General features: G+C 41.6%; 7 protein-coding genes across 8 annotated transcripts; 3 read left to right on the forward strand and 4 right to left on the reverse strand.

Moving 5' to 3' along the window:
* Positions 1-2,590: 2,590 nt before the first annotated feature.
* LOC136516584 (probable protein S-acyltransferase 16) lies at positions 2,591-6,836 on the forward strand. Of its 2 annotated transcripts, XM_066510016.1 has the most exons (8): positions 2,591-3,100; positions 4,502-4,594; positions 4,683-4,784; positions 4,865-4,942; positions 5,054-5,152; positions 5,239-5,334; positions 6,289-6,426; positions 6,505-6,836. In XM_066510016.1, exons 1-7 carry the CDS (start codon positions 2,825-2,827, stop codon positions 6,394-6,396), a joined length of 852 nt encoding a protein of 283 aa, XP_066366113.1. In that variant the 5' UTR covers positions 2,591-2,824; the 3' UTR covers positions 6,397-6,426; positions 6,505-6,836. The 2 variants fall into 2 exon arrangements, with proteins under 2 accessions (XP_066366113.1, XP_066366112.1); XM_066510015.1 differs by having other exon boundaries at positions 6,289-6,836.
* A 370-nt stretch (positions 6,837-7,206) lies between these two features.
* On the reverse strand, positions 7,207-9,311 carry LOC136517926 (peptidyl-prolyl cis-trans isomerase FKBP20-1-like). The gene is made up of 6 exons (XM_066511581.1): positions 9,119-9,311; positions 8,582-8,698; positions 8,124-8,257; positions 7,968-8,047; positions 7,784-7,876; positions 7,207-7,547 (listed from the first exon to the last, which is right to left on the reverse strand). The coding sequence occupies exons 2-6, from the start codon at positions 8,688-8,690 to the stop codon at positions 7,403-7,405; spliced, it is 561 nt and encodes a 186-aa protein (XP_066367678.1). The 5' UTR covers positions 8,691-8,698; positions 9,119-9,311; the 3' UTR covers positions 7,207-7,402.
* A 7,429-nt stretch (positions 9,312-16,740) lies between these two features.
* Positions 16,741-17,322, reverse strand: LOC136515864 (uncharacterized). Its single transcript, XM_066509332.1, has one exon. It carries the CDS (start codon positions 17,320-17,322, stop codon positions 16,741-16,743), a length of 582 nt encoding a protein of 193 aa, XP_066365429.1.
* Positions 17,323-17,650: 328 nt separating this feature from the next.
* On the reverse strand, positions 17,651-19,874 carry LOC136517161 (putative laccase-11). The gene is made up of 3 exons (XM_066510684.1): positions 19,731-19,874; positions 19,412-19,563; positions 17,651-19,318 (listed from the first exon to the last, which is right to left on the reverse strand). Exons 1-3 carry the CDS (start codon positions 19,845-19,847, stop codon positions 17,848-17,850), a joined length of 1,740 nt encoding a protein of 579 aa, XP_066366781.1. The 5' UTR covers positions 19,848-19,874; the 3' UTR covers positions 17,651-17,847.
* A 3,768-nt stretch (positions 19,875-23,642) lies between these two features.
* Positions 23,643-24,686, reverse strand: LOC136515865 (uncharacterized). The gene has a single exon (XM_066509333.1). It carries the CDS (start codon positions 24,684-24,686, stop codon positions 23,643-23,645), a length of 1,044 nt encoding a protein of 347 aa, XP_066365430.1.
* A 4,206-nt stretch (positions 24,687-28,892) lies between these two features.
* LOC136515866 (protein FAR1-RELATED SEQUENCE 5-like) lies at positions 28,893-30,080 on the forward strand. Its single transcript, XM_066509334.1, has one exon. It carries the CDS (start codon positions 28,893-28,895, stop codon positions 30,078-30,080), a length of 1,188 nt encoding a protein of 395 aa, XP_066365431.1.
* Positions 30,081-30,359: 279 nt separating this feature from the next.
* LOC136515867 (uncharacterized) lies at positions 30,360-30,983 on the forward strand. The gene is made up of 2 exons (XM_066509335.1): positions 30,360-30,825; positions 30,910-30,983. Exons 1-2 carry the CDS (start codon positions 30,360-30,362, stop codon positions 30,981-30,983), a joined length of 540 nt encoding a protein of 179 aa, XP_066365432.1.
* Positions 30,984-71,611: the final 40,628 nt, after the last annotated feature.

Below are 71,611 nucleotides of genomic sequence, written 5' to 3' on the forward strand. Positions count from 1 at the left end.
ACCAAAAAGGGGGAGATTGAAAGCATCTAGGCCCCTAGTTGGGTTTCGGTGATTAATGATAATACGTGATTACTGTGACTAACGTATGTTTTGCAGAAACAATTGAGTTAGATCACGGTAATGGAGATCGATTAGGCAATCATGTTGTCATGCCCCTACGATGGAAATCATTTTGGTTTTCAAAGGATGGACGACATGGTTAAGGATGGACTAGTTCTAAGTGTTGATTGGAGTTGGAGAGACACTTAGAGTAGTTTAGGACTTTGTTTTTTCTTTGGTCGTACTATTAAGGGGGGTATGAACGGGTAGCTTGACCTAGGTGAGTCTAGTGAGTTAGGTGTGGTGCACACTTGTTAAAACTAGCACTAGATAGCTCCACAACAGCCCTTTGATTCAATGGAGCAAACTTCATTCACATGTTCGAGAGTTGGAAGTAAATGGAGGGTCAAATACTGATCGGACGCTGGCTCCGGTGTGATCGGACGCTGGCTCAGGGTCCGGTCAGTTTATTTGACCAAGGTGATTGCGTCTGGTTTGACCGGACGCTGTGAGGTCATGTCACCGGACGCTGAGGGCCAGCGTCCGGTCGACTCCAGTAAGGTTCCAGAGACAGAAAATCATGACCGGACGTGTCCGGTCACACTGTAAACACTGGAGTTCGGGGTATTTCTGACCGGAGCGTCCGGTCAACATGACCGGAGCGTCCGGTCACCCCGTAGAGGCACATAACGGTTCATTTTTCAGCCGGTGTTATAAATACCACCTCCACTCGTGTGTGGGGGTACTTTTGCTCATTCCAACAGCTGAGAAACACTTTAGAGAGTGCCAAGAAGAGCAAGGTCCTAGTAAAGTGATTGAGATTTGAGAATCCCAAAGAGAGCCCTCATTAGTGAAGATCAAGAGTAGCAAAGTGTGCATCCACCTTCTCATTAGGCTTGTTGTGGTCAAGTGAGAGTTCGTGCTTGTTACTCGTGGTGATCGCCATCACCTAGACGGCTTGGTGGTGATTAGGAGTTCGGTGATCACCCAGCGGAGCTTGTGGGTGACCCAACTCAAGTTGTGAGCGGTTGTGGGTGATTCACCATGACGGAGTGTCGAAGAATCAACCCGTAGAGAGCACTTGATCCTTGCGCGGATCAAGGGAGAGCTACACCCTTGCGCGGGTGCTCCAACGAGGACTAGTGGGGAGTGGCGACTTTCCGATACCTCGGCAAAACATCGCCGCGTTCCTTCCTCTCTATTTACTTTGAGCAATTTAATTCATGTCTTTACATTCTTAGAATTGCCATGCTAGAGTAGGATTAGAACTTAGGTTGCAAGTCTTTTGTGTGGTAGAACAATTAGGAACACTTTTTAGGCACAAGGGGTTAATTGGGCTAACCATAGGACTTAATCATTGCAAAGAAATTTAGAATTAGTCTAATTTAGAATTCACCCCCTCTTGGGCATCTTGATCCTTTCAGCGGTCTTCAAAGTCTTGTTTGGTGAGGGTGTTTGGAGGTGTTCCTTTTCTTTGCCGTCTCTTCAGTGCGATCTTCAAGCTTCGACAAGCAGTGGACGATCGAAGGAAGAAGACCACCAATTTGGTCTTGGATGAACTCTTATTTTTTAGAGGAGGTCGTTTTATGTCTTATTGTTCGTCTTTTGTATTGGCCTTTGTTTTCCTTATGATATATGAATTGTAAGGCACTCTTTTGAGTGTCCTTTTTATCAAAAATAAAAAATAGAAAACGGTTTCAAATGTCTCCTGAAACCGATGAAGAAGCCCTACCAAACGGGGTGTAAAAAGATTGAGAGAGGATATTATGGGAGGTGTTATTATCCCTACAAATCAAAATCACTTCAGTCTTAAACGAACAAACATTCAAAGAAGAGCCAACGCTATGACGGACGGTGTCATGTGCTACTTCACCGGCTGCTGTAGCTGCCGTTGCTAGTTCCTTTTTAGAGTGGGCCTGTTTGGTTGTCTGCGTAACTCCTTATCCAGGGGCAAACATCCCCCTTCCCCTCACGGTGCAGTTCGTTTCTGTTTGGTTCTCTGCACAGGCCTATGTGTAGGCTATCACTGTTCTAAAAAAGCAAGTTCAGGCTCCGTTCGCTTCGCTGAAAAAACAAGTCAAAACACTGTTCCGGCTGATTCGTTGTGAGAGAAAAACACTATTCCGGCTAAAAAAAACAAGTTGAAAAATACAAATTATAAGAGAAATGAACATAGCCTCAGTCTACATTACCACTATTCGACCAAATCCTACGTATCCAGCTATGCACCCTTGCTCCTACAACCGCTCTTCAACCTAAGACGTAGTTTAGCCACTTACCTAGGAACCCAATCACATGCATAATACCGTACAACATTCTATCTAGCGAAAACCAAACAACATCAAATAACATTGATTTGTCCAATTTAAAAGTATGTTGCATAACGTGATGCAATGCGATATTAAGTTATTAATTAACGCGACTAACCAATGAGACCCGGTGTGAACAGCAACGGCTGGTGTGTTGGCGTTGCTGACTTGCTGCAGGCTGCAGCACCGCTGCTGGTGCAACAATCACTACCGAGCACCAGGGTCCAGGGCGGACCAGATCAGCCCGCACTGGCAGGCTGGTCGCTCGTCCGCTCCCACGCTTTGCTCGCTCGCTGCCTGCCTCCCAGCTCCAGCCGCTGCTCCTTCCGCCCGCGGAATAGACTAGGGAGCGCGAGCGTCTTAAACGGGCGCACGCCGCGTGCGCGCCCGACCCGCTTGGCCCGCGCTCGGACGCGTCCCGATGCGCCTCCGCCGGCCGGAAGAACCCGAGTCCTAGGGCTCGCCTCGCCGCCCCGATGGGGGGCCGGCCGGGGTACCTCACCCTGTCGATCTTCTCCGTGGTCGCGGCGATCGGGTACGTCTACTACACCACGGTGTTCGTGGCCGTGCCGCGGTGGCTGGGCCTGTCCACGGCTGCGGGGGTAGCCAACGCCGCCGCGTTCACGGCGCTAGCAGCCGCTTGCCTCGCCACCTACGCCGTCGCCGTGCGCAGGGACCCCGGGCGGGTGCCGCCGGGCTTCGTGCCCGACGTCGAGGACGCCGAGAGCACCGTCCACGAGATCAAGCGCAAGGTGCGTTGGCGTTGGCGTTGCCCCACCCCTCCCCTCTCTTTCGCTCCCTTGCTCGCCTGGGTTCGGCGGGCGGGCCTCCGTTCGCTGTTAGGTGTTGGGGTGTTGTTCTGGATCTGCGGGTGGGGGGGGGGGGGGGGGGGGGGGGGGGGGGGGTGCGCTGTTGCTTCAAATTTTCCTATCGTTCGTTTCAAACTTGGGAAACCTTACTCAAAGATGAGAAAATGCGATTCTGATGCGGCTTGGTTAGTAATTTTGGATAGTTTTGGTGAATACCTTTGATTCTAAATTTGCCACCGTCCATTTGAAATTTAGGAAACTTATTCAAAGTTGAGCAAATGAGATTCAGATGCACCTTGGTTGATAATTTTGGACCATTTTGGGTACAAATAGTTCTGCTCTAGAATTTCCAGCTAACAGCTGGGACATTGGTAGGTGGACGTGTTACAAGTAGATAATTTAGATTCGAGAGTTGAGTCAGTACTTTATACCAAGTGAGTGGATCTAGTCTGATTTTTTAATTTCCCTAGGCCCCGTTTGGATCCTTCGAATTGAATTCATTCTAATAAATTATAATTTAGACACATATTAATTAAGCTAATATGGTTGTATATGGAATATATTTGTATACTATTGTTAGCTATGCAAGGGAGATGTTTATATGTTGCATTTCTACTATAGGGAAGCGAGTTGAAGAACGTGCTATAAGTTGCAGATTAGAAACATAGCATGGTGATCTATAGAATCGATTTCTATCTCCCACCCTATGAATTTGAGATAGGCTTATATGTGAACTTTGGAAAGTTGTGGAATCTCAAATTCCAAGCCAAATAGTCTAATCCATTAAGTAGATTTCAATTCCTCCAAAATGAAGGGATCCAAATGGCCTGTAAGTTGATTTTGATTTGTTCTCTAGATTATTAGGGCCTTTTTGGTAGAGCTCGTACTCTAGATTCTCTGAGAGAAGTGATCCTCTGGTTAAGAATGTTTCTCTATGATTCTCTAGGATAAACTCTGTTTCTCTATGACTCTGCGTGTGCATGGAGTAATCAGGAGGAGCTACTTTTTTCAACTCCCAGCCTCTTAGTTCATTTCAGAGAATCACTTCTCAGTAAAAACTATTTGGCAGAGCTTCTCCTAGATGGCAGAGCTCCTCTGCCAAACAGGCCCTTAGTAGATGATTGCTCGTTTCTAGCTTCAGTAACTTCAAAGTGAATGCTCACTACAGTGCCATATTAGTTTGTCATAGAAAAGATGAGGAAGGGAGAGGGTAAGCTGAGTTGAGCACATTCTTTTAATTTGGAAAAATCATGGGCCAGCCCATCACTGTGTTAGACTTTCTTGTTTGTATCTGACAAAAGTAGTTTCTCATTAGTATGTTTCACAACATCTCTACTTTTGCAGGGTGGTGACTCGAGATATTGCCAGAAATGTTGCCACTATAAACCTCCACGTGCACACCATTGCCATGTTTGCAAGAGATGTGTTCTAAAAATGGTGCTGCTAGTGTTAATTCTGTGATTCCATTCTTCTAACTGCTCTCCTTCTCTCCAATTTCGTATTTTCACCTAACTCACATGCGCAGGACCATCATTGCATTTGGATTAATAACTGTGTTGGACATGGGAACTACAAGATTTTCTTGGTCTTTGTATTGTATGCTGTGGTTGCAAGCTTCTATGCATTGGTAATTGAGTTTCTTTGATTTACTCTAGCAACCACGTTGCCTGAGGCTTAGTGCATTACAAAGTTTCATTTTGATATCAGATTCTGATCATAGGGAGCGTTTTGCACAGTGTTCCTAAAGATGAGCAGCCAGGCAGCGATTCTTCTCGAACATCCATTGTGAGTACTCTGGGAATGCTACAGAAGTTGCTAGCTTGTTGTATGTTAATCTGAACGATCGCCAGGAATTCCCTTTGAATAATAATTTTGAAGAACTTATCAAATTGGCAGATTATCTGTGGGGTCATTCTTTCTCCATTAGCGTTAGCATTGGCAGTGCTCTTGGGTTGGCATATTTACCTCATATTACAGAATAAAACTACAATTGAGGTTTGTGACTTAAGATTTTTGTCTTTATATCGGACAGTACTCTTGTTTATAGAAGTTTTGACAAGATTGTTATTAATGGCTTGCAGTACCATGAAGGAGTTCGAGCAATGTGGTTGGCAGAAAAAGGTGGAGATATCTATCATCATCCATATGACCTTGGTGTCTATGAGAATCTTATTTCAGTAAGAACTATTTACACTGCTATTCTGTGGTTCTATGAATGTTGCACATATTCAATTTTAAGTGCAAAATGAGAATAGCCCAGTATTTTACTAAGAAATAAGGTTAATGACGATTGACAATCTTCCTATCATCTGTCTAAAGACGTCAACAAATTGGGATTGACCTTTTGCTAGCCATAACTTGGATGTTCAACCCAATCTGTTCAGGAGAAAGAAACAAGATGGAGACATAACATGAAAAATGATTTTATCAATATTTGATATGTTATGCTGCAAGCATTCATTTTAATAGTCAAGTATTTCATACTTTAGTTTTCTTTTGCATTTGATATTTAGATTTGTGCATGCTTATTAAGTGGATAAACAAATTGAGACAATATGCCCCTAATACAATTATGACTCATGCAACCTGTTATGCGCTGGATTGCATATTATGCCCCCATTAACCGTGCTGGTATACTACAGTGCATAGGTTTGGATGAGTTAGTTTGCATGTTATCTTTAGTTGATATGAGTTAGTTGCATTGTTTATTTTTGTTAGAATGCTTAGAAACTCTTGTCAGGAGCTAACTTCATCTATAGTGTAGCGCTACCAATCCCCTACCCATCCGGATTTAAGCAAGAAGGAATGAATTAACCTTGTATCAAATAATATAAGGATCATGGCACATCGTTAAACTTGTCTGTTCCCTAAACCACCACTTGTGACTGATGAAGGAAGAGGTTTGGACTCTTAAAGTGTTGTAAATATTAAATTGAATAATGAGCATATGCATAACTCTTCTTCAAATATTATAACATCAAATAAAAATGATCGCTTTGCAGCACCCAAAACATCAAACAAAAAAGAACATGGAGTAACACATTTATGGTATACTACCTTAGTTGCTTTCATCTTGCCCACGGTTGGCATCACTTTCTATTAATGTTCCACTGCTTCCTGGTTGTTCGCAGGTTCTGGGGCCTAACATATTTTGCTGGCTCTGCCCTGTATTGAATACTGTTGGAAATGGCCTCCGGTACCGTACATCCTATGATATTCCGATATCTACACCAATGTGATTACAAAAGATAGCAGCACAGTCACAATAGGTAGTTGCTAATTTGTGAAAGGATTTTTCATTAAGCTGCTAGAACGTGCTTGGTCTGAACGATTCTGAATTGGGTCAGGTCAGGGTCTTGTAACTCTGCAAGATGCAGGAGATGATGACTACCACAGCCTCTCGTCAGGTGTCTATCCTGAGTCGAGACATGAACTCTTAACCATGTTTTTTTTATTTCATTCTTCACATACTTGATAAAATTCAATCTGCCTCGCTTGTAATCTGGAGTAGTCTGTTCGTACCCAAAAAAAAAGCACTGCAATTCTGTTGTAAAGTTAGTTCATGTGTTTGAGAGCCATGTAATGTAGCCAAAGGTCATGAAAACCAATTTTCCCAGATTATTTGTGTACATTTGTTTATAATGAAATGTGACATCTGATGTACTTTTACATGCTTGAGCTATATATAGCACTACACATTGGTGCGTTCTGCCCCGTCCGCGTCCGGAGAGCTTATTGATTTGAGGGCCGCCTGACTTGCGAGTTTCCGTGTAAATCCTAACCCCTGGGGATGCTGTCTGGACATACGTACATATTTGCCTTGTAAATGAAAATAGGGAATCCTGGTCCCTGAAAGGCTAGCTATGTAGACTATTTAAACACTACGCAGTTCCAATATTTACTATGTGGACTATTTTATAACACACTGCAGTTCCAATAATTGACATTCATGTACAAAACATGCAGCTAGTCTAACGAACACGAACTGACCAACATGTCATCCCAAATCAGACATGCTATCCCATATCAGCAGCCACGCCAATCTGTAATGCATACGATAAGATTCTTGATCTACATAGATACCAAATATTATTTATACTCAGCTCTTTTCGATACATCAGTACATGCCAGACAGGGGCAAAGGGTACAACATCAAGCACAGTAGCCAGCAAGTGACGAAGCAGTTTCAGGATGCTCCCACATAATTATTTTCTAGGTTACAATAGTCAGCAGCAACGTCGTAATCTATTTCCCCTTTCCTTTTCCCTTCCCCTTCTTGGCATCAAGCTTTGCTTGTACCCGGGCTGCTGCAGCAGCTTTTGCTTCCTCCCTCTTCTTTTTCTCTTCTTCTTTGGTAGCAGCAGCAAGCTCTCGTTGCTTCTTAAGTTCCCTGCCCAGATTTATGTATCTAATTACTTTATGATCATTATATACTTCTTGAACTCTGATCAAATGAACAAACTATATTTGATTGCAAGGTGGATACAACATTTTGATTTCTATCTCTTAATATTACATTGTCACCAAGAGCTCACTCGAGGACACATGTGCAGTTGTGCTAAATCGTATAATAACTGAATTTTTCTGTGCTAAATGTTAAGGATGTAACATTAGGAAACGTCTTACTCAAGTCTGGCTTTCTCATCAGATACACTGCCCACACTTGAACCTTTCCTCGGCCTACAAGCTACTAGCTCCACCTCAAAAATAAGTGTTGCACTACATAGACAAAGAACCAACAGTTACCAACTTTATTAAATTGGGGAAACTCAAGTTACCAATTCAAAGATAGTGTGATAGAGGAACTCACTTCGGAGGTATCTCTGGTGGTGAGCCTGCAGCTCCATATGCATATTCTGACTTGCATGTAATTTTTGCAACCTCGCCAACCTTCAATTTTTGGATATGCCCAATCATGTTACACAGAGATGGTGAAGACCATACCAGAAACTCAAGATTTACAAACCTTCATAGTTCTTAAGGCTATATCCCATGCCTTGATGACAGCCCCTTGTCCAACTTCAAAAGAGAAAATAGAGTTGTCTTCATGGGTGGTATCAAAAACTTCACCAGTCTCAGCAAGTGTACCTTCATAATGAACTATAGACAAGGTAAAAAGATAAATGTTCATATTTGTATGACTTTATTCGGGACACAGTATCTGAAATCTTGAAATTATTTTACAGTCAATAGTGGCAATATGCAACAGCAGGTGTTCACTTTACAACATAAAAAAAAAATGCATGCAGCAGTTAGCTGAGGGCAGAGAAGGTGAATCAAGTACTAGAACGAGTTAACACTTAACAAATAGGAGAGCATATCAAAACTCAGTTACTGGCTATTGTCCAATCAAACAGAAGTAATAAAAGATATTGCTTATGCAATGCTTGCTCAAAACACAAGATATATACAGTAGTACCATACCATCAACTAAGGGCAGGCTCTCAGATGGCGCTATAGCATCGTCTTTTGCTTTCCGGACTACTGTCTTAAGAACACCTCCATCCCCTGATAGATCTATCGTCTCTGCCATGACCTTAGCTGACCAAGGGAAAATCAGAAAGAGCAATACAAGAGCATTAGAGTATTCTGGTTGGACCAATCTAGATCTAGCTACAAGGCACAACTACTTGCAAAGGAAGAATAGCCACTTCCACCAATCATCTATTTTTTTTGGTTTCTCTTGGTTGATTACAGATATTCTTGGTTTTTCACAGGATAGATATTGCAACACATGACTTGCAGCGAGGCAATCGTCAAAGGACTTAAACATCATACAAAAATTTGGATTCAAGCGGGCAGAGGCAGACCCAGAAAAGGGACATGGATGTACACATGTACACCGGATAATTTTTGCAAAAAGTTCGAAGTTAGGAGACATCAAATAGCCAAATAGCGTTAGGTTAGGGTTCGGGCGCTCGGCTTCCCATAGCAGGAAGGGAAGATAAGCGGTGGGAATACCTGGTGGTTGCTCGCCGCTGGCGAAGAGAGCGATGGAGGCCTCAGAACTTGGCGTAGTGCAGCGGCGGCGGCGGCGGCGGCCCACCAGTCGTCGCCTCGTCGGGGAGCGAGAGGGTGGAGAGAGACGGAAACACGCGGGGTCAAATGTGAAGGAACGGGGAATGCGGCGTCCGGCCGGCCCAGTCTGGGTTATTCGGCCAAGGGAGAGCGTACCCGCACAGCCCTTCTTCTGTGCCGTTCTTTTTTCACACATTTCTTTTACAATTTCTTCTCTCTCCTACCCCCCTCCCCCTCCCCCTCTCTCTCTCTTCTCGAATACGCAAGAGCGTATCATTACATTAAGGAGAAATATAGTTCATTTACAAGGCACCAGCCCTAGGCCGGGTTTGAAACGAAGATTACATTGAAGATCTCGGTGGATAGCAAGCAACCCCCCACGCTAAACTCCTTAAGTTCTTGGCCCCCGCTTGAGCCCACAGGTCAGCTTCCGCCTTGACGATCAGCAGCAGCTCCGGGACCGTTGTGGCAGAACTATCTAAAATAACTCACTTACGGAGGTGTTTATCTTCTATTAGACGCTAAACATCCTAAGAGTAAGCTAATTTAAACAGTTCTGTCGAACATATCCCATGGGAGAAACCGAAAATTCACATTTTTCAACAGGATCATAAATGAGAGAATAAAGCTTACAACATTTTAGCCATTTCTTACATCACTTTCCATACAACATCAGAGTATAATATTTATTGTTTATAACAGTAGAATATAACCATGTTGTCAGAGTTTTAGCGGAAATAAAATCATTTAATGACAAGTTAAACATTAACATGATGATCCGTTATATACATCATAATAGGTTATAAGTTTTTTTTTCATTGTAACACATTTTGGATGGAAGTTTCAAATAAACTCTATGCCCGCAACATTAAGGAAATCCTCGCTGAGCCCACCAGAAGATTTACACACACAAGTGTCAGCTCCACATGTTCCTGTCATCTGCAACAGGGTAGAACAAACCTTGAGTACTCAATTGTACTCTGCAAGACTTACCCGTCAGGAGAAAAGAAAAGACTCTAAGGATATACAAGGCTATCTGGCTTGTGGTTTTATTGCATCTGCAGGAAGCATTACTAAGCGTGCATCCTTATATTCAATTTCATTAGCAGTCATCATTAGTTCATTAACTAACCATTCTATGTAAGCACATGTGCTACTTTCAAACAGGTGGTAAGCAATCAGAACCATTTTACCATATTTCATATTTCAGTTCTTACTACAGTGCTAGATCGTAGCCAAGCCATACCGTATTACACGATGATTCGTGAACCAATATATCCTAGCTAGGTACCCTAAAACACATGTCCAACTTATACCCCAGGCACAAGCAGGACCAACCCACCACTCTCCTGTCAAGGGGTCCAGGTCTCCGTCCAAACTTGGACTCCAAGTCCCCACACTTGAGTCCCGGACTCAGTGTGGTGCTTAGACCTCCACCATCCCTGTCTTCAATCAGTCGGTCCAGAAAGAGCCAGAACCTACGATAAGAGAGCAACGAGCCTTTCCACCCCCATAAGCAAGTATGCGCTCAGGATAATAAGTCTGTGACCTGACTAAAATCCAATGCAACGGACGATCTTTAACTAACACAGGCAGAACAAGTGCAATCCGAGCATCGCTCGAATGCCAAACCAAGTTCAGATCCAAAGTACCATTCCATCTGGTCTCCAATTATCATTCATATATATTCCATGTGATAGTAATATAATAACAACAATAATATCTTTTCTATCTCTCGCGAGTGACAAGCAATCACTCGACTTCTACCAAAGTCCTATAGCATAGCAATCTATATGATCCTGTCATACTAGTAAAACTCATAGGATATATATATATATATATATGCAAGTGGGTTTCATTCAACTCCTTAAACTTAATGCACAAGCATAAAATAAAAGTGCAGAATAACAGGGGTTATGCACCGGGGCTTGCCTGGATAAATTATAACCAAGTTAGCTTTTCATCATGGTGGCATGATCATCAAGTCACCATCTACTTCCGCTACTTCGGTCGACTTCTTGATACATCGTTGTTCCTCTTATGATATACACGGATGCAAAGCAAAAACGTAAATGATCACGACAATCGCAACTCTAAAATACGATTACCCTGCTAAACTAACGAGCTAGCTCTAGCGACTAACGTACAAGGGTACATATCCATGTTGTTGGGTGAGGCATTACTTCCAAATAAGTATTTTAGCTACAAAATCCCCAGATATATCCTTAATTTATTTTATTAATTTAATATATTTTCAAACCAGGACTTAATAGGTATTCTAGCAAACTAATTATTCTGGAGCTGCAAAAATTACAGAAAGCACATAATATTATTGTAAAGCTACTATAAAATTTTCAAAGCTAACACTATCATTATTTTGTCACAAAAATTCCTACAAGTTCATACTTTAATAATTTTAGAGCATGTTAAAACATTTAAAGCATCCATGAAATATTTTAGAACCACGTGAACCAAGTATACTAGCAGATAGATCATGATTTTAGAAGCTTAACAAAATTGGTTTTACAATTTTTGGTCCACTGTACAAATTTATATTGAATTTACAATTTGCCTTAGAAACTAAATTAGAAAATACCTAGAAAAGAAAAAGAGACCGACAGCAACCATACCGGCCCTAGCGGCCCACGCGGATGCGGCGCGTGCGGTTGCTGGCCCAGCAGCGGCCCAAGGCGAGGGAGCCCGCGCCCATACCGCACTTTTATAAAATAGCCCCTAGCTTACCTGGATATTATGCGGCGCCTTCGAGTACTATTGCACCAGAGAAACTCTTTGCAGAGAGCACCCCCAACAAACCTATCTTCGCAACAAGTCAGTCCTCGACAACCCCCCACGTGCATGGCAACGTGGCTTCGGCCATCGCAGCGCGCCCTCACCGGCCATCAGAGCGAAGCACCCGCCCTATGAGCAAGCCTGTGAGCACCACGGGGCCAAGATGAAACCTAGAGTGGTGATTTAAAGCTAAACGATGACCCCTAGTGTGCTGCCCACACAGGTGGGCAAACCTCCACGGCGGCGCGCCTTCTCTAACAAACTAGGGCTACGACGAGTATAATAGTTTGGGCAAGAGAAACAGGAGCTTACCCCGAGGCTAGCTACAGTGATGGATAAGACGGGGAAGCGACGAGGTGATCGGGCCACGTGTGCTCGCACCGTGCGGCGGCGCTCCGGGCGCGGCATCAACGAGTCAGTCCATCACCGGTGAAGGTTCTGGCCAAGCCGAGGCAAGCACCAAATAGAGGGGTCAATGGTGAGTTTGTACGGCCATCAAATGAACTACAACGATGACAAGAGACTCACCGTAAACCAAACCAAGACACAACGGTGAAACGGACCGGCGGTGAGCAAAACTTGAAATTGGCCAGCTATGGGGGTATGGCCCCCAAGACATGGGCCACACCATCGGAGGTGGCCCAGCCCACAAGATCAAGGCATGCACGGCGCTGCTCGGCGTGCACCGCAAGACATTATATAATACCAAATAGGATACTTATCTTGTAACCCTACCTTCTCCAGAGTATATAAGGAGAGGTAGGGGTCCCCTAGCGGATAGGATCCATCAAGATCCATCAAGATCTATCTACTACAGATCAATACAATACACCAAAGACACAAGACGTAGGCTATTACGTTGATCAGACGACCCGAACCTGTCTAAATCGCTGTATCTGTGCCTTGTGTCATCATCTGGTTCCTAATTACGCGCACCCCCACCGACAAATCTACCATCACGGGATACCCCTCGGTGGACTGCTGAGCATATTCTGTCGACAGTTGGCGCGCCAGGTAGGGGGTGTGCGCTTGATCCATGGCGAGCCGGATGGACCTCAAATCAACATCGTGTTCTTGTCATCAATCTCATGGAGATCCATGCCAGTCAACGATGATGATTCATCGCTGCTACACCAGCCCCCGCGATAGCAGATCCAATCTTGGAACCATCTCCGAGGTCGCCTTCACCAACAACTCACCGCCCGTCGGGTGTTTGCCGTCAATGCCGACCAGATAACGCCATACGTCACCGACCAGACGCTCCGTCCAAAGCTAAGTCACGCTTTAATATTCTTCTAAATATTCTCCAATCTTTATATATCGCCGTAATGTGTTCTCCAAACTGTTTTCTCCATATTTGCCCTCCAAACAATTTTCTGAACCCCTGAACAGTCATGTTGATGCTCGAACGCCTCCAGAGACGGCCCTGTCTCTGGCTCCTCCCTACACGTGCATGAGCGTCTGCCCTCTGCGTTATGGGTGGTCGGCAGCGGCTCCTTGGTCATGCCTGTTCCTCCTACACGTGCATGAGCTCCGTGTTATGGTTAACGGGCTAGCTAGGGCTGGAGACTTAGCTACACACTAACTGTTCGGGCGGTTTATATTAAACATAAATATATTTTCACGCCAACTGATTGTCAAACTGCATACGCCGTTTCATCACCATTGCTAATTTTTCTCCAGAGTTCATCTATTTTTACATCATGTACTACCCGTTCTACATGTTTATATTGCAGGATCATCGTCTAGGTGATCGGATCACCTGGTGCTCGGACTTCTCCACCGATCAACTGGTCGGACCGCTTGGTTCATAGACTCCGTTGCCGACCAGTTGATCGGACTATTCGCCGATCGTTTCTACTCAATGTTCACTTTGCCGCCGACCAGTCGACCAGACTATTCGTCGCTCATGCTTCATCGCCAGCGACGCCGGTTACTCCTCGGCCCTCGGATTCTTCGTGCTCGAGGACTAAGTGGGCAAACTTCACCGCACAAACGTCGTCAGCAATGTCGGTGCTCAGACCTCGCCGCCTACGTCGGGCACTCCTCGGTGCTTGGACCTCGCCGCCTACGCCAAGGACTCCTCGGTGCTCGGACATCGCCGCCTACGCCGGGGACTCCTCGGTGCCCGGACCTCGCCAGCAACGCCAGAGACTCCTCGCTCCTCGGTGCTCGGACATCGCCGCCTACGCTGGGGACTCCTCGCTCCTCGGTGCTCAGACATCGCCGCCTATGCCGGGGACTCCTCGCTCCTCGGTGCTTGATCATTGCCCGCGATGCCAGGGACTCCTCGCTCCTCGGTGCTCGGTCATCGCCAGCGACGCCGGGGACTCCTCGCTCCTCGGTGCTCGGGCATCGCCAGCTACGCTGGGGACTTCCTTGCTGCTCGGATCATGCTACGTCTCATTGGTGTGCTATCAAGCTGCTCCATGCTGTTCGGATCAGGGTGCTGATCTTAGGCAACGCGTCTGGGGTCTTGATATGCTCATGTCAGACGACGTCGGCAAGCTTTCAGACTTCTTTGACCCTGCTACAAGATTCATTCTTCATCTTCCAGCAGGCTCGGGGACTAAGTGGGCACACTTTACCTTGCGGTGAATGTGCTTGTTCTCATCTCGAGGCTACGCCTGGGGATTGCCTGGTCTTCTACTTTATGATCCTGGCACCATGTGACTACGTCACCTACTGTCAGGCTTGAGGACTAGCTGTGGGGGTATGGCCCCCAAGACATGGACCGCACCATCGAAGGTGGCCCAGCCCACAAGATCAAGGCGTGCACAACGCTGCTCGGCGTACACCACAAGACATTGTATAGTACCAAATAGGATACTTACCTTGTAACTCTACCTCCTCCAGAGTATATAAGGAGAGGTAGGGGTCCCCTAGCAGATAGGATCCATCACGATCCATCAAGATCTATCTACTACAGATCAATACAATACACCAAAGACACAGGACGTAGGGTATTACGTCGATCAGATGGCCCGAACGCGCACCCCCACCGACAAATCTACTATCGCGGGATACCCCTCGGTGGACTGCCGAGCATATTCTATCGACACCAGCAATAAAGCTTGGCTGTGCGCTGGTGCGGGATGGGCTATTAGCTAGCTTCCACACCTAGCTACTGGGGAATTGAATCGAGGTGTGGTGCCCCGTGGGGCGCGAATTTAACTCGTGGAGTGGTGCGGTTCCGACGGCGGCGATGGCAGGCAGGCAGCGGCTCCGTGACAAAGGGAGCAACGCGATGGGACAACGAAGACATGCAGCGGCTCGACAGTAGGTGGATTGAGTGGTTGAGATGGGCGCCACGTCGGCTAAAGCTGTGGCTCTTGGCTGATAGTAGCCATCGGGCGTGGCAGCGCACGTGCAGCGGCACCGCAGCGCAGCAGCATGGCTCGATGCGCATGGCTCAGGCATGGACACGGCTCAGCACCGAGAGCGGCAGCAACGGTGATAGCCCGTGGCGCAGCGTGCAGCCAGAGCCAGCGAGGAAGGCCAACGGAGCAGCAGCCACGGCCAGGAGCGGCCAGCCCACGACGGTGTGCTCACGTGGTGACTGGGGTACTAGGCCGATAGCCTGGAACGACATCTTGCACGCTTCTTAAAGCAGCCCAAAGTTCACTTACTAGCTCGACAAAAACTCCACCAAGTCCACGAACCCCAAATTGGCACTATCGACTTGCTAACGAAGCAATTACCGTCACCACTGGATGCCCCGAGAGGAAGTTGGAGAGGCGCCAAGGTAAGTTTGTCGCGCCGAACGACAATTCACGAACAGAGCGGCAACGACATAGCTAAAACACGTTATGACGTAGTTCGGACACTACTTGCGTGAACATCGCAACTCAAACGCAACCACAACCTTCACCATGCTCAAGTTCACACCTTGATGCACCCAATCGTGCAAAAACTTAGGCGTGTCGCTTAACCAATTTTGTTGGAATTAAAATGCCAAAAACGACATTGTCTATCATTTTCGATTTAGAAAAGTTAAGGGTTCAGTTTGATCTACAACTTTTAACACTTTAGCCGTAATTTTCAAAGGGTCTAAACCTTGTTAATTTCAACTAACTAACATACCATGACCTAATCCATATTTCTACTAACTCGTAGGAACAAAATATTAAAGCACTATTTAAGTATGTTCCACTATATAATTCACCAAAGATAGCACTTTAAACATAATCATTTGTTTGCCAACTTAACCGTGAATAGTGGATTTAATTTCAATTCGATTTCCAAGCTTTCCAAAAATACTAGCTGACATTATTATTCTTCGAGATTTAAAATTGCATGCCCAGCTACGTAACTTGCCCTCAAATATTTATTTCCACACTATACTCCAGTTATAATTGGTCCTTGTTCATAGAAATTATTTTCATGCCAACAATTAACAAAAACTCATTCTATTCTTTTTGTTAGGAGTTTTCATCACCACCTCTTTACGCTATGTAAACGAGCTCACTATATTATTAGATCTATCTCTCAAGCCATAATCTCGGTGCTTAACAAACTCGTAACACCAGAGGTATTACAACCGTGGTCGCGGCCTCCCTGAAACATCGAGCGTTCCTCTCTTTCCAAATGAGCCAGGAGGTTAGCACGAAGAGGGTATCAATGCCCTTCCTTTGGTTGCCATGCCAGTTCCCCCTTAGGCGTTTCCACCAACTGAGAAACCAAGTTGGCCATGGGTGGCAATGGGCGGCCTAGGGCCTGGCAAACGTGAAACCATACCTCCCTTGCAAATGGGCAGCTGCACAGAATGTGGTCAATCATCTCTGGTGCCTGGTCGCAGAGATAGCATTCTTCCCTGGCCTCGAGGAAGTGCCTTGCGCGGCGGTCATTCGTCCAGTGTCGCCTCCGGAACGATAGCCAAAGAAGATCTTTACCTTCAACGGCGCCCAAGTCTTCCAGATAAGCGCGTGGCCACGGAACGGGATTGAACCGGAGTGTAGCATCTTGTATGCTGATTTGGCGCTATAGTTGCCGTCCGGGGTCCATCGCCAAACTGTCCTGTCCGGTTGCTCCCGTAATGTCACTTCCGCCGTGGCTTCCCAAAGGTCCAGGAATTCTGCGATGGCTGCCGTGGTCATGCTGCCCGAGATGGCCCGCGTCCACTGCCTGTTGGATAGCCCCTGGCGCACCGTCATGGTTGATCTAATCCTTCTGGAGACCATCTGCAGTTGGTTGGGAGCAATGTCTGCCGGCGCTGTCTGGTGAAGCCATCGATCGTCCCAGAACAGCGAGTTGGAGCCGTCCCCAAGCTCAGTGTACGTGGACGCTCTGAAAAACGCTTGGGCCTCCTTGTCCGCGTTGATTGGCAGTTCGCTCCAGGCTCGTGCGCTGTCTGTCATGGGACACTGCCGATGGCTAGTACAACATTGATTTTTAATGAGAGATACATCAGTGATGACCAAGGATCACAGATTGTCAGATTCCACACATGGAAACAATTTGTTGTTGTTGTTGAAAATCGTGGGAGTGTGAAGGTGGCAATTGCAAGGCACACTCTGATGATGATAAAAAGAATCATTAGCTGGTCCAGTGGTTGACTGATACATTATACATGTAATATATATACCTTATACACTGTACACACTTACAATGTCCAGCATGAAAACAAAAGGTGTAATCAAAGAATCGTAAAAAAAGATTAATAACGCAACAACACACACCACCCAATAAACTTATTTTACCGATCTTGTATGTCTCCAAAACAGTGCAGCAACAAAATCAGACATCATCACAAAACGGGGTATTCCACGGGCCAATCGATCGATTGAGTCCATCCCGCTACCGCCACAAAACGAATGCACGTATGTGCGCGTTGCACGGATCAAAACCTCCGCAGATCGATCAATGTCTCGGATCCGAGTGTATCAACACCTGGGGATATCGGACGGCGGAGGCAGCAGCTTCTGGTTCGGCAGCGGCCCGTCGTTGACGAGCCACGCCATTGCCAGACCCCAGCTCAGGTGCACGTCCAGGTGGCAATGCATGATCCACACGCCGGGGTTGTCGGTAACGAAGCGGATGGCGACCCAGCCGGCGGTGGGCACGCTGATGGTATTGCGCTGCACCGGGTCGACGAGGTTGTACTTGTCGGTGTCGTTGTTGGCGTCGTAGTTGCCGAATCCCTGGCCGACGACGAAGAAATCGTAGCCGTGCAAGTGCAGCGGGTGGCTCTCGGCGCCCAGGATGCTGGTGTCCTGCAGCACCACCTCGACGGTGGTGTTGAAGTTGAGCGGCACCACCCTGGTGCCGTGCGTGACGAACGTGTTGTTGGGCGGCGTGCCGGTGTAGTTGAACGGCACCGGCGGCACCGCGGGGAAGTTGGCCGTGAGCACGCCGCTGTACCGCCGCTGGTAGTGCGCCTGGAGGAGCGAGGTCCTGGGCATGGTGAAGGACACGTTGTTCATGGACGCCGCGAACCGGGTGCCGTTGGGGCCCTGGCACGTCCCGTTCACCCGGCTCTGGCACGGGTCCGCGCCGAGCCCGACGGCGAAGAAGAACCTGCGGTCCACCGTCCGCGGCACCAGCGCCGGGTACTGCGCGCTCGCGAGGCTCCGGAACTTAGCCGAGAAGTTGGCCACCGCGCCCGTGTCGTTGTACAGCGGCAGCGCGGGGGGCGGGAGGTTCCGGAGCGCGCTCTGCTGCGGCGCGCCGTCGTACTCGAGGACGGCGATGGCGGTGGTGTTGTCGAACGTGCCGACGGTGTTGGTGTAGGGCGCGACGGCGATGGCGAAGGCCGGCGAGGAAGGGCTGGCGGCGGCGGTGAGGAGCACGTCCATGGTCTGCCCCGGCGAGATGACCAGCGTGTCGGCCGTGAACGGCTTGACGTAGCTGGCGTCCGCCTGCACCACCGTCAGCGTGTGGCTGGCCACCGCGAAGAAGAGCTCGTCGTTGAGCGCCGCGTTCACGAGCCGCAGCATGTACGTCCGCCCCGGCTTCACCCTCAGCTTGAACGTGTCGCTGGCGGCGGAGCAGTTGTAGGTTGGGCCTGGCAGGCCGTTGAAGGTGTAGGCGTCGGAGACGTTCGGCCCCCCGCCCGTCTGCAGCGCCTGCTTGATCACGGCCTCCGGGTCCGCGTTGAACCACTCACCGAGCATGAGGGGGACTTCTCTGTCGGGCTTTGGGAACGGGTAGGGGACGCCGCGCGGTGGGAGGATGAGGAGCGGGCCGTAGAGCGTGGCGCGGAGCCAGGAGAAGTGCGCGTGCCACCACAGCGTGCCGCGCTGCCCCACGACGCGGAAGTCGTAGGCGTAGCTCTGCCCGGGCCGGATCGGGCACTGCGTGATGTACGACGACGGCCCGTCCGACCACCCGCTGCGCAGCTGCCGGACTCCGTGCCTGCGTGCATGGACCATGGTGGTGCGAGCCAGTAAGCTAGCGCCGGCGGTTGCGTCAAGCAACGATCGGTCACGTACACGCAGATGGACATACCAGTGGAACGTTACGTTGCTGTTGATGTTGTTGTGGACCTGCACCACGAGGCGGTCGCCCTCGCGCACGACGATCCTCGGCCCCGGGAACCGCCCGTTCACCGCGGGGATGCTCTTCGTCACGCACAGCCGCGTCACCGTTGCCATCGTCACCTGCAAAAACCAAAGGCGGCGGCGGCCATTTGTCAATTAACTTAGCTTGTGTGCCTGTAGTACAGCTGCCAGCTGAGTCACGCACTCAAATAAACATTCAGCAAGCAAAGCAGCTAGCGAATTACTAGACTGCATTGCACATTGGACGACACCGGCTGGATGCGTACATTGAACGTGTAGCGGCGGGTGCGGGCTGCGGCGAGCTCCGGCAAGGCGACGAGGACCACGAGGGCGACGGCGAGAAAGAGGCACGCAGGGGAGAGACGACGACGACCGCCGGCCATTGCTCTCGTTCTCGCCTTGCTCGATCAGCTAGCTAGCTGTGAACGCGATCTATCGATTAATCTCTGAAGCAAGAAAGATCAGAGAAAGAGAGATCGATCTAACTGGCCTGGTGGTGAGTGGCATGAGTAGGGCTCGCTCGAGTGGCTATATAAACAACGGCCGGTTTGCGCATGCTCGCTCCCTGGCGCCGTGCATGGTGGGAAGTCACAGAGCGATAGTGGTTGGCTGGGGTTGGTGGGCGTACATAGAAAATTTGCGACCGGCCCGGCCACTCTTGCTCGCTCCTTTCCTTCGGCTTCTGTGCAAGTGGTTGCATCCATCGATCGAACGGTGCAATCGACGCAAGTTGTGATTAGATTCAATCAATTTAGAAACATCAGAAACTAACGCTTGGAGAGGTCCAGAGGAATATATGTATGTTTATTCATTAAGCTTTGCATTTGTATGCCTATTTTTACTGTTCTGTTAGCTAGCAGTAGCTAGATTAGGTAGCTCTCACCAAAAAACGCAGGTTTCATGTCGTGGAAATATCAATATCGTTCTTCACGTAAAGGCGCGTAGAGTTTCAGTTAGGGCTTGTCTACCTGAAACTCGCGTGTTTCAGGGGGAAAACACGCACGTGTTTCCTACGCGGAAAACACACGGAAAAGACCCGGCAAAAATTCGAGTGTTTCACGCAAAAAAACACACGATTCTAGAAAGGCAGGCAAGGCAACAGAAAGAAGGAAACCGTGTGTTTTTCCGTTGAGAAACACATGAAAAACACCCAGTTGGAAAACCGAGTGTTTTAAGGCAGGAAAACACACGAATTTTGTGGCTATTGTACTTGTACTTGTTGTAATCTGAGTACAAATCTGTGTCAAAAAGGCAAAAAAACAGGGTAGATCTGTTTTGGTTGTAGTTGTTTGCTGCTGTAGCCCATAAACCTACAAAAAAAGCCCAAACCCATCAGCCCGATAGGAAACAACTTACAGCCTGTTCGTTTGGCCGTGGCTTGTCGTAAACGATCACTACTAGAATAAACGAGTTTCCCTTGGGCCAAGAATCCTAGGGAAAGGCCAAAAAATGGTAGGGAAGTAGTTTCCCTAGAGTATTTGGTAGGGAAATACGCCTAGGGAGTGCGGCGACGGGAAAGAGAGATGTGCCATACCGTTTATGTGGAAACCAGAGGGAAACAGTCTTTCCCTAGGAAATTGCATCCCTAGGTAAAGTACCTAAGATGGCCCTGATAAAGCTTACGTGGAAAGGTGATTACCTTACAGGAAACTTTCCCTAGGAATTTGAACTGTAGGGAAACCAGCTGACCCAAGCACAACATTCAAATTCAAATCATGAATACATAATTCATATTTGAATTCAAATATTATTACGAAATTATTTATAATCCAGATTCACACTCGTGAATAGGAACTTAAGAACTGATTTAATTAAATGCCAAATCCATGGAACCAAACATTTAGAGTTATATCATCGTAAGACAATTATAGGTCTGTTAATATAAAGCCTAGTAGACATGCCTACTTAGCTTCTAAAAGATATCTCCTCCATCAGGTGCTGGCCTAACTATTACTTAAACAAAATAAGCAACAACAGTTGCCTACTTAGCTTGCAAAAGTCTATCTCCTCCATCAGGTGTTAGACCTAACTATTACTTAGCTGCAGCACATAGTTCGATGACAATCAAAAGAACGGAAATGCTTCGTCCGGAGGAGAATATGTGCCTCCACCACTTGCTGTTCCATCCACTCCATTTGGAGTTCCATCTGCATGGCTATGGAATTCTCCACGAGCAATCCTACTTATAGTTTCATGTGGAGTTTCGGTTCTAACACTTGAGCCAAAGGTACCGACCTGTGATAGTAAAACAATCAAAATTTTAGAAAAAACAACTTGTTGTGTTATAAATTGTAGGTTCAGTTTTCAAATGTAGTGAACAGTAAAGAATGCATTGATGTATCCATGTGCATAAAAATTGTTTTATAGACACAACAGTAGCTGCATTTTTTTCGATGCTACTGCCGTGTTCAATAAGAAAATAGCTAGTACCAGGCTTCTAAACCAATCCAACAAGTCTGGTTTCCCATTGCCAGCACCATTCATCCTTAAATTATCTAGTTGTTTCTGATTTGGTGGTCTTGCACGTCTCCATTGCTCTTGTTCAAATTTTCTATGGATTATGCCAGGAGATTAATTATGATCAATAAGAATTAGTATTTTGTTTGTCAAAGTTGGTGTACTTACTGTACAACTTCCTCCGTTTCAATCATGTTTGTGAAGATATAAATCATTGCTATCTTGTACTCTTCAAAAGTTAGAAACCTTGCCACTCCTCTACCGCTCTTCCATCCACGCACTTGAAACAAGCTAAGGGTACAATCTGATGGAGGACCACTTTGAGCATAACGTTGTGGACGATTTTGGGAGCTCGGTATGAGTTGAGGTAAGTACAATGATGTAAAGTAAGAGATCTCCTCAACTAGGCAGCCTTCCACTATTGAGGCTTCAACATGAGCCTTGTTATGGACTTTTGCCCTAACTTTTTTTAGTAACCTACAAAAGATTAAATTAGTTGTTTTCCTATGACAAGGCAGAAAGATAAATAATAGGTGTTCTAAGTTTATACCTCTCAACTCCATATATCCATGTATATTTTACTAGGCCTCCTACCCCAACTTGATATGGAAGGTGCACCAGAAGATGCTCCATTGAATTGATGAAACCTGGTGGAAAGATTTTTTCCAATTTGCAAAGAATAACAGGTATGCTTGCTTCCAGTTGACATATCTGGGCACGGTCAACCTCCTTTGCACAAAGGACTCTAAAAAAGTAACTTAGCTCAGCTAATGTTTCCCATATGTCATCCTTGACAAAACCTCGCATCATCACAGGTAGTAGACGCTCAATGAATATATGGAAGTCATGACTCTTCATGCCGTTTATCCATAGTGTATCCATGTTTACCCCTCTCCTTAAATTTGCTGCATAGCCATCAGGGAATTTGATGTCCATAAACCACTGCATTACATCCTTTTTTGGGTCTCTTTTCAGGGAAAATGGTGCTCTAGGTCTATCCCATTTATCATTTGGCTTCTCAACTAGATTGAGATGTCTTCTGTTGCACATCAAGGCTTGGTCAAGATGAGCCTTATTATTATCCTTGGTTTTATCACCAATGTCAAGACATGTGTAGAAAATAGCTTCCGCTACATTTTTTCCATATGCATAACATCAATGTTATGTGGACGCAGAAGTTCAGGGAAATATGGCAACTCCCACAGGAATGGGATGTGAGTCCAATTGTGAGTAGTGCCATAACCATCAAAAGATTTATCTTTCACTTCATTCATGTATTCTTGCACCTCTACCCTAGTTAATCGACGTGGAAGTATGTCATGAACCGCTACACCCTTTCTAAATGCATTCTTTTGGTCCCTAAATTCATGGTTAGCTGGTAGAAATCTTCTATGGCAATCAAACCAACTATACTTGCGCCCATTTGGTAGCCAAGTTCTATCCACATCTGCCATGCAATCGATACATGCCAACCCACCATGTGTAGACCATCTAGAGAACATGCCCAACCTAGGATAGTCATGAATGGAATTATGATATGAAACCTTCATTGTAAATTTTCTCTTCGAAAAACTATCATAGGTTTCTACTCCTGCCCAAGCTTTCTTCATCTCATCTACTAGTGGTCGCATGAACACATTCAAATTTTTATCGGGATGCTCTGGTCCAGGAATCACTAGACTAAGAAATATGTTTTCCTCCTTCACGCAAAGAGCTGGTGGCTAGTTCAAAGGAATCATGAAAACTGGACAACAAGAATATTTAGATTTTCCAAATCCAAATGGATTGAAGCCATCTGTTGCCATAGCAATACGAACATTCCTAGCCTCCGCTGCAAACTCTGGGCAGACTGTATTGAAATGTGTCCAAGCCTCAGCATCAGATGGGTGGACCATAACATTTGAGTTGTCATGCCTACCCTCCTTGTGCCACCGCATGTGCTTTGCGGTTTTGGGCTCCATGTACAGCCGCTGCAACCTTGGTATGAATGGAAGATAACGTAGAACCTTACGTGGTATTGGCTTTCGCGTACGCCAAGTTGATGGCTCAACAACTACATATCGGCTTTCCCCACAGAAATCACATTTTTCCTTATTTATATCTTCTCCGTAGTATATCATACAATTGTTTTCACAAGCATCTATCTTAACATATGGCATTTTTAGACCTTTGAGAAGAGTTGTGCACTCATAAAATGTTTTTGGCATTTTATGGTTCTCAGGCAGGACATCATCAAATAGATTCAATATTTTATTAATGCATTTTACACCAAGGTTATGTTGTGATTTAACTGCCATTAACCGAGCAACTGCGGTTAGCTGTGCAACACTAGTGTAGTTATGTACGGGCTCTTGTGAAGCTTCCAACATGGCATAAAATGCCTTTGCATCAGCCGGGGGTTCATCTTCAGCACTAACAGTATGCATTGCATCGCCAATATCAGCTAACATTTCATCTAAACCATCAGCAGTATCATTGGCATTCTCCAATGTGGGCTCACTAAAAGGTTTCTCTCCATGTTTAGTCCAAATAGTATACCCAGGTGTAAAACCTCTTTTACACAAATGCAAGCTCATGATAGGTCTCCTTCGTCTAACTCTATTGTCGCAATCTGAACATGGGCAAAGTACTCCAAATTTTCGAGAATCAAGAACAAGACTAAAAGCATGGTCTAGAAAAACATTTGTCTTCTGCACCCACTCCTGTGAATGACAACCATTGTCATTCCACCCTTCATACATCCAACTACGGTTTTCTATTGACATGGCTAGTTATTGTAGCGATAATAAACCCCTGTTCAATATCTAAAACCCTGAGCAAACCCATAGATAACAATTTGTGCTACTAAAAAAATAATAATTTAGTACAAATGTATGGAAGAGATGTGAAAAGATAAATCTGCTTCTCACCTTCAAGCTTCTCTTGCACAGCAGCACAGATGTAGATCCCTGCCTTCTTTATCGCATTTTAGTCTTCCTTACAAAGCCAAGATCTTCTCCTCCTACTTCAAACTAAAGTTTGCATAATGGAAATGCAAAGTATATTAGTTCCAGATCTGAATGACTAATATTCAGAGCGGATAATGGTCTAAATTAGCATGTAGAGCCTATGAGCAGACAACTAGTAGTGCAGTAATATTTTGTATCACAAACAAGAAATCAAGCGCACAGTTATTGAATCTGAATAAATGTGAAATGGTATATTTCTCTAGTCCATCAAGCGGAATTATTAGTTTGCACCATAACTTACATATTTCCTAGTTAAAATTCAGTAGCTTATAACTCACTAGCCAGTCTACCTGAATTTCTATTTTTTTTTGGAAATGACCAAAGATTAGTTCAGGACCAAACAAATTTAGCAATTACAATAGTCTCTACACCACTCAAGTCAATTAAACAGTTCTTGATTGTTTTCAGGAAGTATAAGAAATGCAAAACACAACATAAAGGCTGCAGGTGCATCACACATGAGCAATATATACGTCTTAATTGTTGGTTAAATCCATGTAGTAGATTTGTATCTCACTTTGAGCCATTATTCAGTAGCACGAAAGAAATAGGAAGCACATCTCCTTGTCAGTAACACAGTAGCACGCAACAAGGGTATTGCCAATTCCTACCTTCTTGCCAACACAACGACAGGCCACTGGCACCTCCGCAGGACAACGGCAGGCCACCAGCACCTCCGTAGGTCAACGGCAGGCCACCAGCACCTCTGTAGGTTCTCCTTGCCTCCACTATAGGTCCTTCTTTGATCCAAATCAGCACCTCCCTCGCCTCCTGCAGCACCCTAGAAGGTTCTTCTCGCCTCCTCCATAGGTCCTTCTTGCCACCTCGGCAGCCCGCTTGGGTCACAAAATTGGGATGGGGGCAAAGGAATAGCTAGGGCTGGGTGGTGCTAGGCTTGGGGTGCTTGCAGATCCAGTGAGGGCAGTGGATTTGGGAGGCACCCCATTGGATGGGTTGGGGCAGCGGTAGGAAGCTTTGGTGCCGACGCACTAGATTGGGGCAGCGGGAGAGCTTTGGGGCAGCAATGGGAGAAGATTTGGTGCGTGAGAGAGAAGATTGCTGGTGGTGGCGGTGGGAGTAGGGCAGCGTCTGGAAAAAGATTGGCGCGAGGCGGTGGCGGTATGCTATGGGGAGGGGAAAAATTTTGGTGCCGTCATGTTAGCGCCATGTTGGGTCAATGTCCCTAGAAATTGTGTCCATGTCGTAGGGAAAGGTGCTAGCATGGCAAGGGAGATGCCTCTTTCTTAGGATCAGCCCTGACCAAAACGTGCAATCCTAGGGAAAGCTAAGTTTCCCTACGGTTTTGTCACACAACTCTAGGGAAACATATCTTTCTCTAGGACGATCAAAACACCGTAGGGAACTTTAAAAACGGTAGGGAAACTCGTCGATTCTAGTAGTGGATCGTAAATTTCTAGCCGAAACAGTATTTTTCTCTCACACGAACCAGCCAACAGTACTTCTTTATGAACCAGCAACGATACGAACCAGCCAACCAAACAGGCTGTTAGTCCATTAAAACACCCACCAACTTGGTGGAGAAGCAAACACACACAGAAACAGATCGACCGATCTATTCGTGAGGAGGAGCTCTACTCTCCTCACACACAGCAGGGCAAAAAGGGGAGAAACCAGATCAAAGCACGAGGGAACTTGGGAAATCTCAAGATCCAAAAAGGCAAGACTCACCTCAACATCAATGAAGGTTAGTACAACAGACATCCATCCATCTGCTGAGTTAGATCCCTGCAATGGTGGTGTTCGCTGGTCTGAGGAAACCAGCCAGCCGGCTGGTTCCTCTCACGTGACACTGTTCATCTATTTAGCCGAACAGTATTTTCTCTCACAACAAACCAGCCGGAACAGTGTTTTTCAGCCAAGTTTCAGACCAGCGAACGGGGCCAATATGGCATTATCAAACAAGTCATGGTCTGAAATCAATCTGTGCAAACAATTTTTCCTTCTTTAGATTGTAATTCAGCAGATAAAAAGAGTAGAATGGTGGTTACATTACCTTTTTGAACAATCTTTGATAATCCCTAGACTAGACACATGTTTTAGTGTACTCTGCTACTTCTAGTTCTTAGATCCTTGCAATTAGTGCTCTGCAAAACTGTCCCTACAACAGATCAAATTACACATATGTTAGTATCTCTGCTCGCTCAGCTCAGCTCAGCTCTTGATAAAAACAAATTTCAAAATATGGAGAACACCTCACAACAAAACTATGATCTCAGTACAGTTGAAGGGATCAACAAGTGGCAACAAGCATGGGAGAAGATGGCTCAGATGAACCAGGTACTAGTTCTCTTCACATAAGGCAATGGCCATCCATTTGTTCAATTGGATACATGGTATACAGAATGCATCTCCTAATATGAATTTGCAAAATTATGTACTTTTCTCCATGATCTGCTACAAATGTAGAAACAACAATTAATCACATCTAGTTTTTGAATGAAGCAGAACAGGCTTTACATGACAACAAGCAGATTCGATGACTATGCAACATTATCCAACTCAATTAACACTGAAGCTATGATGACAGCACACTTAGATCCTTTCTAGATATTTGGAGGCACAACTAGTTCAAGTCACCTTTTCAACCCATACACAATAAAAAAGGTGAGCAAATCATTGTTGAGATTGATAGAATCTAAACAGATACATGTTCTTAAAAGAACAGAAATTTATTTACATGCAGGGTGGCTTGACTGAGCTTATGCTTGAGCAAATTATGAGCTCACAAGAAGACATTGATCACACAGAAAGGGGTACCATGCAGGTACATAATTACAAAATAAACATGTGCAAAATTACTAGTGCTAGATTGTGTAATCTCAGCTTAGAACAAGTGCAATTTCTAAAATAATTATTACAGGTACATAAAGCGACACAAGGATCATTAACAGACATGCTAATTGCAAATGACATGAATGCTCTTGAAGAAACCTTAGCACCCCAACCAGATTCATCAATATCAGACTCAAGGATGGCATACCAGGTACATGTCCACAAACACAACAATTTGCCATACATGCATCAACAAAATTGCTTGAATACAAGTAATGCACTATAGCCATCAAACAAAGAAGAATTGACTTATCTATGTACAACATAGGATTTTAGTGGTCACTATGATGAAAAAATACCAAGCTTTCTCCAGGACATACCTGAAAATGAAAATCATCATTGGCAAATTGACATATTCAACAACATGCACATTGATGAGGTAAACAGAAAAAATAATTATTCTTTTCTGCACCTATTTCAGTGCGCAGTGAATGTTTGCAAATGTAAAACACCAATGATCTAAAAAACTACACACTACTAATAACATATTTACATGAACAGGAACTCACAGTGTCAGAAAATGGCTTCAGCAGCATCAATGCACCAATATCAAGAACCACAGAGGCTGCGTCAACTACAACAGAAGATGAACACAATTCCAATGACAACCAATTCCTAACAGAAGAGGAGATTGATGAATTCATCATCGCAGAGCAGGTTGCTGCATCCAAAGGAAATAATGGGCCCATTGACAGCGCATACACACCTCAGCCACTACAGAAGTTTGAGAGTAGAGTAGCTGCCAAACACTTCTATAGGTTCTATGCTTTTCTGGCTAGCTTCAAATTTGCTATAAAACATTCAATGAGGACAACAGCTAAGAACAGAGACAACGAGATTATAAAAGTAGAACTGAAATGCACCCATTCAGGCAAAGCACATCAACAAAAGTCCACTGAAGAAGAAGAAGCAGAGGTAGATAAGCAGATTGAAAAGAAGACATTAGCCAAAAGGAACACCAGTGTCCAGGGAAAATCAGAGTGTCCTTGTATAATAACACTGAGGGAGGAACAGGCAGGAGGTCCATGGTTCATAATGCATCAAGATTTGGATCACAACCATGAACTATGACCTAGAGATCGGGACACACTGTTCTTAGGGCACAAATACATGACTGATATGGAGAAGGGGCTGATCAGGATGCTAAATGACAACAACATCTCGACAAGACAAATGGTGAGCATACTATCATACCTCAGAGGAGGACCCACAGCCCTACCAATGAAGAAGAAGGACATCAACAACTTCAGGACAAAAATCAACAGAGACATCAAGGCCTCAAACATGACAAAGGTGCTGGATTACTTTAGAAAGAGACAGACTAAAGATCCGTCCTTCTTCTACAAGCTAGACCTGGATGAAGAAAGGAGAGTCAGAAACCTATTTTTGGTAGACGGTTGCTCAATCGAGTATTACAAAGAGTATGGTGAATATATAAGCTTCGACACCACCTTCATGACAAACAAATACAACCTTCCCTTCTCTCCATTCGTGGGCATAACGGGGCACGCACAAAGTTGTTTGTTTAGCTGCGCCTTCCTGCATGATGAGACCATAGAAACTTTTCTGTGGGTCTTTGAAACATTCTTGGAAGCAATGGGAGGGAAGCACCCAGTGACGGTAATAAATGACCAAGACAAAGCGATGAAATCTGCAATTCAGCTAGTATTTAGCAATGCAACTCACAGAAACTGCCTATTCCATATCAAGAGCAAGTGTTACAACAGAAACACAAAGGTCTTCTCACAACATGAAGGCCTATATGAGGATTTTGAGGATATAATAAACAATAGCCTCACAATTGAAGAGTTTGAAACATTATGGGTGAAGATGATCGAAGACAAGAATCTACAGAATAACAAGTACATGACTAAAATGTGGCAAACGAGGCACAGGTTCATTCCTGTCTACTTCAAGCATGACTTCTTCCCATTCATCCAAACCACATCCAGAAGCGAGTCCATAAACTCGAGGATGAATGACAATGTTGGGCCAACATATAGCATGATGGGCTTCATACGAGAATATGACTGTGTCATTGAAGCAATCAACAAAAACGAGAGGCTAGAAGAAAGCTACAGCAACCAGAAAACACCTAAGGAATTCATTTTTGGGTACACAATTGAACAGCAAGCTACTGAGCTGTACAACCGGAACATATTCAGGAAGTTCCAGGTACAGCTGAAGGCAACAGCAAGGTTAAGCTACAAGGAGACTGAGGAAGGGAAAACTTTTGAGGTCTGGCCCAAGAGCAACCAAATCCACAATGTGCACAGAATCAGGAGATATACAGTTTAGACTGATCTGATAGAGGGAAATGAAGAATTCAGCTGCATCTGTGCAAAGTTCAGCAAAGATGGAATTCTTTGCTCACATATCCTAAAAGTGATCATTGAGAAGGAAATAAGCACAATTCTAGAAAAATACATAAAGGACAGGTGGAGAAAGAAGAGCACAAGAGTGCTTGTTAGAAGAGAGCAAGAGGAGACCCTTGCAACAAGTGCATTGCTAAGGTTCAATGTGCTGTCCAGGAAGTCAGCAATCCTGAATTCAAAAGGATCAAAAACTGAGAAATCAATGGAGTACCTCTTGTCCAAGTTCAGCAAGCTGGATGTCAAACTGAATGTGCTTTTTGGCACCCAGCAGACAATTGATGGTAACAATCAGCAACAAGGTCATGAGGAAGGACACAACAGGCAACAAGAACAAGTGATGGAAGATGGCTACAGTATGGCGAATCCAGAAGAAAGTGATGAATCCAAGACATACATTCAGGACCTAGAAAGAATAAAGACAAAGGGAAGGCTAGAAATCCCAAAGAGATTCAGGACAAGAATAGAATATTTTGAGAGGAAAAGGTTGGAGCAAGAGAAGAAGAAGAAGGCAGCTGAAGAAAAGAAGAAGGCAGATGAAGAAAGGAAGAAGGCGACTGAAGAAAGGAAGAAGGTGACTGTAGAAAGAAAGATGGCAGCTGCGCAAAGAAAGATGGCGGCTACAGAAAGAAAGAAAAACAAGAAACCCAAAGACAAGGACAGTACAGTAGGTAACCCTACACTACAAAATTACACAATGATTTGAAACAAAAAACTAGAACTTAAATGCATTTAAAACCAATTATTGTTCACAGGATCCCCAGTGAAGCCTCAGAAAAAGAGAAGAAAGGAGACAACAGCAGCTCCAGTAGAACCAAGTTCATCATGATGATTATATAGAAGGACTTCATGTCAATTGTATTGGCAAAATTATTTATGTCATTCTTGTAATTAGTAGGATATTCTAAAAACCTACTTTAAATTATGCCTGACCTCTCATTGCAAATGATGAGAACTACAGTTACAGTACCAAGTACTAGCAATTTACAGTAAGCATTTTTGCAATTTATAAACTAGCATTTGCAGTACCTGTACAAACTTCATCATATGGCACTACACTTCAGCATACGATCTTGGGACAAGCACCACCATATCCTGCAGCAAAATTCTTGCACTTGTCTTTGCTATAATAGGTTAGTAGACTAAAACAGATTTGACAAAAAACCCCAAGAAACAAAGGAAGATAACAACTACGAATATGGAAAAAAGAACATTTCACATCAAGCTCCCAACTAAAATAATATAAAACCACCGCAGTTTAGATTCTTTACTGTAGATTTATCTTTACAACCACTATAGCACCAACAGAAGTGATATCAGGCAATTCCTCACTTACAGATTAGCATGCACTAATACTATGAACCTACACACTAAATGACACAAGTCTAGACAAAACATGCAGCTCATGCTGACTTGTAGTACTTTTCATAGATCTAAAAAGAAAAATTTCCAAAATAACAATCATTTCAAAAGCATGATGGCATAATAAGATAGATGGACATTGCAACTAGTATTACCACTTCATCAAATTCCTGGACATTAAATCGTCCTTCATCCGTAGAATTGAATGGACTAGAAAGCATGTCATTGACATATTTGATGCGAAGGTGGAAAATATCAGCTTCATTGAACTTGTCCATCATATCAACATTGATAGCCCAAGCCTTAAGGTTTTTCATAGCAAAAATACCACTATCATTGATCAAGCTAACACAAAGATACAAGAAAAACAAGCCATAAGACAATGAGAACCAAAAAAGGGTATCATGCATGTTTTTTTAAAAAGTGTATTACATATACTCCTCATGCTGCTGAGGCACATCTACAAAGTAAACACGATATCCATGGAACCCAAAGTCAGGATGATCAGATTCTTTCCAGATTGTAGGCAAGTTCCGTACCTAAAAAGACGGCACAATTGCAACACATGTAACAATTATGGGTACATGGAAAAAACTGCAAAGGATAATCATAATGTATTTGCCAATGTGCTGCTCCTACTTACGAATTCATCACAAACAACTTTCTCAATAGGTGAGCCTCCTCCATAACATAGTGTACAACAATCCAAGATTGCAATCTTTCTCAAACTAAAATAAACAACCACCACGTACCACCGATCAAGGAATAGAATTGGAAAGTACATCTGACATGAAAATACACAATGGACAAATATAAGTATCAATCAAGCCCTAAATAAGCAATCAATTATACAAAGATTGCTAACTTACATATTGGCTCTATGATAATGGCCTTGCGTGAGATGCCCTCCTAAAACATTTGACTACATTTTCATGTAGCTCCTTCTCCTTGCTATCATTAGGGCCATGATTCCCAATTAAATAATCCTACACCATAACAGACTAGTTAATATTTATTTCATATCGTCCGGACATAGAATTGATTGATGAAAACAAAAGATACTTACACCAACTTTCGAGAAGAAATAATGTTTGTAAGAATTCTTGGGGTGATTCTTATGAAATAACAACTTACACAGAGCATTCACTACGAAGTAGTGCACATTTCCTTTAGGTTTAAGAGAGCTTGCAAAGACACTTAACTTAACAATCACATGCCCATAATCAATTACTGTAAGGCTGAAACAAGAATAAAATAACATCCATTACATCTTTGCTAGCTACAAATTGACAAAATTTAATCACCAATGCAGAAAAGAGAGGAGGAATTAAGCGAACATAACTTACTTTGAGTGCTCATTGCTATCTGCCATCCTCAAGACAACGCCATACAAGTCAGCTTCAAGTTTGGACACAGTAATCTTCGAGTGAGGCTTCACAAAAGGACTCAACTGATATTTGCTTGGTATGAAAACCCTCCTTGTACGGTGAACAACAAGCTTTGCACTAGAAGAGCACCAAGGAACTTGGCTTGAAAATGAATCAGAGTCATTGGATAAACCATTGCTTCTCAAACCTTTTCCAGAACAGCCACCAACAACTGAAACATCTGCAAGGTTTGCAACAGGTGTTGTAACATGTTCCTACAAACCAATAAACAACAAACACATCAAATTGTTTGAAAAGGACAGCAAAATACCATATTACATATAAACATATATAATATATCACAGTAGTTGATCAAATTCACCGTCAAACATACAAAATACAAATAGTATGCATAGTTCCATTGTACACGCCATCAGACAAAGATTAAAAGTGTTCCACACATTTACATAAAATAATATATAGTCCCATTCAAATAATATATAGTCCCATTTGTTTTAATAATAAAAATCATATTGCTTTCCCCCAGGAGTGATTGCAGCTAGAGGCAGAGGACCAACTGGCTCGTCGTCGCTGTTAGAATATTCAGTAAAAGGAGCAGATTCCATACGAATACAGTCCTAGATAAAAAAACAGTATTAGTCGCTAAGAAATACCAGGAAATAAGATAACACATAAGATAAGATAGACATAAAAATTCAAAATTTGAAGCTAAGGCAAAATAATAAACTCCATTCAAACAAAGATGCTTACACTTCCAACATTCTCATTTCTTTCGGCTTCAACAGGTTCCTCATTGCTCACATTAACACTTGAAGAAGATGGAATCTCACTCATCTTATTAACAAATGTCCAACCTTGAGACCCAGAGGCAAAGTTGAAGAAGAAGGTGCTCTCAGATTGAAGCTAAAAAACGAACAAGTAGAACAAATATGAGTTAAACCTATGAAAACAAAACAAGGCTACAAAGTTAATTGGAACAATAGCATTAACTACAACTTACATTTCCACGAAATCCATCATGCAATATATGAACACCTTGAGTCTCCTGTGAAGTAGATGATGGTTTAAACTGCACCTAATATTTGGAATTTAATTAGCTTACTTGTAGCACCAACAAGTAAAGAGTACATAAAATAATCAACACAATATAAGTCAATGGAGGAAAACTGATTCTTAGCTAAGAAGCACAATGTAAAAAGTCAATGAGGTGGCCTGAACGAAACAATTCAACAAGGACAAGATACATTTTTTTACTATCAAAGGACAATAGAGAAATTATCATGCCTGACTTGTAGTATAGATCGCCTGAACGACACAATTCAAAAAAAGACAAGTGACAATTTTTTCTCTATGGAATCACAATAGACAAATGAGCTCGGCTGAATGATACAATTCAAAAAAGACAAGTGACAATTTCTATTTTTATGGAAACACAAAGTACAAAGGAGATCGCCTGAACAGCACAATTCAACAATGACAAGGGAGAATTTTTTTTCTAAGAAAGGACAAAAGACAAATTAGTTTGGCTGAACGACACAATTGAAAGAAAACAAGTAACAATTTCTTTTTTTATGGAAAGACAATTGACAAATCACCTCACCTGAACTACAAAATTCAACAAGGAAAAAATTATAAAAGATTCTCACCATGGAAAAGACTACCTGAGACGTAGGAGCCTTGCGTAAATCAGTCCTAGGAACCAACTCAATTGGCTCAGGAGGGACTGAAGAAGAATTTGAACCAACAGGGCGCCTTAGGCTAGGATCTTCAACAAAATTGCCTAGATCATCCTCATCTTCAAGTATTCGAAAAGGAGGACCACCGGGACTATTAAAGAACAGAGCCTTCTTAACAGGACCTTTCCATTTTCCTGATTAATCAACAAAAAAATGTGGTCAACATAGCATCCAGCTAAAACGAACTTATAGCAGAAACTACAAATTTGGATGATTAAAGTCAGGGACATGAATAATCAAATACAAGTAAATCAAAACACTGCAAAAATAACAGAGGTCATAATTCATAAAGGCAGGTTGCATAGTTCAAACACTATAATTGCATGAATACAAAGGTGCAATTTATTAATAAAAAGAATGCAACTTCCAAAACATAGGAACTAACCCTGAACATCCACAGCAGCAGCAGCATTTCCAACCAAATCAGCACTAGAACAATCTTGTGCCTTCTTTGCTGCATCAGAAGCATCACCAGATACAACACTGTACAAAAATGCACAGACTTATCAACCAACGGTATAAAAATGCACACACTTTCATATATATCATAGATTTGGTAAACATTTATTATCAAAAGCGCACACAAACCTAGGGCCTCATCGACCTTATCAACCAACGGGGCAGATGCAGCAGCTGATCTAGCTATCTCCACTTCATCAACAGTATGAGCCAAGGGGGTCAAAGCAGATGGCCTAGATGCTTTGCCTTGCTGCTGCCTTTTACTTGGAGATTTAGAGGCCTGCTTTTTCGTTGGAGATTTAGAGGTCTGTGTTGTAGCTTCCTCGACAATAACATGATCCTTTGATGTACTTCCCTTTCCATCTTTCTTGCGACCAATAGGGGACTTGGAAGTCTTTTTATATGCAACAAACTGAGTCCTCAAAGCCACACCGGTAGGAATAGGAGATGGAGATAAGTTCTTGTTCCTCTTGCTGGTCCTTGTACCTGCAACACCACCAAAAATTATAAAAGTAAATACCCAAAAGATATATATTACCACAATATGAAGAAATGAACTCTAATCCTGAAACTGTCTTACAGAAAATTAACATACCTTGAGATGATGGCACATTCAAATGGAGAACTTTAGTTAAAGGGGAAGATGCATTCACTGTCTTCTTCGCTTTCTTTGCACCTAATTCCACAAAAAAATGAGCATAATAGTACAAGCAAGTACACAAGTTACTTAAATCCAAACAGTACCACGAGATGCTGAGTCTTGTGAACAAACAGTTCCAACTAATGGCGATGAAGTGTCTCTTTTCCTCTTCCCTTTCCTTGCAACTGACTCCGCAAATCAATAAATCCACAAACCAATGATAAACAAGTCTTTTAATCCAAGCTCAAACAAATAAAATACAAAATTTAATTCAATGCAACAACAAATAAAAAAAAGAACTTCAGGTACGTTGACCTGCTGGGTCCTGTGAACCAAGAATCTCAATAGATGGAGATAACGGATTTTGTTTCCTCTTCAAATTCCTTTCACCTGATTCTATAAAAAAACAAATCACAAAGAAAGAAAATATAAATTTTAGATAATAAAGAATCATTTCAATTCAATGCTAAAATAATAAAAAACCGTTCATCAAAAACAAATTGTACCATGAGCAGAAGAGTTGTTTGAGGAGATGATCTCAGTTGTCTGTGAAGTACAAAACTGAGTACCAACAGCATCATCATACAGACCATCTGATTCGATCTTCTCTGTCACAGATGCTTCTTCAGTCTTAGTCTCATGTACAACCCCAGATGGATCAACTGCTCTGACAGCTGCATTACTTGGAGCCCCAGCCACTCTTTCATCCAAACCATCTCGTGGAACAGCACCGCGACCTGGAGAAGGCAAACACGGGGTAGAGGCACCATAGTCAACATTATCATGTGCTGGAGAGGGCACCCTGGTACCAGACCTCGCAGCATCATGAGCACCAGCAACATTATGATGAACTCCATCATCAGGATTCTGAGCCTCAGCACATGCATCATAACCAACACCAGGGTATGCACGATGCATGTACGTGAACATCTTGGCAATAAGAAGGTCAGGGCTACTGTAACCATGCTTTGCCTAATGATCTTCGTAAAGCCTACACACATGTAATTTGTCCTGTATAGACAAGATAATAGTACAATGTCAACCATGTCAAAATTGAATTTACATGAACAGTCAGCAAAAAATAAATGACAAGGAACCCACATCTGCTGGAAGAAAATGACAATGCTTATGTAAAAATTTAAGCAATGCTTTGGTAGCATCTTCCGGCAGGTATTCTCCTGCATAGCATGTGTCATCAATTGATTTCACCTGCACGAAACATATCCCAGCTCAGACAATGATCTCAAAAATATATAAACTCAATACAAGACTAACAAGACTACACAGCAAAACACAAGTATAAACGTATGTACTTTATCTCAATAACATCAGCAGCCATTCATATTCTCAGTTCTACATATATAATTTTTACTATGGACATAAATGACAAAAGAGGGCACCACCTTGGACAAATCACAAACAGAAACAACATATTCAGCATCTTCTACCAAGAACTTACCGGCCGCTTTCCATAAATGTCACTGCAAACACGATCAAAAGAAGAAAATTTCTTGATCATGGACCCCTTCCAATGCTAGATCCTTGGCGGACTTCGGGGTAACCGATTACTCTCTCCAAAGTTGATGAAATCAAGATAGTAACCCTACAAAACATTTCAAACAACATCACTAAAATCAAATCTAGATCAAACACAAATGACAGAATAAATGAAGGCAGCAAGGAAAAAAAGACATACAACAAGAAAATATCGACAACCCCCAATGGTGTTTCTTCTCTTCTTTTTGTAGTTCGAAATAGAAGAAAAAATCCAATCATATACAAGCTTGGACCAGTTCCACCCCATGACCCTCTCCTTAGAAACATCAATCAAGGGGGCCAAATAAAAAGGGCTAGGAAGGGTGCTGGAATTTGCATAAAGGAACTTTGACAGTGCAACCACCATGAAGTACCGGAAAACATCATCATCACATAAGGTATCTCTAAGCAGCTTCTGGCCAAACGTCTTGATAAGGGGTAGAGAGGACTCTTTGATTGCTGAAAGGAACTGGCTCTTTGTGGATTTAGAATAAGCCTGCTTGTTATCTTCACCTTCCATTGGGAGGCCCAAGAACAGATGGGCTGACAATGTAGATAAGGGGATTATTTTCCCTCCTACAAGAAAATCACTATAGTTCAAGTCCAACTGATCAGTGATCCATTGAATAAATCCCTTAGGTGCCGAACTACCATCATACTGCAGTAAGATGCCAAATCCACGATCCTTGACTATGTCCTTCTTACGATCATCCAACTGGGCTATAATTTCACCAAAATACTTGCTATTGAACCTGCTCCCTGCTCTCTCAGAAGTGCTTCCAGTACCAGTCGCTCTCCCTCTACCCCTCCCTCTCACAGACTTGGTACTCTGAAAACCAATGCAACAAACACACACATTAAACAACTTAGTCTATTCAGTCCACTTGAAGCACAGCAAATAATAAACATGAGACAGAATATACCGTTCCAGCACATGTCTGGACACCACGCTAACTTGCTTTCCCTTTAGAGTCAACAAACTTTACAAACTAAAAAAGACAGGATGAGAATCAAACAATCAGAGAAAAATAGACTAAGTTCCGCAAATACCCCTGCAAAGACCTCTTGCACATGCTGGAACGTCTTCACCATTGATCTTGCATCATAACCCCCATCAACTTCGGTATTTGAGTCCTTAAAAAACCAACAATCATATCAGACAAAATATTTCACAATATAGCTTCCAAAATCAGCATCAACTGCACATAAAAACTTAGTACCTCTAGCTCATTCAGATCATCAGAGCTCGATTCATACTCATCCTCGTTACTATCATAAACATGATCTTCATCCTCCATGGCTACACAACCAGCAAACTGTGATTATGAAATTAGTGACAACTTCAATAATGCAGCTTTGCATACGCAAGCAAAATAAAGACACAGTAACAACAAAACGCCATATAAGGACTACTACAAATGGAGGTTCACATAAAACCAAATAGGTACTTAACATCAACCCAATCCTCACATTACAAGGTTCACATAAGACAACTGCAACAATACTACATATAAGAGACAATACTACATATGCTGAAAACTATAATTGCAGTGCCCTATAAGTGCAATTTACATTATCAGTAATTGCAAATTGTGAAACTCAATCTAAAATTTGCCTTATTTTCATCAGCAGTAGGTAATAATACTAACAGATAACTTGAATGCAGGACATTTCTCATTTTAGGGCAAACTAACTAACTCCAAACTAGAGTTCAGAGAGGACACACATAATAAGTATGAACAATGATATCTCAAGCACATGGATACAAGTATACAACACAAGCATAAGCATACAATGCATACAAGGGTAACACTGAACCCTGAACCACACTAGTCTAGAGTAAAGGCACAAGTATATAATAGTGGCTACCATAGCAGGTTGCTAGGTTCAGACATATCTAAACCTCTGAACCCCAAAGAACTAAATCTTAATTTGCAATCAGACTGATCGAAATAGCGGACAACTCCCTACCAAAAGCTTCTTAAAGAAACAGAATATGACCACAAAAGTAATAACACAGAACATGACCAATAAAGGGCAGCTCACTTAGATTCAAGCAGCATTCTAGAACCCAGTTTATGTGTGTGATATCACAAATATCTTATAGATTCACTATACTTCCAGGAACAGGACTGAAGATATGTATGACACCTCAGAAGAAAACTATGATCTCAGTACAGTTGAAGAGATCAACAAGTGGCAACAAGCGCTGCAGAAGATGGCTCAAATGACTAGGTAATAGTTAAATTCACATAAGACAATGGCTATCCATTGTTCAATTGGATACATGGTACACAGAATCTAACCGAGAAACACAGAAAACAAATCCACGCCACCTGCTAACAATCCAAACAAAAACCCATCCAACTCCAAATCTACGCTGCAAAATCAAAGGGGATGCGCACCAACCACCGCAACACTCACCACAAACGCCAGCGAGCTACCAACAGAGAGGCACAATGACAGCTAATCCAACAAACCCTAATCCACACCAACGGTGCGATGAACCCTCTGAATCCACACACCACCAAATCCTAACATGAGCCCATCGAATCGAAATCGCCAGATCCACACCACCAAATCGCAACCAAAATGGGTCAAAATAAAGGGAAGAGGGAGCCGTACTACCTGCTGACCTCCGCCGCGACGTACCCTCCGAATCAAAAAGCGAGGACGAAGACCGAGCAGACCTACGCCGTCGCCGTCGCCGTCGCCTTCGGCGTCGCCAAGGAGGAGGGAGAGAAAGGGAGAGGAAGCGAAATGGACAAGAGTGGACCGAGTGGAGCGGAGACTTCTCGGCAGACGCGACGATCCAAAATTGAACAGTAAAGTGGGTCCCACATGTCAGCGACGGAGCGGGTGGAAAACAGACCGCACAAGCGCGCGCCGTCGATGCCCCATCTGACGGAGGACAAATCGCGTGTTCTCTCCAACAGAAACACGCGAGTGTCCTTTGGCAATACTGTTCAGTTAAGCATATATAGGTAAAATATGAGATGCTGAGCTCACGCAATATTGTTACTACTAATACCAGATAAGTTGGTTAGTTGACTCATCACCAAGTGCCAATGCCCAAACTACAAGTTTTGTTTTGTCTGCATGAACACACGACACACTCTTTCCTTTTTCAGAAATTACATGTGCTATTTTATTTAAAAAATCATACTTTTTTTTTGTTTGTTTTGACCAACAACACATAGAAATTTAGAAAACTTGATCGATATTTCAGATGTGTTTAATCACATTGGTTATGTAGCAACAAATGATGGTACATATCTTGTGAGAAAATAATTATGGTAAAAATATAACTTTGGAGAGCAGCCACAACAAAAGTATGTATTGTATTCTTGAACAGAAAAAGTATTGTAGCATCCCAATATTAATTGCATGCAAAGATGATCTACCAGGTGGGTCAATACGTATGCCGCAGCATTTTCCCTATCTTTCGAATGTGGAGAAACGATTCTAGGTCTTACCCTGTTGCATGCATGTCACAAATCATTGAAAATACACATGATAATCTCATAATTGTGCTGTGCCCCCAACCGATAATAACGCATGTAATGTGGTGGAGTATCACTTCTGAACTGAACATGTGAAAGCTTAACGGGACCTCCAGCACCAGTGTCAAAACCATCTCCGCCCCCTTTTCCTCCTCTCCTTGCTGCCTTGCTGGCCGCTGGCCGCTGGCTGCTGCATGCATCTTTCTTTGTGAACTTCTCAAGCTAACCATGGCCCGCACAGGGTCAGCACTCTGCAGTCTGCATAGCTTTTCTCCCATTATTTATCATTGATCCGTGGGATTTGTCAAACCAGGATTGATTAAAATCACTGTTGGAAAAGAACAGGGGAAAAAATCGAAGTTTTTGTGTGTGGTGCTGGGGTTTTGCTTTTGGATTTGCATGCCACCTTGCGATCTGATAAATCCTTTTTTTGGCGTCTGGGGCCCCGAGAAAAGCGTCTCATTATGCCTGCTTGCTCTCATGCTCTGTCTTGGGAGGCAAGGGAGGCCATGGAGGTTAGGGGACCAACAACTAGTACGCATCCGAATGAACACTACATCTATTATTGCTTTAAGGTGAGAGAACCCCCCCACCCCTTCTCTCCATGCATGCAGCATGTATACTTAGTAGTAATATATATATATTCCCAAAAGTATCTAAGAAGGGTTGTTTGGTAACATATATATTTAATCTATATGCAGCAACTCTTACTTTTGTGAAAGTATTTGTATGATATGAAAAACTCAAATGTAAAAAATGGTTTTCCTCGTGTTGGCCTAATGAAAAACAAAAGATGATTGTTGACAAATTTGATCCACTGGCCTATCAACCAATGCTGCAGCACGGCTTACATTCTTCTCTACCGGAAGGCGGCTGGAAGAATGTTACATAAGTATTAAAAGTTTTGTAAATAAATTTATATGTACAACTAATCAAAGCTGATTACCTTTACCCTCTATTTATTTCCTACAATACCAATTTAGATACTTTATAATCTCTCTATGAGGTTGTACTAAATTTGTCAACCACTCTACATGTGTTTTCTTCCTTTGCATTGTACATTTGTGGGTTTTTAATTTGTATTTAGTTGAAACAATAGCTCGGCTCTTGTTGCATCCTATATTAGCTTTTAACATGTGATCTTATTAGTTGTTGTAATTTTTTATCCATGTGTTAAGCTTCAAATCTAGTGTTTATTGTATATTTTATTAAAAATATACCTTTTATATACTTTCATAAAGAATGGATAAGTCTTGGACTACACTCTTAGTTACTATACTGACATAAATAGTTGTTCCAAAAACCTAAACCATGGAACTATCAAAGAATTATATGTGTAGCAGTATTGTTTTTAAAAAGATATATTCTTACAAATAAACTACCAGTATTGATGTCACAATGTTTCAATACAAATGTATACAATTATCTAAAGTAACAACTTACAAAGTTTATTGTTAGAGATGATTTAAAATGAATTAACCGTGTCATTCCATTGGTATGTGGTTTGTTAAGAAAACATTTTTATGATATATAAACAATAAAAAATATTTATTGCTAATGTATGGATATATATTTGATATAAACGATGACACATAACATTTCTTTTTACTTCTAGTTTAACATAAATCTTGATACTTTAGGATCATATATAGAGCACTTTATGATTATTTAATTCCTTCTCATAATAGCATTATTTTGGTAATGTCATTTCGAGGATTATTTTAGGATATGTTACAATGGTAGACGTAAATATTTTTTGTACGACTAATAAAGTGTTAACATAAATATTTATCATAATGTGTTCATATTTACTTGGTTTTCATGACGAGACATATAATTTATGTTCATTTTTTCATAGAAGTGTTTAATTTAGAACATATATTATATATCATACTTTATGTTTATTGAATTATTTTCTATAATAGCTTATATTGGTATGTGTACTTAGATTTGATAGACAACTTAAGTTTATTTTCATAATGATAGATGTGGATAATTAGATAAAAATTAAGGGGTTAGTTTGTATTGTCTTTTGTAATGGTAGTCATGAATAATTTAAAGGAAAAATTTAGGGGCTATGTTGCATTATCTTTCATAATGGTAGAGGTGAGTAATTCAAATGTAAATTTAGTGGGCTATATAAATTTATCTTTCTCATAGGTGGGATAATTTAGATGCAAATTGATGGGGTTACTTTATGTATTTTTTATAATAGGAGTGGTGGGTAATTTTGTAGTAAATATAATAGATCCAATGAATATTATTGGTGATTATGATTAGAGTCTACCAAATTAAAGGCTAGCATTTTTATAGTGATATTTCTAGTGTGAGAACTAACATTAAGATTTTGTTGGGGATTTCAATTAGTAATATTAAGATGAGTGATATAATCTGACTTTTCTCTTAGTATTTATCAGATGTAAAGCTTGCATGAAAAATATATGTTCTCTTGTCATCATAAGCCTGAATTTTTGAAAAAGAAGGAAATGAAACCATACAAATTTGACCAATCCTCTGTAAGGTTGGTTGTATTGTAGAAGAACTTATTTTAAATTTTGTAGTTGTGAAATACTTTGTTACAAATGTTATAACACGCCAAAAAACTAGTTTTAATATAGACACAACCCTTCACATACACGTATGTACACTTGAACACATATATGAACACCCTACCCCTTTGAAGGCCTAATGATGTGTTTGATTCTGAAAAGGACGATGACGGGATGGGGTGGTCCAGTTTTAACCGATGTTTGGTTGTGGTACGAGTGGGGTGGGTTCATCCACACACGTACATTTCGTGAAGATGCAGGACAAGATCGTCCCTCCAAAACAAGGGACAAACTCGTCCCTTGTTCATGGTGTTGCTCTCCATCATCAACTCCAGGCGCTGAGGCAAGGGCAAGGGAGATGGCAGGGGGGCATGCTCCATCACGGGAGAGGGCGGAGCGGCGAGCTCGAGCCGGTCCGGCATGAGTGCAGGGCGAGGTTAGGGTGGCCGAGATCGATCCACTTTGGTGTGGAGGGGGTGAGAGCTACGTAGTGAGCCGCTCCCATGTGGGGTTGGGGTGGTGCAGCGAACCACTCTAGCATAGGAAGATGGTGGTGTAGTGTGGTGAGGGCGGTGTGGCTCGTCAGGGCAAAGCGACAAGGGCGGAACAATGAGGGTGGAAGCAGGCAGATCCATTAAGAAAGAAGGTGTTTTTTAGATACAAGAGAGGTTGACATGTAGATCCCACAGATAACATGTGTGGAAATGCTATCCCATTTGGTCTCATCCCTTCAACTAAAAAAAACTTAGGATGAATCCATGCGTTTCAACCAAACACGAAATAGGATGGTCCCATCCAAAAAAACAGGGACATGATCCATCTGATCCCACCTTATCCCTATACAAAACACATGCTAAAATACCACATCAACATATTTTGAAATTTACGAAGTCACAAGAGTCTTATTGTCGAATGCCACATTGATCGCCTACCAATGAAATGAAATAGTTGAAAAAAGTGAATGCACGTGCTAAGTTGATGAAAATTCCCAATGGGACAAAACAAATACAAGAAGATAGGGTAACCATGGAATCATGCTCATTCAAAGAGATATATTTCTTCTGTTTAAAAAAGAGATTTATTTCTTGCCCGAACAAAAACAGAAATATGTTTCTTGAATCTTGATAAAAAAAAACAATCCAGCCAAGGAAATTAAAACGTTCACTGTGTTCGTGGTTTGCACCTCTGGGATCTGCACGTAGTAGCTAGAACAGCGCCAAATATTCAACGTCGGTTACGATGTGACAAACATTTCAGTCCAGTTGGCTGCAACGTAAACCGCGGGTTGGCTGCCGACCGGCCGGCGTTTGCATTCGATCTGGTGGTTTCAAGCCGAAGCATGGTCTCGTACTCTCGTTAGTCGTCGGGCTAGCCGAGCCAGCATCACGACCTCGTGGTTTCGGACGGCGGCGGCGTTTGGAGTAATGGAGAGAGCGGTTGGGCACTTGCGCTGTACTTCTCGACCGAGTTGTTCTTGTGGCCATCTGCCGGAGCATGCATCGAGCTAACCAACTCGACGGTTCAGGCGTCAAGCCCAAGCCTTTTACGGCCAGTGTTAAGTTGCCATCAGCTCAGATCATATCCTTCAATTCTCACCATGCTGTTCATGGTAAGCCTGCTGATAACTGATATGATCGCCCGAGAGAGAAGCTGCCATCATCATTAACATAAAGAACGCGAAGAGAACTACGTAGCACCGGCCGGCCGGCCGCGTGGACAGCTACACTTCATTTGCGACGGCCGCGTGGACAGCTACACTTCATTTGCGAGCATAATCACGTTCTAGAAAGAAAACTAACAGTGGTAAATTTTGAGAAATGAGGCTGAGAACCTGCAGATTTCGCTGGGGATCACCGCGTAACACACAGCGTCGCTACATGCAACGGAAACGTTCGGAGCATAGTGGATTTGGAAAGCCGTGTGAATGCAACGATGTGTCATCCGAAGGGGAAGCCCAGCTACCAACTGACCGGCCGGTGCAGAATCTGCAACGACCGAACGCACCGAAACTCTTGGAACTTTAGCACTGGTTGATCTCAAAACCGTTCAAATCACTTCGTTGACCAGGTTTGAAGTGGGTTTTGAAGGCTGTTTTCCCCTTTTTAGTTAAAAAATCCGGTAAATACTTGATATGATTTTTAAACCATAGAAAATGCATGTCTCGAATAAGCTTTTAAAAGTTCTGAAAAAAAATCTAGAGATAGACTGCATTAAGACAAATTCAAATAAAATATTTAGAGCTCCTGACAACATCCACTACCGAAAATAGTGGCTTTGCCGTGTGCCTAAAATATTTGGAGTTCCTGACAACATCCACTACCGGAAACAGTGGCACTCGGCAAAGCCCACAAAACACTCGGCAAACAGCACACGACATCTACAGTGCTGGTAAACGTCTCTTTGCCAAGTGTTTTCTATCGGTCACTCGGTAAATACTTTGCCGAGAGCTAAAACCGACGCTCGGAGAAAAAAAGTAACGCGACTGCGCAGAGACGGTCACGGCGCGTTTGTCGAGTGTCCTGGACCTGACACTCGGCAAACCTTCCTTCTTTGCCGAGTGTCAAATCCTGGGCACTCGACAAACCTGCCTTCTTACCAAGTGTAAAACACTGGACACTCGGTAAAGACTGGCCCAGAACGTACAAATATTGGTTTCTTTGCCGAGTGTCACAGCACAGCCACTCGGTAAAGAAGTCATTTTAGTCCCAGAATGCATAGAAATTTACCACGTGTCCGCTTTGCCGAGTGTTTTTACCCTAGCACTCGGCAAAAGGCCTTTTTGCCGAGTATAATACTCGCAAAGCGACCATATATTCTCTATTTTTATTGTTTGGTCACGTATGACATACCCCACTCAAATAAACATTACAGGCATCACACATATTTCACAATAAGCATCACAGACAGTTTATATAGATATATCGACAACACATAAATGCAAATAAACTTTAGAATCACTAGTGGGTTCATTCACAACCATAAATAGTCATAAATAGTCATAGGTAATCCACAGATGCAAATGCAAATAAAATCACAAGTAGTCACTTAGGCCACGGGTTCCACTGCGACCACGCTGGGTCATGAGGCTCATTCGATGCCGCCGATTGATTCTGTACAAAGGAGAAGAGATTGCATGTGTGAGACAAGAATGAACAACACGTATGGTCTCTCTGCTGCCTAACTAGTATAACCCTTGCAACTATCAGCAATATCTTCTCAGTTGCATTGTGCTCTAGTATGATTGCTTAAGTACTAGTTGGTAATAAACATATAGCATTAGTCACTAAGTTTCTAGTGTCTGGGTATCTTTATAAGATTGATTCTACATAAACTAGAAATGGTGATTATAAGGTTGTAAAGTGACTCACAGTGCTTGAAACAGTATTTGGAGCAAGGTGAGGAGGAGGGACTGGCATCGGTGGCAGAGGTTGACCAATTGTAGCATAAACACCCCTTATATATTCAAACATCTGTAGCCATTCTGCCTCCATCCTCTGCCGCTCTGCCTTCACCCTCTACCGCTCTACCTCCATCTTCGCCTCTAGCTCCGCCTCATTTGTTGTTCCAGCTGAACCTACAATATTTTATCCCAATGTTACAATGCAATGCAAAAGTATGTAAAAATCAATAAACGATAAATAAAACATAAATAACCTGGATTACGTTTATCTAGAACCGTGTAGAGTCCGACCATGGGCGTATCATCGGGCTAGAACTCGTGCTCCGTGCTCGAATCTGGGAGAGTGGGAGTACTAGCCATGTCGATTGTGCCATCGCCAATCCAGAACCGGCCATACTTCTTGCCTTCTTCTGCCCTCATGACCACTTCTCTATCAAGATCATGGGTGCTCGAATCGTACTCTAGGCCATGGACCGCCCTTGCCATCGATGTGTATCCATCGAGGCGGCTATGGATGGACTCGTTGCTGTACACCGAGGGTGGGTCCTTCAGGTTGTAGGCGACGTCGGCCGTCGCCTTGTCCTTGTGGGCCAAAGCATATGCCATGAACTAGGAGCAAGGCTCAACACCATGTGCCGCTGACTGCAAAAAAAGCAATATGATTAGAAATTATGCAGAGTTGAGCATTAGAATAAAGAAATGAATTTGCGTACCCATCTAGCCATGTATTCTGAGAGGTTGAGGTTGCCTTGATGGTGTGATGCACCCGGCATCAACAAACGCCGCTCCCGGCAAACATTGTGATTCTCCTCCCACGTCGGGTAGCACCACCTGTCCACCATCCGTGCCCAGCACTGCAGATCATAGGCGCACCACCACAGAGGCACTTACATCATCAAGTATATGACATATAAGAAGATGAAATTAAGCGTAATTAATCTCATAAAAAATAAGTATTAATGTTCTATATTTACCTTTAGGTATTATTCCAGGGTCAGCCTCATGGTCTTTGCCGCACTTTTAGGGAGCCTCACTCTAAGAATTTCCATGTGGTATTGGATCACGGCCTGGATGCGCGCCTCATAGTGCATGTCCTTGATGAGTTTATTGGTGGCTTTGTCAGCCATAGCATCCGCCTTGGCCTAGTATCCCTCCTCGCATCTAAAGAAATCCTGGATATAGACACGATGTATCTAGTCATTATTTCAAGAATGTCCAATCAATGCGATGTATTGAGCAATATAGTGTGAGAAAGACTTACCCAAATCTCGGCCTTGACACACTGTGCCTTGTCGGCGAATACCCTGCCATCTCGATCAGGGACGTCGGGGACGGTGGCATAGTGGGCCCACGTGTAGGCCGGCTCGATAATTCTGTCGAACTGCACCAGGCTAGGGAACTTTTCCTTGATCAAAAGACCAATGATGTCGTTCACATGGCGTGCATGATCACCCCCACCGACCTTCCTCCAACCTCTGCCCAAGTGATTAAGATAAATTATTAGTTTCTATCGAGGCATAGGGGCGGCGGGGACGGGGCCGGGGCAGGGGGCCGGGGGCCGCGGTGCGGTGGCAGCGGGTGCAGTGCAGGGGCCGGCGGCCATGGGGCAGGGTGCCGAGGGGAGGGCGCATGAGGCGGTGAGGGTGGCTGCGCACGAGGCAGCTCGCCTGCTCCTGCTCGGCTTAGGCGCTTGGACAAGCACGAGAGGGGCGCTGCCACACGTACGACGCCACAAGCCAGTAAAGGCGCAGTCGAGTGGGGTGGCCGGTGGCAACCACTGGAGCGAGGTGGGCGCGGGTGTGGGGCCATCGATGGCGTGCGGGGGCTAGGCACGGGCGTGGGGCCGGCAGCCGGCGCAGGCACGGGCACGGGGCCGGTGGCTGGCACAGGCGCGGTGTCGGCGGCTGGCTGCGTGTGTGTGCGGGCGCGGGTGAGCTTGTGTGAGTGTGTATGTGTGTGTGTGGCCAGGGTTGTGTACGATGGAGGTTTGCCGAGTGCCCGCGATCTAGCACTTGGCAAAGCTAAGGTTTGCAGAGTGCTAGATCGCGGGCATTCGGCAAACCCATTTTGTTTTTTTTCATTTTTGAACCATAAACTACTGCGCATGTGTGGGGCCGTGAAGCGGTTTGCCGAGTGTTCCACGTCTAACACTCAACAAACCCTAGTTTTACCGAGTGTCAAATCATAGACACTCGACAAACGTATTTTTTTTTCATTTTCCTCCTTTTCCATAATGTGTTTTCCTCAATTTGTTCCAATGTATTTTCAAAATTACTTCTCAAATTCACTGAACAATATATATCTGATTTTTCTAGCAATATTATTTGATTATTTTATGTAGTTATAGCTTAAATTCAATCTATATCAATTAAAATCCTATAATTGCACTTAATAAATTAAAATTATCAAACGGATCCAAAAAATTACTAAAATTTTACATGAATCAATCTTTGTTCTCTATTGCCTATAAAAAAAGTTTTGAAGTCAAACCCTAATTCGACCGTCACTTTGACTCCAAATCCTATCGAATCATTCTCAACGCTACGATTCTTCTTCTGAGATACTTTGGTTTGTAAATATCGTACGTGACAGATTATGTGAAACCTTCTCATTTTTTTACCACGGCCTCCACATATGATAACATGAGATCTTGATAAATCTCATGATTTTCAGACTTCGTTTGCTTTTTTAGAATTTAAAAACCATTCAGCCACACGTTCGTGGTCGTGTTTCCTGAATAAGATGTTGGAAATTTATTTTCATTTCCTGGGTAAGGCCTCACACCGGACTCAATAACATGAATATCATTTTTCTACTCATTTTATTCTATTATTTGAATCACTTGCAGTTTAAATTTGACTTATACCAAAAATTACTTGAAATTCAATAAATTAATTAAATATAGCAACCAGATCCAGAAATATACCAAATCTTAACATGGAGTACCACATATTGTATGTGGAGAATAGAAAAAGTTTCAAGGTCAGAAGAGAAAAAAAACTTATTATTTCATGCAGTTATAGCTCAAATTCAATCTATATCAATTAAAATCCTATAATTGCACTTAATAAATTAAAATTATCAAACGGATCCAAAAATTTACCAAAATTTCAAATGAATCAATCTATGTTCTTTATTGCCTATACAAAAAGTTTTGAAGTCAAACCCCAATTCGATCATCACTTTGACTCCAAATCCTACCGAATCCTTCCCAATGCTACGATTCTTTTTCTAAGATACTTCGGTTTGTAAACATCGTATGTGACAGACTATGTGAAACCTTCTCAATTTTTTCCATGGCCTCCACATATGATATCATGAGATCTTAACAAATCTCATGTTTTTTAGACTTCGTTTGCTTTTTTTGAATTTAAAAACAATTCGGCAACACGTTCGTGGTCGTGTTTCCTGAACAAGAGGATCAAAATTTCTTTTCATTTCCCGAGTAAGACCTCACACTGGACTCAATACCACGAATATCATTTTTCTACTCATTTTGTTCTATTATTTGAATCACTTGCAGTTCAAATTTGACTTATACCAAAAAATTCCTTGAAATTCAATAAATTAATTAAATATAGCAACCAGATCTAGAAATATACCAAATCTTAATATGGAGTACCACATATTGTATGTGGAGAGTAGAAAAGTTTCAAGGTTAGAAGAGAAAAAAAAACTTATTATTTCATGCCGTTATAGCTCAAATTCAATCTATATCAATTAATTCCTATAATTCCTATAATTCATGCTGTTTATACCCCCCTTAATAGTACGACCAAAGGAAAAATAAAGTCCTAAACTACTCTAAGTGTCTCTCCAACTCCAATCGACACTTAGAACTAGTCATCCTTAACCTTGTCATCAATCCTTTGAAAACCGAAACGATTTCCATCGTAGGGGCATGACAACTTTGATTGCCCGATTGATCTCTATTACCATGACCTAACTTAATTGCATCTGCAAAACACACGTTAGTCATAGTAATCTTGTATTGTCATTAATCACCGAAACCCAACTAGGGGCCTCGATGCTTTCAATCTCCCCCTTTTTGGTGATTGATGACAATACCACCTCGAGTATGTGAAAGAGTGAGGTTTTTGATGGGCTTGGTTCATATAAGCTTTTGTCGATAAGAACAAAAGTGTTAGTCAAGCTTATATGACCCAAGCCAACACAATGTACTCAAAGGATGTGAATTAAGCATGAGTACGATTAACAAAGCTCATTTGCATCGGAGTATAAACGCAGAAGCAAAGGCAAATGAACATAACACAAATGATATGACATTTAAATAATGCATAGTAGAAAGCACACATGTCATATATCACAATCACATAGATAGCACTATCACATAGATAGAATAATATGCATGAAAGTAAACACACGAATGCAAAAGTAATAGTGTATCACATAAATAAAACTCCAAATGTATATAATAAGATAATACTATATAACTAGCTCTCCCTAAATGACGCTCCCCATGAGTCTACATACTCGAACCCTCTCCCCCTTTGACGTCAAACACCAAAACCTAGGGATCGGTTGGCGGGGCTGCAGCAGACAAGCTGGGTGCTGAAGAATGTGGGGGCAAGCTAGAACTGGGCACTATCATCATCTGACCCTGAGCTCTGAACTGACTGATCCTCTGTGGCAGGAAGTGTCATTGAAGCGGTCTAGGTCTGAGCTAGGACTGGTGCTACCTGTGAAGCTGCTAGTATGTCTATCATAGGATCTGATGAGGTGACAGACGAGGGGAACCTCTGAGTAGTCACTACGACTGGAGCTGCTATGGACGGACCGGCGATATGCATATGAGGTGGAGTAGGCATGCCGGTCAACTCGCTGAAGGATGCTCCAAGACTCCTAGAGACTGACGTGTCAGGCATGAAGAGCGAGGAAGACTACTTTGGTGTGAAGCCCGTCTGAAGTGGAGTGAACTGCGGGGCTACCACGGGAGAGGCTAACCACTGGGACACCTGTACAAGAGGTGAAGCAAACTGAGCTAGAGGCTATCCCTGACTCTAGAGCCCACTGGGCTGTACTGCTAGAGTCATCGAAGTGGTGGCAGGCGGAGCAAGCTAGGGCGAAGACTGTGGCTGTGGGGCCCCTAGAGCTATCACTACATGCTGCATGAAACCCATAAGCTACTGCTGCAAGAGTATTTGTTGCTGATGCATCTGCTGCTGCTACTGCATGGCCTGCTGCTGCCTCTAGAACTCGTCCTGTCGAGTCTAAAACTAGGCAAAAGTAGCAGCTGTCTCCTATGCCTGTCTATCTTGTGTCTACTGCATCCGCTTAAGAATAGCAATGAGAGCGGGGTCTGTCTACGGAGCAGGTGGAGCAGAACTGGAGCTACCAGCCTCTGCATCGTGTTTGCATAGAGGCATCTGAGGAATAGGCTGGTAGTCATCGTCAGAGCTGTCACTATACTCGCTCACCTCTTGCTGTGCCTCTAGCTCCTCCTCCTTAGTGGCTGCAATCCCTCTAATAATCTCATCCTACTAAGCTGCGGACTCTGGCACATCGGGACGATGGCTAGGCTATCTAGGTGCCTGAGGAGTGCTGTTCCTGATCCTCTGTGACAGGTTGTAAGTTGGGAACTCTATGGTGGCACCTATATACTCATCCATCATACCTAGGGGCTTATCAAGCACTACTCTGTGGATGAGAAACATGATCTAGTGAGCATAGGGAAGCTACCTATGACCCTTGAATCCCTTAGCTATTGTATCCTCCATCTCTAAAAGAAGGAGGTCCCAGATATCAAATACTGTCTGCTGCATTAGGGCATTGAGAAGCCAGAGCTATAAGCGAGTTAGGCCCTCCCTATATCCCAACCTGGGAAGCAGTGTCCTCCTGATAATGGCCTCTAGCACTCTCACTGTAGGAGTTAAGTCACTGGGGTTCCTGCTCGACCCCTCACCAAAGGGCTCCTTGAAGCAATGTCGCACTAAATCTGTAGGGGGCACTTGCCCTCCATGAGGATGCCTGGGAGGCTCCTGCTGTCCATAACAAACCTCATGCATCTTGACAGGTTGTTCCTATAGCCTCAGTATCTCTCTGACCCTACCACTCGTCACTCTGTAGTCTTTGCCTCTGAAAGCAAAGTGAATAAATCTGTGATGTGGATCAATGAAGAGTGAAGCATAAAACTGACAAACCCAAGATGGTACATATATTCCCGTCCGTCCAATCAAATCTGTCAACCTTGGCAGATATGATAAGTAAGGCCGAATGTGCTCTCCGGCTGCTGCCATAATAGACTCTATGCGGCAGACTCTCTGAGATCTAAACACTACCTTACTGTTGAGATAAGCATTGTAGAAATCTTCCTGCAGTAGCGTGTAGAAACCCTTAGCTGCTCTCTCATCCCTCCTCGGAGGAAACCAAACCTCAAACTCTACAAATCATAGCTGCTGAACCTATCTGGCTATGGCAGCCCTCAAGTTGAGGTGAACCACTAGAGGTGGACCCTGTGGTCTAGGTGGTGGACATGATCCCCTCCGCTGTGTCGATGGCCTCGGCAAGACTGGTACATGGGTCCATCTAGAGTGGCAAAGCTAGGGTGCCGGCTCTATCTCCTCGGCCTCCTGGGTCTACTATGGCTGCTCGCCCTCCTGAGTCTACTGAACTGGCTCCTACTCTGCTGACTGACCCTCCTCAATGGCAACCCGTCGGCCTGCAAACATGGCAGTCCTAGCTGGACTACCATGACGACGCTCAACCTCCTCAATCGCAGCTCTGACTGCTGGTGAAACTGGCTGATCTGCAATGACAACTCCGCTACGGGCACCGCCTCTCTCGGCACGCTCTGCGGCCTCTGCAATAGCTACTGCTCTCATTGTCTCTACGTCGAGGTACTTGCGCTTCTTGGATGTCACCTGCTTGGTTGACTTGCCCTTCGATCCGGCTGGCTGGGGAGGCAGGGGCCTCCGATCATCATCACCTGGGCCACCACCAATGTTCTTGGTGCGAGCCATATGAACTTACAAGATGATGAACTGACGCTGATGAAGATCAACAGACAAACTAAACCTCTCGAGGCTTGGCCTCATTCCTTACTTGCGAGCTTGGCTCTGAGTTGACTGCCAACTGCCAAAAGAACCACAACGACACCGACTCACTGCACGATAGAATAGATGGATATACGAATAAATACAATATATCTACTAGATGCGAAAACCTAGGAAGCAAGCAATGTAGGTACGAAATTGAGATGACGGGCAGGCTACCTAACGAACAGCGATCCGGGAAAAGGAAAGACGTCACGTGGGGAAACCTCGGAACCAGCTCAGGTTAGGTCGAAAACCCTGAATGCAATTTGGAATCAGAACAATGCAGTTGATCTAGGTTCACAGGCAAATCGAATTTGGAGCATTGATCTGGTCTTACCAAGACGAAGAAGGTAGGGCTAGGGCACACGTCGCTTGATGACCAGCAGGAAGACTAGAGGCGCGCGGTGAGGCTTGGTGGCAAGCTCTTAGGCGGTGCGGTGGCGAGAGGACCGGGCGAGCGCGGGCAAGGGAGGCGCGGTGGCTTGCGTGGCCAGCGCAAGGAGCTCAGCTATAGGGCTACGGCGGCATGGCGAGCTTGGGCGCGAGGTGGTCGACGTGAGATTGCGGTGGCGCGGCAAGGCAGGAGCACGGTGGCATGTGGCTGGCGAGCTGTGGAGGCACAGGAGGCAGCAGCAAGGGCTAGGGCTAGGTCATGGGGAATCAAAACGAAGGTACGGCCGAAATAAATAGATCCCCCGATGCGATAGAGAAGGAAATGGAGAAAAGAGTCCTGAAGCCATGCGAGATCCACTGACCGGACGCTCCGATGGTAGCGACCGGACGCTACCACCTAGCGTCTGGTCGATTCCAGAGAGGTCCAATTCCTCTGGAATCAGGACCAGACACGTCCGGTGGTCCATGACCGGACGCAGGCAGGGTCCGATCAGTACTACCTTTCCTTCCTTCGATCGACTAGATGCTAAAGGTCCTCCTGACCAGATGCACAGACGCAGCATTCGGTCACTCCTTCGGTAGCAGTTCACCTCCTATGAACTGACCGGACGCTAGACAACAGCGTCTGGTGCAGCGTCCGGTGCACTTTTTCCAGCAAATCTTCAAACTTCCTTCGTGATGCCTGTTCCCAATCAAGTCCCAACTTGAATAAGATCCAAATAAACACCAATTGGGACTGATGTGAGTGACCTCTCTCAAACCCTCATATTTTTCAAAATATTTTGCCTTAGGCTATAATTCTTTTTAAGAAAATAGGCAACAAGAGGGCAATTGGAACAAAACGACAAAACAACATTTATGCATATGCAATACTTGTAAGTAAATCTAGTTGCTTGTCAAGTTTGATCCAAGGTTAAGCTTCTTCACACGCTTTTCGGTGGTTATCTTAACCATGTTAGACAAGCCCTATATGCATTGCCACAAATTAAGCATGTTGTATATTACAATGAATGCAAGGGACAACACAAGCTCAATTTTTAGTGAAGTTACTAAAATCAAGTACATTGAGCTCATTCCGCAATCTACAAAATGTAGTCTCATCTAGCGGTTTAGTGAAGATATCCGCTAATTGATCTTCGGTTCTTACACCTTCTAGTGATATATTATTTTTAGCCACATGATCTCTTAGAAAGTGATGGCAGATATCTATATGCTTGGTGTGAGAGTATTGAACCGGATTATTTGCAAGTTTTACCGCACTTTCATTATCGCAGAAAAGAGGTACTTTCTCTAGAACTACTCCATAGTCTAGCAAAGTTTGTTTCATGTATAATATTTGTACACAACAAGCACCCACGGCAATGTATTCCGCTTTGGCGGTGGACAAAGCCACACTATTTTATTTCTTGGAGGACCAAGACACAAGTGATCTACCAAGCAAATGGCATCCTCTGGATGTGCTCTTTCTATCAACTTTGCATCCGACGTAATCCGAATCGGAATAGCCAATTAATTCAAATAAAGCTCCTTTGGGATACCAAAGGCCAATACTTGGTGTGTGCTTAAGATACCTAAGGATTCTTTTTACGGCAATTAAATGTGTTTCCTTAGGACTAGCTTGAAATCTAGCACACATACACACACTAAACATGATGTCGGGTCTAGATGCGGTTAAATATAACAAGCTACCAATTATAGAATGGTAGAGAGTTTGATCAACTAGGTTACCTCCCTCATCTAGGTCGAGATGTCCATTGGTAGGCATTGGTGTCTTGATTGGCTTACATTTATTCATCTTGAATCTCTTGAGAAGATCTTTTGTGTATTTCTCTTGAGAGATGAAGATGACTTCTTTCATTTGCTTGACTTGAAAACCAAGAAAGAATATAAGCTCACCAATCATCGATATCTTGAACTCCTTCGACATCAATTCACCAAATTCTTTGCATGAGTCTTCATTTGATGATCTAAAAATGATATCATCAACATATACTTGACAAATGAAGATATGCCCATCAAGCTTCTTGGTGAATAGTGTAGTGTCGACCTTCCCAATGGTGAAGCACTTCTCAATGAGGAAGTCCCGAAGGCGCTCATACCAAGCTCTTGAGGCTTGCTTAAGCCCATATAGTGCCTTAGACAACCTATAAATATGATTAGGATATCTAGAGTCTTTAAACCCAGGAGGTTGATCAACATAGACTAGTTCATTAATAAAGCCATTTAAAAAAGCACTTTTCATATCCATTTGATATAGTTTCATTTCATGATGTGATGCATATGCAAGAAGGATATGGATGGCTTCTAATCTTGCAACCGGTGCAAAGGTCTCTCCAAAATCCAAACCTTCAACTTGAGAGAACCCCTTTACAACTAGTCTTGCCTTGTTCCTCACAACAACACCTTGATCATCTTGCTTATTGCGGAATACCCACTTTGTTCCAATGACTCTTACACCTTTTGGTCGCTCTTCAAGAGTCCAAACGTCATTGCGAGTGAAGTTGTTCAACTCTTCATGCATGGCATTGATCCAATCTAGATCTTTGAGAGCTTCTTCTACCTTGGTAGGCTCATAGCAAGAGACAAAAGAGTGATGAGCAATAAATGAAGTAAGTTTTTGAGATTGAGTCATTACACCCTTTGATGGACTCCCTATGATGAAATCTTATGGATGATCTTGTAGGAGAGGTGTATTTCTTCTATTGACCACTTGAGGAGGAGATTGTGGAGCATCAACATCTTGTGCTTGTACCACCATTTGCTCATGGGAGATATGAGTATCTTCATTTTCTACTCTCTCATCTTTTTCACCATCTTATGGCACACTTGATGAAGAAGGTTGGTTAATGACTTGTACATCATCTTCATCATCTTTTGGCTTAATGTCTCCTACCGAAATATTCTTCATAGCCTCCCTCAATGGTTCATCACCTACATCATCAAGATTCTCATGTGCTCTTTGGGAGCCATTAGATTTATCAAATTCCACATCATATGTTTCTTCAACCAAGCTAGTGGCATGATTAAATACTCTATATGCTTTGGACTTCAATGAGTAACCAACAAGAAAACCTATATCACAACATCTTTGAAACTTCCCTAGGTGTTTCCGCTTCTTGTAGATGTAGCACTTGCAACCAAACACCCTAAAGAAGGAGACGTCTAGCTTTTTCCCATTAAGCAACTCATACGGTGTCTTGATAAGGAACTTTTGAAAAAATAGGCGGTTGGTTGCATAACATGCGGTGTTGATTGCTTCCGCCCATAAAGCTTCGGGGGTATTATACTCATCTAGCATTGTCCTTGCAAGAGTGATCAAAGTCTGGTTCTTCCTCTCAACTACACCATTTTGTTGAGGAGTATAGGTTGCGGAGACTTCATGTTTGATTCCAACTTCATCACAATAAGCTTCTATGTTTATGTTGTCAAACTCTTTACCATTGTCACTTCTTATCTTCTTAAGCTTCACTTCAAATTCATTTTGAGCTCTCTTGGCAAACTTCTTAAAACAAGATGCAACTTTGGATTTGTCATGAAGTAAGAACACCCATGTATACCTTGAATAGTCATCCACAATCACAAGACAATAGAGATTTCCTCCCAAACTTTTGTATGTTGTTGGTCCAAATAAATCCATGTGTAGGAGTTCTAGCACTCTTGTGGTTGACATGAAAGCTTTGGTTGGATGAGTGTTTGCAACTTGCTTGCCGGCTTGATATGCACTACAAAGCTTGTCCTTCTCAAACTTCATATCCTTCAACCCTCTTGCCAAATCATTCTTCATAAGCTTCTTGAGTGAGCTCATCCCAACATGAGTAAGTCTTTTATGCCATAGCCACCCAAGTGTTGTTTTAGTGAATAGGTAAGTCTTCAAGTTTGCATCTTCGGAGGTGAAGTCAACTAGATATAAGTTGTTGTATCTAAATCCATTAAATATCACTTGATTGTCATCTACCTTGGATACAACAACCTCGTTCTCGGTGAATAAGCATTGAAAGCCAAGATCACACAATTGTCCAACAGATAGCAAGTTGAAGCTCAATGAAGCAACATAGAGCATATTGGAGATGGAATGATCATTTGATATTGCCACTTTGCCTAATCCTTTAACCTTGCCCTTTGAATTATCTCCAAATGTTATTTTCTCTTATCCATCTACCTCTTCATCTAGTGAGGTGAATATACGAGGATCACCGGTCATATATTGAGTGCAACCACTATTAATAACCCAATGACTTCCACTGGTCTTGTAGTTCACCTATACACAAGAGATTCAAGCTTTAGGGATCCAAACTTGTTGAGGGCCTTTCACCTTCTCAACAAGTGACTTAGCCACCCAAATCTTCTTAGGCCTACTCTTGTTGGGGGGTTCTAAGAACATGACTTTCATCTTTTCACTAGAATCTTTTCTAAGCATATAGTGAGCATTGAAAGCAAAGGGTCTAGCATGCTTGGGCAAGGGTTGCGGTGGTGGAGTTTGACACTCATGAGCAAAGTGGCCTTCTTGTCCACACTCAAAGCATCTCTTTGGCTTTGGCTTTAGCTTTGATTGTTGGTGTTGAGCTTGGGCCTTCATCTTCTCTACACTTGCCATATATCCAATGCCACTTCTAACCATCTTCATGACGGTATTCATGAGTAGCTCACTTTGGAGATGCTTGCCTCTAGCAAACTTACTCAATCCCACCTTGAGATGCTCTTTCTCCATCTTGAGCTTCTTGTTCTCTTCCTTGAGAATATCATTGTTCTTCTCTTCCTTGAGTTTCTTATTTTCTTCTTTGAGCTTCTCATTTTCAAGGATCAACTCTTTGTCATGATCAAGAGTTTCTAGCACAATGGTGTTGTGACTTTTCATCTCATCAAGATCTTTCATGAGCTTCTCATTGTCACTCTTGAGCTTGATATACTCATCATAGTCATTACACTCAACCACTTGCTTACCTTTGCTACTAGATCCATGCTCAATGCTTTTATCAATTAAATCATCACATGAAGTAGCTATATCAATCTTGACAACATGGTTAGTAGCATCATGTGGCTCATTTGGTAAAAATTCTTGAGCAATAACAAGAGTATCATGATTTATCTTAAGAGTAGTGTATTCATCTTTTAGCTTGTTGTGACTAGTGATAAGCTCATTGTGCACCCACTCAAGTTTATTATGTTTGTCTTTAAGCTCTTTCTTAGAAGATTTGAGCTCCTTGAGTTTGGATGATATAGAATCATTTGTTTCTTTGAGCTCATCATTAGCTTTTTCCAAAGTATCACACTTAGCTAAGAGTGAATCATTTTTAGCATCAAGTTTTTCATTTATAGCTCTACTCTTTCTAATGATCTTAGTGTATTTTCTTAGTATTTTGACAAGATCATCATATGTAGGTGAATCATCATCGCTATCGCTATCATCATCACTAGCTTGCTCATTATCACTACTATCATCACTCTTAGTTACCTTGCGTTCACCCTTGGCCATAAGGCATAGGTGTGTAGGGGATGATGGCGATGGTGGCGGTGAGGATGCAAGATCAATAGTAATGGTGGCCACCTTCTCATTGTCATTATCATCATCGGATGATCCACTTGATGAATCAATGTCCATAAACCAATCACCAATAATGTAGGCCTTTCCACCTTTCTTCTTCTTGTAGAAGTCCCTCTTTTTGCCATCTCTCTTCTTGTATGGCTTGTTCTTTTTCTTTTCATCTTCATCTTCATTGCTTTAGTCATCTGTCTTGCCCTTGTTCTTGTTCTTGAACTTGTCTTTCTTGGGCTTTGTACATTGATGAGCTAGATGGCCAAGTTCACCATAATTGTAGCAATCCATCTTGGAGATTGGCTTTCTTCTTGAGTTAGTGAAGAACTTCTTCTTCTTGCCGTCAAACTTGATGCCACTCTTGTTTAGTTTTTTAGCATCTTGGCGGTCTTCTTCACCATGAGAGCAAGGCTTTCTTCATTATCTTCATCACTTGAGCTCTCATACTCAAGTCTTGCTTTGTCCTTATCTTGGCTAGTTTTGAATGATAAGTCCTTCTCTTTCTTTTTTATAGAGGATGAGCCATCTTGTGGGGTGATGTGCATGTACATCTCATGAGCATTGATCTTTCCCAAGATTTATGTCGGTGTAGCGGTGGAAAGATCACCTTGGTATAGCACGGTCACAATATGGCCATATTTATCAATGGGGAGAACACTCAAAATCTTTCTCACAACGTCGGATGGCGACATTTGAGTAAGTCCAAGCCCATTGACTTCCTCTACAAGAACATTCAAATGTGAATACATCTCATTAGCACATTTTTTGGGAAGCATCTCAAATGAATTTAGCTTTTTAATCACAAGATGGTAGCATTCCTCACGCTCACTCTTAGTTCTCTCATAGAGCGCACAAACGTTCGACCATAGTGTATGGGCATCTTTGTAGTTCCTTACACGATTGAACACATCTTTGCAAAAGCCTCTAAAGATGGTGTTACGAGTCTTTGCATTCCATTTTTCATAATTCACTTCATCGCCTTAAAGTTGTGCGGCATTCTTAGGTGTTGGGAACCCTTGAGAGGCGGCTCTAAGTATTCCAACGTCTAGAGCTTCTAGGTAAGCCTCCATACGAATTTTCCAATATGGAAAATCATCCCCTTGAAGATAGGAGGAGGTCCATCCCCGTGAGACATCTTACTCTAAGCGGTTAAGCTTAAAAACGTGAGCATGAGGCTCTGATACTAATTGAAAGGATCAAGATGCCCAAGAGGGGGGTGAATTGGGCTAATTCTAAATTCTCTTGCAATAATCTAATTCTACGGATAGCCCAATTAATCCCTTATGCCTTGAAAAGTGTTTCTGTCAAACTAATACACAACGAACTCGCAACCTATGTTCTAAACTTACTTTAGCAAGCAATTCTATGGATGTAAAACAAGTATTGAATTGCTTAAAGTAAATACTCAAAGTAAATGCTCAAAGTAAATAGAGAGAGAAAGGAACGCGGCGATGTTTTGCCGAGGTATCAAAGAGTCACCACTCCCCACTAGTCCTCGTTGGAGCACCCGCGCAAGGGTGTAGCTCCCCCTTGATCCGCGCAAGGATCCAGTGCTCTCTACGGGTTGATTCTTCGACACTCTATCACGGCGAATCACCCAAAGTCGCTCACAACTTGAGTTAGATCACCCATAAGCTCCGCCAGATGATCACCAAACTCCCAATCACTATCAAGCCATCTATGTGATGGCGATCACCAAGAGTAATAAGCATGAACTCTCACTTGACCACGCGAAGCCTAATGAGAAGATGGATGCACACTTTACTACTCTTGATTTGCTAGTGAGACTACTCTCTTGGATTCTCAAATCACAAACACCTCACTAGGACCTTGCTCTTCTTGGCACTCACAAACGTGTTTCTCAGCTGTTGGAATGAGCAAAAGTGACTCCACACATAAGTGAAGCTTCTATTTATAAGGCAGCCTGAAAAACGAACCGTTATGAGCTTCTACGGGGTGATCGGATGCTCCGATCGTGTTGATCGGACGCTCTGGTCAGTTCAACCTACGAACCAGTAGTAATGAGTCGACCGGACGCTGGCAGGGTCCGGTCAGCACTGACCGGACGCGTCTGGTCGCATAAAACCCTTACTGGAACCTTACTGGACTCGACCGGACGCTAGATACTCAAGGTCCGGCCAGTATTGACCGGACGCGTTTGGTCACACTTTCTCAAGTCTAGACCCTTACTGGAGTCGACTGGACGCTTGCCCTCAACGTCTGGTCACATTGACCTTCCAGCGTCCGGTCACACCAGACTTGATCACCTCGGTCAAATGAACTGACCGGACCCTACGGCCAGCGTTCGGTCGCACCGGAGCCAGCGTCCGGTCAGTATTTGACCCTCCATTCACTTTCAACTCTCGATCAATTGTGAATGAAGTTTGCTCCAAAAGATCTTAGACATTTATAGAAGCTACCTAGAGTTAGTTTTAACAAGTGTGTACCACACCTAACTCACTAGACTCAACTAGGTCAAGCTACCTATTTATACCCTCCTTAATAGTATGGCCAAAGGAAAAACAAAGTCCTAAACTACTCTAAGTGTCTCTCCAACTCCAATCGACATTTAGAACTAGTCATCCTTAACCTTGTCGTCAATCCTTTGAAAACCGAAACGATTTCCATCATAGGGGCATGACAACTTTGATTGCCCGATTGATCTCCATTACCATGACCTAACTTTATTGCATCTGCAAAACACACGTTAGTCATATTAATCTTGTATTGTTATTAATCACCGAAATCCAACTAGGAGCCTAGATGCTTTCACACTTAATAAATTAAAATTATCAAACGGATCCAAAAAATTACTAAAATTTCACATGAATCAATCTATGTTCTTTATTACCAATATAAAAAAAATTTGAAGTCAAACCCCAATTCGACCATCACTTCGATTCCAAATCCTACTGAATCCTTCTCAACGCTACGATTCTTCTTTTGAGATACTTCGGTTTGTAAACATCGTACATGATAGATTGTGCAAAACCTTCTTAATTTTTTACCATGGCCTCCACGTATGATATCATGAGATCTTGATAAATCTTATGTTTTTCAGACTTCGTTTGCTTTTTTTAGAATTTAAAAACCATTCAGTAACACGTTCATGGTCAGTGTTTCCTAAATAAGAGGTTCAAAATTTCTTTTTATTTCCTGGGTATGGCCTCATACCAAACTCAATAACATAAATATCATTTTTCTACTCATTTTCTTCTATTATTTGACTCACTTGCAGTTCAAATTTGATTTGTACCAAAAAATTACTTAAAATTCAATAAATTAATTAAATATAGCAACCAGATCTAGAAATATATCAAATCTTAACATGGAGTACCACATATTGTATATAGAAAGTAGAAAAAGTTTTAAGGCCAAAAGAGAAAAAACTTATTATTTCATGCAGTTATAGCTCAAATTCAATCTATATCAATTAAATCCTATAATTGCACTTAATAAATTAAAATTATCAAATAGATCCAAAAAATTACCAAAATTTCACATGAATCAATCTATGTTCTCTATTGCTTATACAAAAAATTTTGAAATCAATCCCCAATTTGACCGTCACTTTGACTCTAAATCCTACCGAATCCTTCTCAACGCTACGATTCTTCTTCTAAGATACTTCGATTTATAAACATCATACATGATAGATTAAGCAAAACCTTCTCAATTTTTTACCATGGCCTCCACGTATGATATCATGAGATCTTGATAAATCTCATGTTTTTTAGACTTCGTTTGTTTTTTTTAGAATTTAAAAACCATTCAGTATCACGTTCATGGTCGTGTTTCCTAAACAAGAGGTTCGAAATTTCTTTTCATTTCTCGAGTAAGGCCTCATACCCGACTCAATAACATGAATATCATTTTTCTACTTATTTTGTTCTATTATTCGAATCACTTGCAGTTCAAATTTGACTTGTACCAAAAAATTACTTGAAATTCAATAAATTAATTAAATATAGCAACCAAATCCAGAAATATACCAAATCCTAACATAGAGTACCACATATTGTATGTGGAGAGTAGAAAAATTCCAAGGTCAGAAGAGAAAAAACTTATTATTTCATGCACTTATAGGTAAAATTCAATCTATATCAATTAAATCCTATAATTGCACTTAATAAATTAAAATTATCAAACAGATCCAAAAAATTACTAAAATTTCACATGAATCAATCTGTATTCTCTACCGCCTATACAAAAAAATTTGATATCAAACCCCAATTCGATCGTCACTTTGACTTCAAATCCAACCAAATCATTCTCAACGCTACGATTCTTCTTCTGAGATACTTCGGTTTATAAACATCGTACATGATAGATTATGTGAAACCATCTCAATTTTTTACCATGGCCTCTACGTTTGATATCGTGAGATCTTGATAAATCTCATGTTTTTCAGACTTTGTTTGCTTTTTTTAGAATTTAAAAACCATTCAGTAACACGTTCATGGTCGTGTTTCCTAAACAAAAGGTTCGAAATTTCTTTTCATTTCCTGGGTATGGCCTCATACCCGACTCAATAACATGAATATCATTTTTCTACTCATTTTCTTCTATTATTCGAATCACTTGCAGTTCAAATTTGATTTGTACAAAAAAGTTACTTGAAATTCAATAAATTAATTAAATATAGCAACCAAATCCAGAAATATACCAAATCCTAACATAGAGTACCACATATTGTATGTGGAGAGTAGAAAAATTCCAAGGTCAGAAGAGAAAAAACTTATTATTTCATGCACTTATAGGTAAAATTCAATCTATATCAATTAAATCCTATAATTGCACTTAATAAATTAAAATTATCAAACAGATCCAAAAAATTACCAAAATTTCACATGAATCAATCTGTATTCTCTACCGCCTATACAAAAAAATTTGATATCAAACCCCAATTCGATCGTCACTTTGACTTCAAATCCAACCAAATCATTCTCAACGCTACGATTCTTCTTCTGAGATACTTCGGTTTATAAACATCGTACATGATAGATTATGTGAAACCATCTCAATTTTTTACCATGGCCTCTACGTTTGATATCGTGAGATCTTGATAAATCTCATGTTTTTCAGACTTTGTTTGCTTTTTTTAGAATTTAAAAACCATTCAGTAACACGTTCATGGCCGTGTTTCCTAAACAAAAGGTTCGAAATTTCTTTTCATTTCCTGGGTATGGCCTCATACCAAACTCAATAACATAAATATCATTTTTCTACTCATTTTCTTCTATTATTTGAATCACTTATCGTTCAAATTTGATTTGTACAAAAAAATTACTTAAAATTCAATAAATTAATTAAATATAGCAACCAGATCCAGAAATATACCAAATCTTAACATGAAGTACCACATATTATATATAGAAAGTAGAAAAAGTTTCAAGGCCAAAAGAGAAAAAACTTATTATTTCATGCAGTTATAGCTCAAATTCAATCTATATCAATTAAATCCTATAATTGCACTTAATAAATTAAAATTATCAAATGGATTAAAAATTTACCAAAATTTCCCATGAATCAATCTATGTTCTCTATTGCTTATACAAAAAATTTTGAAATCAATCCCTAATTTGACCATCACTTTGACTCTAAATCCTACCGAATCCTTCTCAACGCTACGATTCTTCTTCTAAGATACTTCGATTTATAAACATCATACATGATAGATTAAGCAAAACCTTCTCAATTTTTTACTATGGCCTCCACGTATGATATCATGAGATCTTGATAAATCTCATGTTTTTTAGACTTCATTTGTTTTTTAGAATTTAAAAACCATTCAGTATCACGTTCATGGTCATGTTTCCTAAACAAGAGGTTCGAAATTTCTTTTCATTTCTCGAGTAAGGCCTCATACCCGACTCAATAACATGAATATCATTTTTCTACTTATTTTGTTCTATTATTCGAATCACTTGCAGTTCAAATTTGACTTGTACCAAAAAATTACTTGAAATTCAATAAATTAATTAAATATAGCAACCAAATCTAGAAATATACCAAATCCTAACATAGAGTACCACATATTGTATGTGGAGAGTAGAAAAATTCCAAGGTCAGAAGAGAAAAAAACTTATTATTTCATGCACTTATATGTAAAATTCAATCTATATCAATTAAATCCTATAATTGCACTTAATAAATTAAAATTATCAAACAGATCCAAAAAATTACCAAAATTTCACATGAATCAATCTGTATTCTCTACCGCCTATACAAAAAAATTTGATATCAAACCCCTAATTTGATCGTCACTTTGACTTCAAATCCTACCAAATCCTTCTCAACGCTACGATTCTTCTTCTGAGATACTTCAGGTTTATAAACATCGTACATGATAGATTATGTGAAACCATCTCAATTTTTTACCACGACCTCTACGTTTGATATCATGAGATCTTGATAAATCTTATGTTTTTCAGACTTCGTTTGCTTTTTTTAGAATTTAAAAACCATTCAGTAACACGTTCATGGCCATGTTTCCTAAACAAGAGGTTCGAAATTTCTATTCATTTCCTGGGTATGGCCTCATACCAAACTCAATAACATAAATATCATTTTTCTACTCATTTTCTTCTATTATTTGAATCACTTATCATTCAAATTTGATTTGTACCAAAAAATTACTTAAAATTCAATAAATTAATTAAATATAGCAACCAGATCCAGAAATATACTAAATCTTAACATGGAGTACCACATATTGTATATGGAGAGTAGAAAAAATTTCAAGGCCAAAAGAGAAAAAACTTATTATTTCATGCAGTTATAGCTCAAATTTAATCTATATCAATTAAATCCTATAATTGCACTTAATAAATTAAAATTATCAAATGGATCCAAAAAATTACCAAAATTTCACATGAATCAATCTATGTTCTCTATTGCTTATACAAAAACTTTTGAAATCAATCCCTAATTTGACCAGTCACTTTGACTCTAAATCCTATCAAATCCTTCTCAACGCTACGATTCTTCTTCTAAGATACTTTGATTTATAAACATCATACATGATAGATTAAGCAAAACCTTCTCAATTTTTTACCATGGCCTCCACGTATGATATCATGAGATCTTGATAAATCTCATGTTTTTTAGACTTCGTTTGTTTTTTTTAGAATTTAAAAACCATTTAGTATCACGTTTATGGTCGTGTTTCCTAAACAAGAGGTTCGAAATTTCTTTTCATTTCTCGGGTAAGGCCTCACACCAGACTCAATAACATGAATATCATTTTTCTACTTATTTTGTTCTATTATTCGAATCACTTGCAGTTCAAATTTGACTTGTACCAAAAAATTACTTGAAATTCAATAAATTAATTAAATATAGCAACCAAATCTAGAAATATACCAAATCTTAACATAGAGTATCACATATTGTATGTGGAGAGTAGAAAAAATTCCAAGGTCAGAAGAGAAAAAACTTATTATTTCATGCACTTATAGGTAAAATTCAATCTATATCAATTAAATCCTATAATTGCACTTAATAAATTAAAATTATTAAACAGATCCAAAAAATTACCAAAATTTTACATTAATCAATCTATGTTCTCTATTGCCTATACATAAAAAATTTGATGTAAACCCCAATTTGACCGTCACTTTGACTCCAAATCCTATCAAATTCTTCTCAACACTACTGATTCTTCTTCTGAGATATTTCGGTTTGTAAACATCGTACATGATAGATTGTGTGAAACCTTCTCAAATTTTTACCACGACCTCCATGTATGATATCATGTGATCTTGATAAATCTTATGTTTTTTAGACTTTGTTTGCTTTTTTTAGAATTTAAAAACCATTTAGCAACACGTTCATGGTCGTGTTTCCTAAACAAGAGTTTTGAAATTTCTTTTTACTTCCATTGTAAGGCCTCACACCGGACTCAATAACATGAATATCATTTTTCTACACATTTTATTTTATTATTTGAATCACTTGAAGTTCAAATTTGAATTGTACCAAAAAATTACTTGAAATTCAATAAATTAATTAAATATAGCAACCAGATTCAGCAATATACAAAATCTTAACATGAATTACCACATATTGTATGTGGAGAGTAGAAAAAGTTTCATGGTCAGAAGAGAAAAAAACTTATTATTTCATGCAGTTATAGCTCAAATGCAATCTATATCAATTAAATCCTATAATTGCACTTAATAAATTAAAATTATTCAACGGATCCAAAAAATTACCAAAATTTCACATGAATCAATCTATGTTCTCTATTGCCTATACAAAAAGTTATGAAGTAAAACCCCTAATTGGACCATTACTTTGACTTCAAATCCTACCAAATACTTCTCAATGTTATGATTCTTTTTTTGAGATACTTTTGAATATAAACATCATATGTGACAGATTGTGCGAAACCTTCTTAATTTTTTACCATGGCCTCCACGTATGATATCATGAGATCTCAACAAATCTCATGTTTTTCAGACTTCATTTGCTTTTTTAGAATTTAAAAACCATTGGGCAACACGTTCGTGGTCGTGTTTACTGAATAAGAGGTTTGAAATTTCTTTTCATTTCCTGGGCAAGGCCTTAAACCGAACTCAATAATATGAATATCATTTTTCTACTCATTCTATTCTATTATTTGAATCACTTGCAGTTCAAATTTGACTTATAACGAAAAATTCCTTGAAATTCAATAAATTAATTAAATATAGCAAACAGATCCAAAAATATACCAAATTGTAACATGGAGTACCACATTTTGTATGAGGAGAGTAGAAAAAGTTTCAAGGTTAGAAGAGAAAAAAAACATATTATTTCATGCAGTTATAGCTCAAATTCAATCTATATCAATTAAAATCCTATAATTGCACTTAATAAATTAAAATTATCAAATGGATCCAAAAAATTACCAAAATTTCATATAAATCAATCTATGTTCTCTATTGCCTATACAAAAATTTTTGAAATCAAACCCTAACTCGACCGTCACTTTGACTCCAAATCCTACCGAATCATTCTCAACACTACGATTCTTCTTAGATACCTCGGTTTGTAAACATCGTACATGATAGATTATGTAAAATCTTCTTAATTTTTTACCATGGCCTTCACATATGATATCATAAGATCTTAACAAATCTCATGTTTTTAGACTGCATTTGCTTTTTTTAGAATTTAAAAACCATTCGGTAACACGTTCGTGGTCGTGTTTCCTAAACAAGAGGGTCAAAATTTCTTTTCATTTCCTGGGTAATGCCTCACAGCGGACTCAATAACATGAATATTATTTTTCTACTAATTTTGTTCTAATATTTGAATAACTTGCAATTCAAATTTGACTTATACCAAAAAATCCCTTGAAAATCAATAAATTAATTAAATATAGCAAATAGATCTAGAAATATGCCAAATCTTAACATAGAGTACCACATATTGTATGTGGAGAGTAGAAAAAGTTTCAAGATCAGAAGACAAAAAAACATATTATTTCATGCTTTTATAGCTCAAATTCAATCTATATCAATTAAAATCCTATAATTTAACTTAATAAATTAAAATTATCAAATAGATCCAAACAATTACCAAAATTTTAGATGAATTAATCTATGTTCTCTATTGCCTATACAAAAAATTTTGAAATCAAACCTCAATTGGACCATCACTTTGACTCCAAATCATGCCGAATCCTTCTCAACGTTACGATTCTTTTTCTGAGATATTTCGGATTATAAACATCATACATGACAGATTGTGCGAAACCTTCTCAATTTTTTACCATGGCCTCCACGTATGATATCATGAGATCTTGACAAATCTCATGTTTTTCAGACTTCATTTGCTTTTTTTGAATTTAAAAACCATTCGGCAACATGTTCATGGTCATGTTTCCTGAATAAGAGGTTTGAAATTTCTTTTTATTTCCTGGGTAAGGCCTCACACCCGACTCAATAACATGAATATCATTTTCTACTCATTTTATTCTATTATTTAAATCACTTATAGTTTAAATTTGACTTATAAAAAAAAATTCCTTAAAATTCAATAAATTAATTAAATATAGCAAACAGATCCAGAAATAAACCAAATCTTAACACGGAGTACCACATATTATATGTGGAGAGTAAAAAAAGTTTCAAGGTCGAAAGAGAAAAAAAAACTTATTTATTTGTTGAGTGCAAAAAAAAACTCGGCAAAATTATTTCTTTGCCGAGTGCTAAATGAAAACACTCGGTAAACTTACTTCTTTGCCAAGTGCTAAAGGAAAAGACTCGGCAAACTTACTTATTTGTCGAGTGCCACTAACGGACACTCGGTAAACTCCTAATGGTAGGCACACTAACTAACGAATGTCCACGTTGTGGTTTTTTGCCACGTGTCTCTGTTTTACTGAGTGTTTTTTTCTAGTTTGACGAGTGGTATTTTTTCAGCACTCAGCAAAGAGTTTGGTATGCTGAGTGCCATTATTTTGTCGAGTGTGGTTTCTGCAGCACTCGGCAAACAACTTTTTTGCCGAGTGCCCAATGAAATGCACTCGGCAAATGTTTTGGCACTCGGCAAATCACCTGTTTTCGGTAGTGATCTTTAGAAACTTCAAAAAAACTAGATTTTATCTAGGAAAATAGAAAAAATATACAATAAAAGATCTAGAAAATTTCTAAGACATTCTAGTCAATGTATAATAAACATGTTTTAAAAACTTTACAGAGCAAAAATATGGGATGCAACCAGCATGAGTGCAACATACTTTAATGCTGAATGCATTCATACTATGCATTAGTGTTGGTTGCATATTATGGTTTTTGTTAAGAAAAATTTCCAAAACACATTTACATATCAATTAGAATATTTTTTGTAATTTCTAGATTTTTTTGATATTTTTCCATTTTCCTAGAGATAAATCTAATTGGTTAAACATCTCGTGATATTTTTATGAGCTTTAAATATTTTCTTTAGTTTTTTTTCATATCATAACCTATCTCTAGTTTTTTTTGAAAATTTTAAAAGCTTATATAGATATTTTTTGTGGTTTAAAATCTTATCTAGTATTTACTAAATTTTTTAACTAGAAAGAAAAAACTACCTGTCAAAACTACTCAAAAAAGATAATTAGGTAATTGAACACTTTTGAGAGTTAAGGATATAATAATGTTTGGTTTTAGTGTTTGAGGAGATTATATAATGATAATTCAAAAAGATAGTATATACTTGTTCATAAAATCTTTGGATATGTCGGGTTGTGGTGTTGTGCATGGGCCACGCTATATAGGACCACATTCGGCTACCATTGATGCATCGTGATCCATGTTCTGCATAGCCCAGCTTAGCACAGCCCACGAACAATTGGATGGCAAGCCAAATGGTGCTAGATGGATGCAAGCCTAGTCCTGATGACTCCATGGCTCCACAGCTCCATCGTCGCTGCCTGCCCGCCACCGCCACTACAGATACCGAATTTTTTGTTTTTTGGCCTAGTACCGAGGTATGCTTTGAAAATCTAGACCCTCATCTCAGCGCCGAAGTAATTGGCGCTGAGCTTACACATCTCGGCACCAGAGCATTTGGCTTCGAGCTTCCTCGGCCACGTCGGCGTCAACGCAGATGTGACGGTGACATGACAACCACCTTGGTGCCATGGTAATTAGCGCTGGGATTATTAGCGCCAAGATCTATGGCGCTGAGGTGGTGTTTTAACCTAGCGCCCAACCTTTCTGGCCAAGGCATCTTCCTTTTCTTTCTCCTCCCTCTTGGGTTTTTGCTCTCTCTACTTCGCCCTACCTCATGAATCGGTATATTGAACCTTAGAAGCTTTGATTTGATCCATAGATCTTCGAGAGCAAGGTATCCTCGCTTCTCTCCTAGTTTTTTTCGCATCGATTCGATATATATTAGTTGGATTTTTTAACCTAAGAATTGTCATT

Source organism: Miscanthus floridulus, chromosome 17, assembly GCF_019320115.1.
Source record: "Miscanthus floridulus cultivar M001 chromosome 17, ASM1932011v1, whole genome shotgun sequence".
Classification (NCBI taxonomy): domain Eukaryota; kingdom Viridiplantae; phylum Streptophyta; class Magnoliopsida; order Poales; family Poaceae; genus Miscanthus; species Miscanthus floridulus.

What these genes read in the sequence shown, in the direction of transcription:
- LOC136515864 (XM_066509332.1), bottom strand. Translation starts at nt 17,322, where the DNA reads ATGACAGACAGCGCACGAGCCTGGAGCGAACTGCCAATCAACGCGGAC.
- LOC136517926 (XM_066511581.1), bottom strand. Translation starts at nt 8,690, where the DNA reads ATGGCAGAGACGATAGATCTATCAGGGGATGGAGGTGTTCTTAAGACA. An exon ending in GAGCCTGCCCTTAGTTGATG is followed by an intron (nt 8,258 to 8,581) that starts GTATGGTACTAC and finishes CCTTGTCTATAG; the next exon opens with TTCATTATGAAGGTACACTT. An exon ending in GATGAGAAAGCCAGACTTGA is followed by an intron (nt 7,548 to 7,783) that starts GTAAGACGTTTC and finishes AAATCTGGGCAG; the next exon opens with GGAACTTAAGAAGCAACGAG.
- LOC136515866 (XM_066509334.1), top strand. Translation starts at nt 28,893, where the DNA reads ATGACTGATATGGAGAAGGGGCTGATCAGGATGCTAAATGACAACAAC.
- LOC136516584 (XM_066510015.1), top strand. Translation starts at nt 2,825, where the DNA reads ATGGGGGGCCGGCCGGGGTACCTCACCCTGTCGATCTTCTCCGTGGTC. An exon ending in AGAGATGTGTTCTAAAAATG is followed by an intron (nt 4,595 to 4,682) that starts GTGCTGCTAGTG and finishes TCACATGCGCAG; the next exon opens with GACCATCATTGCATTTGGAT. An exon ending in TTGCAAGCTTCTATGCATTG is followed by an intron (nt 4,785 to 4,864) that starts GTAATTGAGTTT and finishes TTTTGATATCAG; the next exon opens with ATTCTGATCATAGGGAGCGT.
- LOC136515865 (XM_066509333.1), bottom strand. Translation starts at nt 24,686, where the DNA reads ATGTCAATAGAAAACCGTAGTTGGATGTATGAAGGGTGGAATGACAAT.
- LOC136517161 (XM_066510684.1), bottom strand. Translation starts at nt 19,847, where the DNA reads ATGGCCGGCGGTCGTCGTCGTCTCTCCCCTGCGTGCCTCTTTCTCGCC. An exon ending in CCCGCCGCTACACGTTCAAT is followed by an intron (nt 19,564 to 19,730) that starts GTACGCATCCAG and finishes TGGTTTTTGCAG; the next exon opens with GTGACGATGGCAACGGTGAC. An exon ending in AGCAACGTAACGTTCCACTG is followed by an intron (nt 19,319 to 19,411) that starts GTATGTCCATCT and finishes CCATGCACGCAG; the next exon opens with GCACGGAGTCCGGCAGCTGC.
- LOC136515867 (XM_066509335.1), top strand. Translation starts at nt 30,360, where the DNA reads ATGGAGTACCTCTTGTCCAAGTTCAGCAAGCTGGATGTCAAACTGAAT. An exon ending in AGACAAGGACAGTACAGTAG is followed by an intron (nt 30,826 to 30,909) that starts GTAACCCTACAC and finishes TATTGTTCACAG; the next exon opens with GATCCCCAGTGAAGCCTCAG.